Source organism: Babylonia areolata, chromosome 5 (assembly GCF_041734735.1).
Source record: "Babylonia areolata isolate BAREFJ2019XMU chromosome 5, ASM4173473v1, whole genome shotgun sequence".
Taxonomy (NCBI): domain Eukaryota; kingdom Metazoa; phylum Mollusca; class Gastropoda; order Neogastropoda; family Buccinidae; genus Babylonia; species Babylonia areolata.
Window position 1 is genome coordinate 33,066,939 of NC_134880.1, and position 60,948 is coordinate 33,127,886.

The 60,948-nt window shown below is 43.8% G+C and overlaps 1 long non-coding RNA gene and 1 pseudogene across 1 annotated transcript; both read right to left on the reverse strand.

Moving 5' to 3' along the window:
* Positions 1–19,913: 19,913 nt before the first annotated feature.
* On the reverse strand, positions 19,914–20,515 carry LOC143282448 (ubiquitin-fold modifier-conjugating enzyme 1 pseudogene; annotated as a pseudogene).
* Positions 20,516–35,686: 15,171 nt separating this feature from the next.
* On the reverse strand, positions 35,687–38,089 carry LOC143282449 (uncharacterized). The gene is made up of 2 exons (XR_013055254.1): positions 37,170–38,089; positions 35,687–36,628 (listed from the first exon to the last, which is right to left on the reverse strand). It is a non-coding gene; the product is annotated as an uncharacterized LOC143282449 (long non-coding RNA).
* Between the last annotated feature and the right edge of the window lie 22,859 nt (positions 38,090–60,948).

Sequence of the window (60,948 nt, forward strand, 5' to 3'; positions counted from 1 at the left end):
TAGGCCTCCTTCGGTCATGGCTGACCATGGATAGAGTATATCCACCCTAATGTCTAATTGGGCTGTCTGCTTGGGCCAAGCAGCGTCGCCTGTGACTGTAGAGACCGATGCGAGAGAGACAGTCTCTGTCGCAGTGGTCACATGTGTAAGCTGATGCTGGTCTGTTGGCTGCCGTCCCTTTTCTGCGAGCTCGTTTTTCTGCTGCGGCGGCTGACAGTTTGTCCTCACCAATCCGTAGCTGATTCTTGAGAGTGCTTCTCCAGCTGTTGCGGTCATCTGCAAGGTCCTCCTATGATTCAGTGTTGATCTCAAGCGCCTTCATGTCACGTTTTCAAACGTCTTTGTATCTCAGCTGTGAGCGGCCGATGCTTCTCTGCCCCGTGGCGGGCTCTCCATAAAGGATGTCTTTTGGGATGCGACCATCTTCCATGCGGCAAATGTGGCCCAGCCAGCGCAACCGACGCTGTCTCAGCATGGTATATATGGTCGGGAGGCCAGCGCGAGTGAGGACTTCGGTGTTTGTCACCTTGTCTTGCCAGGAGATGCCGAATATGCGCCGTAGGCTTCTCAGGTGGAAGGTAATGAGCCTTTTCTCCTGACGAGCACGTGTGGTCCACGCCTCACTGCCATACAGCAAAGTGCTGAGGACGCAGGCGTTGTATACAGCCATCTTTGTCTTCGTGGTCAGCTTGGGACTTGGCCACACTCTTTGTGTGAGGCGGGCTAGCGTTGTGGCTGCCTTCCTGATCCTCTTGTCGATCTCGGTGTCAAGGGAGAGGTTGTCGGTGATGGTAGACCCAAGGTAAGTGAATTGATGGATGGCTTCAAGCTCATAGTCATCAAAGGTGATGGCTGGTGGAGATGGCGTGTCTTGGCCTAGGACGTTTGTCTTCTTGAGACTGATGGTCAGACCGAAATCTTTGCAGGCCTGGGAGAAGCGGTCCATTAGTGACTGCAAGTCCCGCTTGGTGTAGGTCACAACTGCGGCATCGTCAGCAAACAGCATGTCTTTGATGAGAGCTTCGCTGACTTTTGTCCTTGCTCTAAGGCGGGCGAGATTGAAGAGCCTGCCATCTGATCTGGTCCACAGGTAGATCCCTTCTTGCACTGTTCTGTCCACGTTCATCCGAAAGTGTCAGCAGACGTCATTAGGCGGGTGATACAGAAGCAGGAGAGTGCGTGCCCAGAGTCATGGTGACCTCAACAGTTGCCGCCTCAGCAAGTACCTACCCACCCTCTTCCAGAAGTCTCTTGACTTCAGCTTGATCCCCCGGTCTGGAAAACGTCTGAAATTGTCCCCGTCCCCAAGAAGCCCTTTCCCCCCACCCCTTCAGTCATGAATGACTATTGCCCCGTAGCCCCAACATCCATCATTTTTAAATGTTTTGAACTCTGGTCATCCAGCGTTTGTTGGAGGCCACTCGCCCCCACCAATATCCCCTGCAGTTCGCGTACCTCCCCAACCACAGTACAGATGACGCCATCATGGCGATCTTTCAACAGCCGCCGTGGCGAAGTGGTTAGCGTCGCGGACCGACGGCTGGGAGGACGCGGGTTCGAATCCCAGCGGAGGTGGGTTTTTCGGCCCGTTGCTGACTCCTTCCCAGAGTTGAGTGTGCTGTGGGCTTAAATGGGGAGACTGGGACCAAACGGTCGAGTGTCATCCACTTCAAGGATGCGTCTTTGGGTGTGTTGCTCTGACCAACACACTGCAAGTGTCTGTATCTCTCGGGCCTGGTTAACGCCGGGATATCATTGTGACAGGAAGCGTAGAGTACAGCCTTGTCACGCAGTCCCAAACCAAAATGAACCTCCATAGCAACATCGTCATCGTCATCGTCATCCTCCTCCTCCTCCATCATCAATATAAACAAAACAGTTTCAAAGTCTGTGGCCTTTCATGCCCTGCTCTCATGGTGACCTCAGTTTCGATACCCCTCCACTTCTGTGCTTGGGGTGAGTCTGTCAATGTCTTCAGTGTCGGCAGATTCATGGGGGGCTGTTGTTTCAGGGACGTGGTGGCGGTCTCCACTCTGGGAGGGACGCTCACTCAGTCTGGCTCCGCGACTAAGCCATTATTGTCGTTAGTAGGGGGCTTAGTAGGTGGTGTCCAAAGTACGTTAAATCAGAACAGGCACGACTGAACACCACCGAAGTGACTCAGCAGCAGTGCAGGGTCTCCCTTGGTGTGTGGCCTCCTGACGACCTAACATCGATAGTTCCCTGCGGCCTGCCGACACTGGAACTGTGACGGACGAACCCGGGTGTGGCCGTGTATGGGGGAATCTGAATGAGCGGCGTGGTAGTAATGCCACTGAAACGGTGCAGATGATGGGGGGAAAAAAAGAAGACAACGAATGACACATGACAACCGAAAAAACAAGAATATCAGTCATGGCGACATATACAATGACACTGATGAACGCCAATTGTACAAACGCCAACTTCCAGAAAAGATGTGGAAAATGTTTAATATTAATGTACTTCTTTGAACAATGAAACATGATAATTTAAAGATAATCTCGTGGAATGTTAAAGGTTTCAAAGAAACAATTGATGGTCAAAAGATAAGTAAACTAGAATAACAAAACGTTCTTGATATTCTCTCAAAGTATGATTTTTTTTTTCAGAGGAGACGCATCTGGATAGAGAGTAAGCAAATGATATACGCTTAATAGACTGCACTCGGAATACACTATTGTCGACCAAAACATATAAAAGCACTGAAACCATCAGGGGGCATATCAATTTTCATTAAAAATGACTTAAGAAAATGTCATGACACCAAGTTGGTTGTCATAATGTGCTTATTGTGAAGGTCAGATTTCCTGTATGGTGTGGCTGTGTTACTGTATTAATTTGAACTTGATATTTGGAGGAAGGCTCGTGATGCATGTGTCTTCAGGCGCTGAGGTGATTATGTGTTCACGAGCTGTTGTTGTGAATACTGATACTGTTTTGAAGTGCACCAAAATTCTTGTCACTTCCCTCTCTGCGCACAGCTGAACTGGTCACAGGAGTGACCTGGGAAAAAAAATAGACCTTGGGGTCAAAGAGTCATAGAACAGACAGTTACCATTCTGAGAGAGTATGTGAGACATAGCCTTGTTGAACTGTGGAGGTTCAGGGAAGCTGATTTTGAAGTACTGGTGAGTTAGTAATTTCGAGTTTGGTAATGAGAAATTCGGTGACATCGTTTAATCTAAATTTTGTGAATTTTGATGTTTTATTTTCATTCACGTTTCTGAACACTGGTTCAGTAAAACGAGAATGGTGACGCAAATCATGTGAGTACTATTTTTACTAGTTCGATTTTAACTACAGTTAGGTTCTGAGGATGTTTCAGGATCCTCAGCGCATGGTCTGTTTTCGGACGAAGGTGTTTGGCAGTTATATCGTCCACCGAAAGATGTTTGGGAAGCACCAATGACAACACGGTCGTGAAGAGAAACAAATGAAAATTGTCATAATGATTTAAAACTATAACGGGAAGCGAAGAGAGAACAGAAAGTATTGATTGTGTTTTTGGGATTGGACTTTTCATATGATTTATCCCTGAAGGGAAAATGTGAACATTACTGTTATTTTCTTTGATTGCTAATAATCAGAAAGGAGTGTCTTTTCGTCGTTATGTTGTTTATCCCTGGGTAAGAGTGAAGTCAGAATGCGAACGCTGTGTACGAGTCTATCTGTCGTGTGTATTTTATGTGGAGACTTTTATGCCAGGAGTGGTATACTGCTCCAAGAAAGTTAAGTGCCAGGCAGAAAAACTGACGAAAATTAGACAAAGAATACAAAATGTAGCAAATTTCACAAAAGTTTATTTTTACATCATTTCTTTTTTTAGAGAAAACAACCGAATTACTCTACCCTGAAACAAAAGTCAGAAACATTAAAAAAAAAACCAAATTAATTAAAATTTTAAAAAAGTCATTCGATTCACAAATGTCAATTTAGTAGCGTGTGTGTCCTCCATTTGCAGCCAGGCAATCTCCACATCTCTGCCTCATGGACTGAACAGGTGTTTTCAAGATGTTGAAAAGTATTGGTGCAATTACCGATCCTTGTGGGATTCCCATGCCAAGTGATCTGAAGTCTGTATTTTTACCTTTGTTTTGATGACTCTATTGCTTGAAAAAGCTTTCAAATAATTAAGAATGCAACCTTGGTAAACTAATTGATTTTATATTATAGAGTAATCTTGAATGCCTTACTTGGTCATACGCTTTTTTTTTTATGTCAAATCAAGTGGCTAGCACATATTTTCTACGAGCAAATTGATGTTTGATCTGGTTTGTAATTTCAGCTAGGTGGTCAGCTGCTGTTCTTCCTTTTCTAAAACCTGCTTGGTTAACTATAATTGATGGAGTCTCCCGTCGGACCAACGGATGAGTAGGCAGGCAGGCTTATCTATCAGTGTGTGTCCTCATATGGAAGAAAGGTCGATTCTGGATGCGCAGCACTTCCCACAGGTGTTGCACGCGAAAACGTCTCCAGAAGTTGAGCCCTGCTTCCTTCGCTCACGCTTCTCCTTAATGGCCAGCGTTCTCTTGTTTTCAAACGTCTTTATGCCACTGGAGCACAGCATCCTTCAGCGAGAGCAGTCAAGGGCATCCGTTTCCCAAGAAGTGATGTCCATGTCACAGGCTTTGAGGCTTGTCTTCAAGGTGTCCTTGAAGTGCTATCAGGGTCTTCCAAGTTCGCGGTGGCCTTCCTTCAGCTGGCCATACAAAAGCATCTTCAGGATCCTGCTGTCTGTCATGCGGACAACGGTCCTGTCCAGCATAGCTGGCACTGGATCAGCAGGCTTTCGATGCTGGGCAGGCCACTCCTCTCTAGGACCTGGAGGTTGGAGACCCTGTCTTGCCACTTTATGCCGAGGATCTTTTGTAGGCATCTCTGGTGAAATTGCTCAAATTGTTGAATGTGACGGCGATACGTCGTCCATGTTTCACAGTAGTACAACAAGGTGGTCAGAGACAACATCAAAAAGGCAGACACAGCTTCTGCTTAAAGCGACCACTTTTGTGGATAGGGCGGTGAAGGTTTCCCCTCACAAAGGACTGAACTGTTCAAAGGGGGTCATCAGATGCCCTAAGTTGAGAGGAGTATCGGAGGCAGAGATTAAGTGCAAGCTGCCCTTTCAGGGAGTGACGGATGTTTACAGGGTGACAGTAAGGAAGGGGACGGACAGAGTCCAGACCAACACATTCTTCCTCACCTTCTGCTGCCGGAATGTCCCCAAGGACATACGAGTCGGATACCTGCAGGTGAACGTAAGTCTGTACGTGCCGTCCCCTCTACGGTGTTTCAAGTGCCAGAAATTCGGACACGTGCGGGACCGCTGCAAGGAGGAAGAGGCGTGTGGCACCTGTTCAAAGGCGGCGCACCAGGACGAATGCATCAGTCCAGCCTGTTGTGTGAACTGCGGAAAGCCTCGGGCTTGGTCGGAATCGGACAGGACAGGACTTTAAATACTAAAAATAGATATGCGGTCTTGGCCGACCTTGAGCTACCGCAAGCAGAGGAGCAGGAGGTAGCAATGGATTAGGCTGCTTTTTATTTTTAACCTTTTTAATGGCGGTCATTCATGGGAACATCTGTGGATTTTATGCCAGTCTCCAGGAACTCCAGTTGCTTTGTTGTGCTTTGAAACCTTCAGTGCTGGCACTGCAAGAGACACTGCAAAGAGATGGCAAGTTAATATCTCTCTCTGGTTTTAATTCCATTTTTAAACCCGCTCAACTGAAGCAAGAGGGACTGACGGGAGGTGTCGCTCTTTTCATACGTAAGTCCCTTTTATACAGTACAGTTCCTTTAAGCACCCCTTTACAGGCGGTGGCAGTCAGAGTCACACTTAAGAAAACCATCACTGTCTGTTCTCTGTACCTTCCTCCTTCCGTCCGTGTTCTGAGGCAGGACCTCATGAACCTTGTCGACCAGCCCCCACGACCGTTTTTACTGTTGGGCGACTTCAATGGCCACTCCCCGCTCTGGGAAAGTGAGGTGACGTCAGCCCGAGGTCTTCTTTTGGAAAACCTTCTTTCCGATATGGACCTGTGCCGTCTAAACGACAAGTCACCCACTTACTTTCATCTGTCTTCTGGAAAGCTCTCGTGTTTAGATCTGTCGGTCTGCGATCCATCGTTTGTCCTGGACTACGAGTGGAAAGTGCACGACGATCGTCACGGGAGTGACCACTTTCCTGTCGTTCTCCGCCCCACAGATGGGGAAGGTGACTCTTTGCCTGACCGCCTGAACTATGACAAAGCTGACTGGGGAATTTTTACCACAAAGTTAAGAGCGGAGCTGCAGGAAAAAACAATCTTACAAAGCAAGGATCCTGCTGACACTCTGACACAGATCATTTTAGATTGTGCCAAAGCAGCAGTCCCATCGTCTACCTCCAAGCCTCAGATGCCAAGAACGCCCTGGTTCAACGCTGAATGCCGGGAGGCCCGTAAGTCTCGGAAGAGAGCGCAACGACGCATCTTTCAGAGACCGGAGACCGATAGCGTTCGAACCCATCAACAGCTGAGGACGAAAGCCAGGTATGTTTTTAAAAAGAGCCAGAGAAAATCATGGAGAGATTTTTGCACTTCCTTAATCTCCAACACACCCAAGAAGAAAGTGTGGAGGGTTTTTAAAAAAAATTAAGGGCAAAAACGTCTGCCCAACTTTTCACCATCTTAAACTCTCAGATGCTCTGGTCACAGAGAAGAAAGCAGTTGCTAATTTGCTAGCATCCACAATCGAACTGAACTCTAGATCTGCCAACAAATCTGCTCAGTTTCTCAAAACCAAAAACCTGAAAGAAAAAACACCCTGCAACTTCTCTTCTGACAACACAGAGAGCTACAGCCTACCTTTCACTATGAATGAACTAAAATCTGCCCTTCAGACATGCACGGATTCCTGTCCAGGAATGGACGAGGTCCATTATAAACTTTTAAAACATTTTCCTGAAACCTGTCTGGACACCCTGCTCAAAGTTTACAACCACATCTGGATCGCAGGCTTTTTTCCACCCTCCTGGAGGAAAGCCCTCATAATCCCAGTGCCAAAACTGGGAAAAGACCCCTCGAACCCCTCCAACTACTGCCCAATAGCACTGAGCAGCTGCATCTGCAAACTGATGGAGAAGATGGTCAACGGTAGACTGATGTGGAAACTAGAGACCGAGGCCTTCTGGCGAAAGAACAGTGTGGTTTCCGCAAGCATTGATCTACTGTTGACCATCTGGTTTGTCTGGAAACCACTGTAAAGAATGCCTTTGTAAACAAACAGCACATGGTGGCCATATTTTTTGTCTTAGAGAAAGCTTACGATACCACCTGGAATCCTCTCGGACCTGCACAAGCTCGGCTTCCGAGGACACCTGCTCCAGTTCATCCACAACTTCTTGCAAGACAGACAATTCCAGGTGAGGGTCAGCACCACCCTGTCCGACATTCACGAGCAGGAGCTGGGTGTTCTGCAACAGAGCATTCTGTCGCCGGCTCTCTTCAGCATCAAAATTAACGACATCGTTCAGTCGGTTCAGAAGGGATCGGACAGCTCGCTGTTTGTGGACGATTTCACCCTGTATGCAACTGGCAGCACGTATGCCAGCATCCAGCGACAGCTTCAGCTCTGTGTGGACAAAATTCAGTGCTGGGCAGAGGAGAATGGTTTCACCTTTTCGTCCTCCAAAACTGAGTGTATTCATTTTCATAACTTTCGCCAAATTTTTAGGGGTCATTTTTGATCAGAAGCTGAACTTCCTCAGCCATATCAAACAGTTGAAAATATCTTGTCAAAAAGCCCTGAACATCATCCCAGTTGTGGCACACACGGACTGGGGTGCTGATAAGAGAACTCTCTTGCACCTCTACAGAGACCTGGTCCGGTCCAAACTGGATTACGGAAGTGTAGTATACGGCTCGGCCAGACCGTCTTACCTGAAACTGCTGGACTCTATACACCACCAAGGGCTCCGTGTCAGCTTGGGTGCATTCCGCACCACGCCTGTGCACAGCCTGTATGCAGATGTGGGGGAACCACCTCTCTCCAACCGCAGACTGAAGCTGACCCTAAACTATTACTTGAAACTGTTTTCTGAACCTACAAACCCTGCTTACGATGCTGCATTCAACAACCCTTTCGACAAGAAATTTAAAGACAACCCAAACTGCATCCCTCCTCTTGGACTCTGCATTCAGCCACACATGGAAAATGCCGAACTGGATGTCGGTGGCATTTCAGTTTTCTCCAAGTTCCCCGACAGCCCTCCGTGGACCTTTAGAACACCTGAGGTCCGATTCGATCTGGCCTCGTACTGTAAAGACTCCACCAGTTCTCTGGCCTTCAGAACTCTGCCACAAATTTCCAACTTTTCAAAGAATCTTCACTGACGGTTCCAAGTCAGAGGACGGAATCGCTGCATCTACGTTCTGTCCCGCCTTTCCTGACCGGCCCTCAACGGAACACATCCTGTCTGACAGCTCAGTGTACGCTGCGGAACTGACCGCACTGGTTCTGGCGGTAAAAATGGTTCTCTCTTCAAAACAAAAGAGATTCATGATCTTTTCCGACTCCTTGTCAGCCCTGGAGGCGATCGCCTGCAGGAATATCACTCATCCCAAACTGCTGGAATTTTATGAAGCTTTTACTCTCGCAACGAAGAAAGGATACGAGGTTGTGTTGGCCTGGGTTCCCGGACATGTTGGCATTCGTGGTAACGAAAGGGCAGACCTGCTGGCCAGGAACGCTGTAAAGAAAGAATTATCCAGATCCTTTGTACCATACACAGACATGAAGCAGAAGGTGAACACTTATGTTAAGGATCTTTGGCAAGAGGAGTGGAACACCCAGACGGACAACAAGCTCTTTCAGATCCGTCCAGACCTATAAGAAACCCTCCCTTCAGTTTCAGTTTCAGTTTCAGTTGCTCAAGGAGGCGTCACTGCGTTCGGACAAACCATATATGCTACACCACATCTGCCAAGCAGATGCCTGACCAGCAGCGTAACCCAACGCGCTTAGTCAGGCCTTGAGAAAAAAAAAAAAAAACCACAAAAAAACGGGGGAATAAATAATAGATAAGCTTACATAAATAAATAAATAAATGAATAATAATTATAATATAGAAAAAGGTAGTAGTAATAATAATAGCAATACTAATAAAATGATTTTTTTTTAAATAAAAAAATAAAAAAATAAAAATAAATAAATAAATAAATAAGACAACAATGGTGATAAATAAGCGAATAAATGTAAAACATAAAGACACACATTCACACACACACCCACACATGCACAACAGAAATGCACCAAACATGCAGTTTCACAGATATGAAAGCACCGTCAAATACATATAAACGTACATGAGCTCCAACACACACACACACACACACACACACATTACCTTGCACCTCCTCTACCCCCCTCCTCCACACACTCATTTCTAGTCTACGTATCGCAGCTTGCACGGCACACACACACACACACACACACACACACAAACACACACTCACAGAGATGAACACTTACTTGTACAAGCACACACACATACGCCCATATCTCCCACCCCCAACCCCACACACATATATACAAAGATATATGCATGTATATATATATACGTTCCAATATCCTGTTGCTCCCACAGTGTAGGCATGCATATACTCACATACCTCATCCTCTACCCCACCTCCCCCCGCACTCCCACCGCCTCACACACACACACACACACACGTACACAGATCTCTCCTGACACTTGTGTACACTTACACTCTCGCGCATTCACAAACGCACTCAAAAGCACAGGCCCACACATCCACACAAACACACACGCACAGAGGCTGCCACTGATTGGCCGCAAGAGGGATGGGAAAAGATCTCTGATGCCAAAAACGTGGCGTCTAGTGTGTTGCTCAGTCTATTGTATTTGGAAAGGCCCACAGAGACTCTGTTCCGTTTTGAAGAAATTTGCGCAATGTTGGTTTGGAAATGATGCCGATATTTGTTTGATTTGCAAAGCATCGTGCTCTACCTTTCATGTTAGACTTGCGGCCGCTCCCTCTCTCTGCTTTTATTTCTTTGAGGCGATCGATGGTGTGATGGCCTTGTACCTGTTCTTTTTGGTATTCTTTGATTTTTCTGAGGATTTCCGATTTTCCTAGATGTAGGCCGCTCGTTGGTGTTGCGTTACCAGCAAGTCTGTCAGCTCGCTCATTTCCCTTAACACCTGCATGTCCCGGGCAGTATGACCATGTGAGTTTTTTAATCTGAAAGTTGCGCATTGCCTTATGCCACTCTGGGCTTCCCATTCCGTTTTCAATTTTCTGTATGAGGTTCATTGAGTCGGTTAGAATCATGGCATGTTGGTTTCCGGGCGTATGGATGGACGATAGCCACTGGAGGGCATGTGTCGCAGCTTCAACTTCCATCGTTAGGCTGGAGGTTGTCACTTTGTAGGCAGCATTCTCTTCCCAAATTGTTTTCCCATTTTGTTTCGCAGTGAATCCCCAACCAGACTGGTCTTTGGTGACTGAGCCATCTGTGTATATGATGATGTCCTCTTCTTTACTGTTTTCTTCTATGAGTAGCTTCACTTCCGCATCAGTTTTGCCCTCTGGCCATTCCCGACAATGTCTTCCTAGAGTGGGTGAAATGACTGTGTTGAATAGATGGTTGAGGTTTTTGGGGTTTTTCTCCCATTCTTTTGTTTCTTTCAGGTCTTGTAGTCGGCATACTAGCTGGATTGTATCTTCTGCTTGTCCCATCCATGATCTTCCTCGTCCTAGACGGCTGCCTTTTGGTTCTTTGACTGCATCATGCAGTGGGTTTTGAGGGTTTTCTAATGCTTTGAAGTAGGTCTTGAACTGTTCTAACTTGTTTCTGGCCTGCACTGAAGGAAGGTCAAGCAGGTATCGCATGGTTTCTGTGGGCGTGTCTTTTGTTGTTCCAAGGATCAGCTTCATAGCTTCATTTTGTACTCTTTCTAATTTTAGGAGGTTGCTTTGAGACGGTGTTGTTAGCCCAAGTCCGTAGTCAATCACACTGAGGACGAGTGATTGGTATAGCAGGAAGAGGTGGCGTTGTTCAATTCCTTTGGTTGCCATTGCTTTTAAGACTGAAAGGCCCTTTTTGCATTTGAGAACAGTATTTTCCGTATGTTTTCTGAAGGTCAGCATCCTGTCGAAGTGTATTCCTAGGTAGCGTAGGCATTCAGTTTTCTCAATTTGAATCCCATCGAATGACACAGAAGGTGGTGATTTGCTCGCGGTTTTGTTGTTGAGGGTGCACAGCAACGTTTGGGCTTTCGCTGGATTGATGGAAGATCCTGTGTCTTTGCACCATTGAGCAATATTGTTTAGTTGTTTCTGGACGGCTTTAGTTCTCTCCTGAGCATCTTTCGAAGTTTTGAAGACCAGGCCATCATCCGCAAGGATAAGCACCCGAGCAATTCCATTGTTGTTTAAGTCTGCAAGGCCCTTCGTGTAGACATTGTAGAGGACAGGAGAGAGCGGAGACCCTTGTGGCAGTCCCATGGATAGTTTAGAAGGTGCAGACATCCAATGTCCGAGGCGTAGGACGACGGTTCTTTCCTGAAGCGCTGCTGCTATCCATCTTGTCAGTGTCAAACTTACTCCATAACTTAGTAGCAGCTCCATTAGGTGCGCAAACTGAACTTTATTGTAGGCATCTTCAAGGTCAATTGCTACTGCTAGTGTTTCTTCTTTTCTTTGAAATCCTTCATACACCTCATATGCAAAAGCAGCTGCATTTTCCCATGTGGACTTGCCTGTTCTGTAACCACCTTGATTTGAAGGGAGAATGTGCCTGTGTTCAAGATCCCTTGCAAGTTTCCTGGCTATCATGCGTTCCATGAGCTTTCCGGCAATGTTTTGCATGGTTAGGATCTGGTAGCCGCTTACCTGACGATGGTCCTTTCCTGGTTTTGGTATGGGTTTTAAGAAGCTGTGTGTCCAGTCCTCCGGCACCTGTCCATTGTGGAAACTGTTTTGATATAGATTGAAAAGTTTGCTTCTGTCTTCTTCCGATAGTTCCTTGATGTCTGAGTAGCGAACTTTGTCTGGGCCAGGAGCCGATTCTTTCTTGCATTTAGCTATTGCCTCGTTTAGATCATCCATTGTCAAGTCATCATCTGGTCCAGTCTGCATAAGGGTTTGGTTTAACTCCTCAATATATTTCTTTTTCTCATCTAAGTTTCTTTGATCACTCTGTTGTATGAAACGTTTGAGCAAGGCAGATCCTTTTTCTTCATTTGTCTTAAGCTTGGTTCCGTCAGTGTCTAACATGTCTGGGGTTGTTGTTGCGCACGTTTTTCCTTCCATGCGACGATAAAATTGCCAGAACTCTGTCAATGTTGTGTCATAACTGAGTGCCTCGCAAAACTGTTTCCACTTGTCATTTTTGGCCTCTTGAGCAATGACTTCAAACTGTTCAGTTTTTTCTTTCATTTTTGTTTCAATATCTTTGTCTGGAGATGGTTTTGTTTTTTTCTTTTTGCCAAAGTTTGACAGCCGCATGTTTTTCTATCCAGGCTCTCTCTGTGTCGGTGTTCCACCATGGGGGCTGAATAGTTTGCATCCTGTTCAGTGCCGTTCTTTTGTTTCTTCTGCATCTTAATTTTTCGATGACGGTTGTCTCTTTGGTTTCAAACTGAAATGGATCACGCAGTTTCATACAGGGTTTATCTGACAGTTTCTGTAGACTGAAAGCTACCGGGAGGTGGTTGCTGCCTTGGTATGGAAGCGTCTCTGCATTCATTTCTGCTCTGAATTTTGGAAATGTTAGAGCGATGTCGATCACACTGTCACTGTCCCCTTGTCTTGTTCCAAGGCGAGTTGGGGATGTGGTTGTTAAAGGGCTAAGAAGAATTTCCCCTATCATTCCTTCAAGTGCGAGTCCTTGTGGGTTGGTGTTCCGCTGGTCCCATAACTTCGATCTTGCATTAAGGTCTCCACAGATAATGACCGAGTCTCCAAGTTCGTTCTCTATTTCCTCTAAAAAGGCCCAATCCTCTTTTGTTGTGCAGGTTCCTGGGTGAACATAAGCATTGATGAGCACGATGCTTTTGTGAACTCCGTCAGGTTTTTCAAGACGCACCCCCACTAATTCACATGAGTTGCTACTCCATTTCTCTAGATTTATGGTGGAAACTTTGTTTTTTAGGTTTTTGTTCAGTATGATTGCTACCCCTCTTCCTTCATTCCTTTGAAAGACTGTGAAATTCTCAAAATGTATTGGTCTGTCTGCACTTGTCCTGGTCTCTTGGAGACATAGAATGTCAAAATCATATGCCAATTTCTCAATTGTTGAGATTCTCATTCTTGCGCTGGAACAATTCCAACTGCCGATTCTAAAGAATTTCTTTGACAGCCGCTCTGCTTTTGTCATTCTGCTACCTAAGCACAATCTTTTCCCACCTCTTTTGCCACGCCTGTTGGGGTTTTGGGGATCTGAATTTATGTCTCGTGCTATGCAGCTGATCCCCGAGGTGCACGCGAGACAGGGGTTTTTTAGTATCCATAGAAGGGTGTTCTATGTGGTGAGGGAAAATATTCGGTCACCCTGACAGAGCCTCTTATCAGGGAAGGGCAATGGATGTCCATCTGTGTGGAGTCCGTCAGCCTGGTGTCGCCCTAAGGCCAGACTGCATACAGTTAGTGACTGTTTAACCCAACAGCCATTCATCCCATTGGTACTGTATGAAAGCCGTGGGATTGGGGATTTTTGTCGGGTTGTCTCCTCTTTGCCAGTGGAAGGGTGCATATGGGTATTGTTTCATAGCAGATTCTATTTTGCAGAAACTCCCTTCAGGGGTGAAGAACAGAAAGGAGGAGTCTGTGCTGTGCAGACTGCATGCAGGGCACACTTTTTTTTTTACTCATTCTTACTTGTTGAAGGGGGAAGAGGCCCCTCGATGTATTCCCTGTGATGAAACACGTGCTCCTTGACTGTTGGGATCTGCATGACGCTAGACACAGACATTACACGGCGGTTTCTTTGAAGACCTTGTTTCGTGATGTTCCTCCGTGGGCGCTGATGGACTTCTTAAAAGAAGTGAACATATTTAACCAGATTTGAAGGTTTTAAACTATGGAAGTTTTTTTTTTGAACTTTGGAGTGGAAAGTTTGAAGTGGTGACTCGTTTTAATTGTTTTTGTTTTTTTTTACCCTTGTAGTAGTCATCAACGCAGCGATAGCCTTGAGATGGCCTTCGTGGTCGGCGAGGCTCTAAGCACCATAATTTCATTTCATTTCATTTTAAGTAGGTCTTAACCTGTTCTAACTTGTTTCTGGCCTGCACTGAAGGAAGGTCACGCTGGTATCGCATGGTTTCCGTGGGCGTGTCTGTTCTTGTTCTAAGGATCAGCCTCATAGCTTCAATTTGAACTCTTTCTAATTTCAGGAGGCTGCTTTGAGACGGTTTGTTTGGCCAAGTCCGTAGTCGATCACACTGAAAACGAGAGGTTGATATAGCAGGAAGAGGTGGCGTTGTTCAATACCTTTGGTTGCTATTGCCTTTAAGACTGAAAGACCATTTTTGCATTTGAGAACAGTAGTTTCCTTATGTTTTCTGAAGGTCAGCATCCTGTCGAACTGTCTTCCTAGGTAGCATACTGTCGCTTATACTTAACGATTAGACACCACAAAGAAAAAGCCCTCTTCAACAGGAGGAACACTCAATTTCCCCTTCCGTCACCCTCTTCTACGACAGTTTGTCTTTTTTTCAGTAATACTCAACTTAGGAGGGATTTTTTAAATAGCTTCTTTACATTGTGCACATTGCCCGAATGTTTGTCTGATTTTACTGCACTACATTTACGAATAGACGAATCAGCAGCAGACAAGACTGCTTCCATAAATTTAGCGTATGAGCTGAACTTCGCGTCACTGACATCAGTGATAGAAAGTATGGTTTCGAACGTGGTCCAGTCAGCTTTTCTATAATTGTATTTTGGAATTTTATCCTCTTCAAAGTCACATAACACTAAGTTACCTTTTAAAGTAACGACAGTCGGTAAGTGGTCACCACAAAGCGTGTCTCTTTTTGTAGCCCACTCACATTCTGCGGCAATATCAGGGGAAATATGTGAGAGGTCTATAGCCGTTGCTGTATGTCGCGATATATCAGGGATTCTGATTATACTACCGTCATGTAGAAGATGTAAAGATGAATCCACTATATTTTCAACAAAGCAGTTATTAAAAGCCATTTTGCAGTCATTGCCCCAGAATGGTGAATTGGCATTGAAATCACCGGTTATGAACCATTTTTCATTCTGGTCCTGTAGGGTTCGTAACCATTCTGTGTTTTGATTGTCAGGACCTTCGGATAGGTATACTGAAGATATCTTCAAAGCGATTTTCTCGGATAGGTATACAGAAGCTGTGTTCAAAGTGATTTTCTCGTTAAACTTAACCCTGACTACACATGCATTGATAGTATGTACATTGTTAGACACAGGAGGTTGGATCTCACGAAACATCAAATGTTATTTTATATAGACAGTATTGATCTTTCCTTTGTCATCACCCAACTGGAACGTGGGTGGATAGTTAAAATGTGTAGTTTAGGGATTTTTGTTTTGTTTACATTTAATGACTGCAAAACTAACACAAGATAGTTATTTGCCGAAAGATGCCGTACAAGATGAGGTAATTTGTTGAAACAGATATGTAGTTCCATTGCATGATACCTATATAAGTCTGCCTTACCATTTTTGTTACCATATTAAATTTGTCTGTTTGATATCTAATGGAAACATGAAACTAAAGAATAAAAGTCGTGCAATGGTGAAACAGTCGCCAGCTTTTGTGTTGAATAAACTAAGCAGGAAAGTCAGTATTCTCGTTCATGTGCCACGAAGAAAGAATAAAAATCACCAGCCCGGTCTTTCCTCAGCACAGGATACGAAACACACAGCAACCTGTTCTCCGGTAAGAAAGTGCGACTGTTTGGGGAAAAAACAAATCAAAAACAACTCGCACCAGTGGTGACGCCTTTCTCTCTCTTTCTGTGTGTGTGTGTGTGTGTGTGTGTGTTTTCGTGGCGAAAAAGTGCAAGTCACTATCTTCAATAAACGTTGTTCCAAGCTAGATACCTGTTTTTCACCGGCACTCCCACCGCTCCCTTCCGGGACTGGTGAGGCGGGTGGCTAGACACCCTTATGGAATTAAAAACGAGATCCATAAAAGGGCGTCGCCTCAGGAGAGCCACCGACGGCCATCTAGCTCCACCATGCTGTGTGCATGCCACACGCCGTTTGCCCCAGGGGTGTGTCTACCCATGCATGCGAAGTCTGGATCCGGCAGAATCTGCGGAAGAAACCTATCAGTTCAACGGAGAGGAAGGCGGTTACAGCAACGCACTGTGGAGTGCAGAGAGCAAGATGAGACACCGAAAGGATATCTTGGTCATCCACTGCATCCGTGCTCATCCTCCAGTCGTCTCGACTCAGTCTTGCCACTGGAAATTGGTGGACCCGGACGAGAGAGTGAGGTCGACGTTGCGCAACTCCTCTTCACTTTAAACAAACTCATCGCGCAAGTCATCAGTCATCCTTAATGACCTTTCATCCTTCATCATTTCATCACCCCCAAGTCCTGTGGCGACAGGCGAGCGACGAAACGACAGGTGTGGGTACACTGGCGGTTGCAGCCGCAGACCTGCACGCAGGCGGCTCAGGCCATAGGGTCGTTCTTCGTCGACAGGAGCAGCGATGGAGCTCGGCAGCCGTCTGAGCAGCCCTCTTTAGGAATGCACTGCTCACCTCCCTGGCACGAGGAAGGGGCTAGAAAAGGTGCCCTAAAAATTGCCTGCTCCATATCACCCTGGCCAGCATACCGCGGCTGGCGGGGACCCTACATCAGCGGTCGAAACAAAGAGAAAGAAAAGAAAAAAACAAGGATCGTTCCTCTCACCATTGGTGCTTGGAACATAAGGACTCTCCTGGACAGAGATAACGCGGACAGACCCCAAAGGAGAACGGCACTAGTTGGATCCGAACTCGCCAGATACAACATTGACATCGCAGCCTTGAATGAGACTCGGCTTGCAGGCGAAGGCAAGCTCTATGAACGGGGATCTGGTTACACCTTCTTCTGGAGTGGACGAGGAAGCGAAGAGCGACGTGAGGCTGGCGTTGGTTTTGCAGTAAAAACAGCACTTGTCAACAAGCTAGCTGGAATCCCAAAGGGAGTCAACGATAGGCTTATGACCATGAAACTCCCACTGGCATCTGGCCAGAAGCACCTCACCATTGTCAGTGCCTACGTCCCAACCATGACCAACCTGGATGAAGTGAAGGCGAAGTTCTACGAGGACCTTCACTCTGTCATTGCTGCTAACCCTAAAGTGGACAAGCTCATCATTCTTGGGGACTTCAATGCTAGAGTTGGCTCTGACTACATCTCCTGAGATGGAGTGATTGGAAAGCACGGTGTGGGCCACTGCAACCCAAATGGATTGCTTTTGCTTCAGACCTGTGCAGAGCACGAACTGCTGATAACCAACAGTTTTCTGCCTCCCTACCCGTAACAGGACGTCATGGATGCACCCTCGCTCAAAGCATTGGCATCTCGTCGATTATGTCATCGTTAGGAAAAGGGATAGGCAAGATGTACGTGTAACAAAGACCATGTGCGGCACCGAGTGTTGGACAGACCATCGCCTTGTAGTCTCGAAGCTGAATACTCAAATCCAGCCTAAGAGACGCCCCCAAGGCCAGAAGGCTCCAAAATGGCTCAACATCGCTAAGCTGAAAAACATCACCATCAAACAGTCCTTTGTGGAGCTGCTGGAAGATCGTCTGGAATCCGCCTCTCTGGACGACCAGAGTGTGGAGTCTGACTGGAGGACCCTGCGTGAGCTGATATATACTACAGCTTCAGAGACCCTGGGACCCATGACCAGAAAGCACAAAGACTGGTTTGATGAAAACTGTGATGAAATCAAGCAGCTTCTGGATGAGAAACGCCGTCTGCATCAAGCCTACCTGAGCAACCCAAAGTCCACATGAAAAAAGGATGCGTACAATGCCATCCGCAGGACTATTCAGCAAAAGTTACGCCAGATGCAGGATAAGTGGCTGAGTGACAAAGCTGATGAGATCCAGGGATATGCTGACAGGCACGATATGAAGAGGTTCTATGATGCCTTAAAAGAAGTCTATGGCCCCACATCCTCAGGATCATCCCCCCTCCTCAGTGCAGATGGGAATACCTTGATCACCGAGAAGGAGAAAATTCTCGAACGCTGGGCTGAGCACTTCAACAGTGTCTTAAATCGCCCTTCCTCCATAAATGATGAAGCCATAGACCGTCTCCCACAAGTCCCCATCAACGAAGCACTGGACGATCCGCCAACACTTCTTGAGACCCAGAAAGCAATCCGTCTGCTATCCAGTGGCAAAGCACCTGGCTCAGACTCCATACCAGCAGAGGTCTACAAGGATGGAGGCATTGTGCTGACTGAGAAGCTCCATCAGCTGTACTCATTCATGTGGAAAGAAGAGACGATCCCCCAGGATTTCAAAGATGCATCTATCATTCACTTGTACAAGCGAAAGGGGAACTGGCAAGCCTGTGATAACCATCGGGGCATTTCCTTGCTCTCCATTGCAGGCAAGATACTTGCCAGGATCCTACTAAACCGCCTCACAGCACACCTTGACCAAGGTCATTTGCCTGAGAGCCAATGTGGATTCCAGAAAGAGCGCGGAACCACCGACATGGTGTTTGCTGCAAAGCAGCTGCAAGAGAAATGTTGATCTGTTCTCCACCTATGTCGACCTCACCAAGGCCTTCGACACCGTGAGTAGAGAGGGACTGTGGAAGATCATGGCCAAGTACGGATGCCCTCAGAAATTTATTTCCTTGGTCAGCCAATTCCATGAAGGCATGCAGGCTCGAGTCCAGGACAATGGCGAAACATCTGCTCCTTTTGCTGTCACAAATGGTGTCAAGCAAGGCTGCGTCCTGGCTCCAATGCTGTTCAGCCTCATGTTCTCTGCAATGCTTACTGATGCCTTCAGAGATGGCGATGTTGGAATCGGCCTAAAGTACCGAACAGATGGCAAGCTGTTTAACCTCAGAAGGCTTCAAGCAAAAACGGTCATGACAGACATCATCAGAGACTTTTTGTTTGCTGATGATTGTGCCCTCAACGCTGGATCTGAAGTTGACATGCAATTCAGCAGGAACTTCGGCCTTACCATCAGCACGAGGAAAACTGAAGTTTATCAGCCAGCCCCAGGGAAATCCTACGTTGAGCCCAACATCACAGTCAACGGTCTGAGACTCAGTGCGGTGGAGCGGTTCACATACCTTGGCAGCACACTGTCACGAAATGCGACCATCGACGATGAAGTGAACGTCAGGATTGCAAGAGCAAGCGCAACTTTTGGTAGACTCAATGCAAATGTCTGGAACAGCAGAGGTATTAGTCTTGAGACCAAGCTAAAGGTCTACAGAGCAGTAGTTCTCCCCACACTACTGTACGCCTGCGAAACTTGGACAGTGTACCAACGACATGCCAAGAAGCTGAACCACTTCCACACAACATGCCTCAGGAAGCTACTGAACATCAAGTGGCAAGACAGGACCCCAGACATAGAGGTGCTCGCAAAAGCCACCCTTCCCAGCATCTTCACCATCCTGATGCAGTCCCAGCTTCACTGGGCTGGACACGTGGCGCGCATGCCTGACCATCGGCTGCCCCAAAGGCTCTTCTATGGCGAGCTCCAACAAGGGAAGAGATCACACAGAGGTCAGAAGAAGTGCTTCAGAGATACTCTGAAATTCTCTCTGAAAGCGTTTGATATCAACCCTGACTCCTGGGAGGAATCTGCAGTGGACCGTGACAAATGGCGTGCTGCTGTGCACAAAGGCGCTAATTTGTGCGAGGCCAACAGGACTGCTGCAGCTGTTCAGAAGAGGCAGGCCAGAAAGTCACGGGCAAACAAGCTCCCTGACAATGATATGCCTGTCTTTGTCTGCCCCAACTGTCAGCGAACATTTCGTGCGCAGATTGGACTATTCAGCCATCTGCGCATTCACAGATAGATTCATGAGCATCCTCCCCCCACCCCACCACCACCCTCCCCCCATCCCCCAGCTGGATGACAACGATGGTCATCATCGATCTAGATGGGCACACCACACCACACCTCCCCTGTACATCTTGGCGGTCTTTCCATCCAGTTCAGGCAGTGCGATCACAGGGGCAATGATGGGCATATCGAATTCTACATCAAACTCGTATTTGATGAGCTCATGGATGTACCAGCACTTGCCAAACCAGCGAGTTCCTTCCTTGTTGGACTCCAGGTGAAACCAGTCGTTGGCTGATTCCTTCATGTTCTTCACATACTGAAATTTTCTGGATGAGTGCGAGATATTCCTCTTTCATTCGCTGAACCCATTGTTCGCCATCTCTCGGTCCAGCTTTGGTTTTCAGCAACGGAATTTGAGCAAGGATCTTCTTCGTAGCCTCGTCCACCATCTGGAGTCAGGGGAGAGCATTGATAAACTTCCGGTGACGAGGAAAGTGGCCTCGATAGTTCAGTGTGCAGTCCACATGCTGACTTGAACTGTTCGATATGTACGTAGAATGGTCACACAATTACGCCCGTGTGCAGGCACACACACGCGCGCGCACACACACACACACTCAAACAAGCACTTGCAACGTTCAGTAGCAAGCTTGCTTGTACACCCGTGTGTTTTTTGGTATGATGCTCGAAACTCGATAATTTTTTTCGTTTTGTTTAGTTTTATTGTTTTGTTTGTTTTTTGTTTTTTTGCCTCAGTTGCATGCAAGTCCACGGAGCACTTCGTTATCTTTTTTGTTTTTGTTTTTTGTTTGTTTTTTTAGTGCTCTACACGTGACTTTCTTCACTGGCTGAATAAAAAACAACAACCCCAAAACAACAACAACAAACATGCCATAAGAAAAAAAAGCCCACATTCATTCATCTTTTTATCTGTGTGCATTTCTACTGATGGACAATTCCCGTGAACTTTAATGTTGGACCCATGCTTACACTTGTCTGGGTTTTTATTTGAACTGGTGTATGTTGTATATTGCACTGTTTGTCCCATTCACACCCTCCTGCTACGTGGAGACGCACATTGTGTATGCGTATGTTCGCGAGTGGGTGTGTGTGTGTATTTCTACGCCCACCTGATGAGACCTGATGAGGTATCTTCTGTTAAAAGATTTTTTGCGAATCTGTGCGGTTTATTCAATTATTTTTTCGTATAATATTCCTTCTAAATGTGAATGGACCGTGGATATCATATAGTTGTGTGAAACGTGGTCGACATCAAGGGGTATGTGACCGGTTTGTTTTTTTGTTTTTTTGTTGTTGTTTTTTTCCATTGAGAACAGATTGTTCAAGATGTCAGCCGTCAGTTAATCTGCACTTATTGCCGCATTTATTTCTTCTATCATGCAGTTTTGTTAATCTGTTTTAATGCCAGCTCAGGTCAGAAACATAAACAATTGCATAACATGAACTTTTAATGTGATTTGATTTGATTTGGCCAGTGTTTAAAAGGAGGTTGTAGAAAAAAAAAAATCACAGAAGGCCTAAACTACAGTGTGCAAATGGCGGCTACTCACAGACCATCGTCATCATCATCATCATCATCTTTTTCACAAAAACCTTCCACGTCAGCCGGTATTGTTCCAATGGAAAAACTCATTGAAGATGCATTCAACAACGAAAGCTTTGGTTTTCGTGACACTCTGGAGGATTGTGTCTTTAACAAGATAAATAGTGCAAAGGGTGGCAAGGGGAAGGGGAAGAAAGGTTGTAAGAAGTCCAGTGACAATTTTGACAATGACGCAATTGCTAATCATGTCGCAGAGCTGCTCGTCCCTTTGTTGTCGTCATCTTTAAAAAATTATTTTGGAACAAAGTCTAAAGAACGTTTTATTAACTATTGTCGATGCTGTCACCAAACAGTTTAATCAAGACGTTGAGGTGTTAAAAAAGCAAAACCTCCTTCTTCAGTACAAAGTAGACAAACAAGACAGACAACGAGAGAACGTTAAAATCATCGGCATTCCAGAACAAGACAACGAGGACCTGGAGGAGGAAGTCAGTAAAGTCTTCCAGGCTGTGGGCTGTACCATCAGGCCCAGTGAAATAGCTTTTGTCCACAGGTCTGGCCAGAGGAAGACCAACAGCCACAACTCCACTGTTTCCCGTGGCAACGCTCCCGCTGGCCGACCTGTGCTGGTGAAATTTGTGTCTCGGCAGACCAAGGCGACGTTGATGGAGAAGCGACGTGCCCTGAAAGAGACCCAGGAGTTCAAGAAAGTCTTCGTAACGACGACCTGACTCCTCTCCGCTCCAGACTGCTACACGTGGCAAAGCGCAACGAGGCAGTTGACAGGGTGTCGACAACGCATGACGGTCGGATCCGCTGTGTCCTCAAGAAGACGCCGGGCCAAACTACAAACGCCAAGGTCGTCCTGATTGACAACCCTGATGACCTATTCCACCTTGGTGTGGACAGTATAGACTTTGAAGCTTTGGGTCTTCAGCATGTTGTGGGATAGGGGTGCGATGGAGGGCAATGCAGTTTTCTTTCAGAAAACGGTCAAAATTTATTACCAGACAATTTTGTTGATTGTTGCTCTGCTTTACATGATTCTTCTGTGAACTACTCAAAAAGCTCAGCTGGTGAAAGACATAACATAAGCTTTGTATCACTCAATTTTTGTGGGTTGCGAAGTAGGTTAAAACATAGTGAATTTGTTACACACATTAGTCAATTTGATGTTTTAGCGTTCTCGAAATCATAAAGCCAAAAGATGCAAGTTGCAATAATAATCTGAAGTTTTTAATAACTCAGATCAGATAGCCCGTAACGATCGTGATCGTTGCTAGATGATAACAACCAACAAAGGGAAAAAACTCCAAACATGTAACTAAGGAAACTAAGAAAACGTAACTCTTAAAGTTAAAGTCTTGAGGTGAAGTTGTCCCTACATTACCCCCCTCCCAGCGCAGTACATAATGTATGGTAAGAAGCGCAATAAAAACACAGAAAACATCAAAACTGAAACAATTGTCATTGAAATCTTGGAGGGAAGTGGGAGATGCGCCCAGAGCGGGTCGTGACACACGAGGGGTTTTTGACAGGAGACGGTGAACGCACAGTCTGAGTGGGTGCTTTCGTGGCCTTTGCTTCGGAGTTCACTGGCTGTGTTGATGATGGTGGAACTCTAGCACCAGGTGAAAGCACAGTCTTGTTTCCTGTAGTTGTGAGTTGGGTGACGAATGCAGCTTTCAGACGTTCCACTGACACTTTCTCTGAACGGCCCTTAATGTCAATGGTGTAATACTTGTCACTGGTGCTGATGATGCGATACGGGCCATCATAAGGTCGTTGCAGAGGATGTTTGTGAGCATCGTGTCTGACGTAGACATACCCAGTGGAGGCCAGATTTGAAGGAACGTAGGTTGATTGGTTTCCATGGAACCTTGGGGCTGGTGGCAGCACAGTGCGCATGGTGTGCTGGAGATGTTTGAGAAACATCGAGTCAGGTTCCATTGTGCTACTTTCCGGTGGCTGAAGGAATTCACCAGGTAGGCGAAGTGTTGAGCCGTAGACAAGCTCAGCAGGGGAACAATCAGGGTCCACCCGCCAAGAAGACCGTATCCCCAACAGGACCATGGGCAGCTCTGCGTGCCAGTCAGAAGTGGTAGTGCGGGCCTTCAGTGCTGCCTTCAGCTGGCGATAGAAGCGTTCCACCATGTAATTTGGTTGTGGATGGTAGGCTGATGTTGTGTGAACTTCAATACCCAAAAGTTTGTTGCACTCAGCCCACAGCACTGACGTAAACTGTCTCCCACGGTCAGAGGTAATGTTTTCAGGAACTCCGAATCTGGCGATCCAGTGATGCACCAGAGCTTGAGCACAGGTGGAGGCATGGGCATCTGGGAGAGGAATGGCTTCTGGCCACCTGGTAAAGCGGTCAATGATTGTGAACAGGTAGGTCATACCTTGGCTAGCTGGTAGGGGTCCAACCAGATCTACATGTAGACTGCTGAATCTTGTCGTTGGAGGTGGCCGTTCCACAAGTGGTGCTCAAGTGTGCCGGTGGATCTTGGAAGATTGACAGCTGTGACATTCCTTACACAATTTGCGAATGTCCAGTTTCATTCCATTCCACACAAATTGCTGGCTGATGGCCTTTTGTGTGGGGCGAACTCCTCCATGTGAGAGTCCATGGATTTGGTCAAACACCTGCCGAGTCCAGGAGTTTGGAAGGACTGGACGAGGGACACCTGAAGAAGTATCACAGAGAAGAGTTAATGATCCACACGGGATGTCTTCAAGCTTCAAGCCTGTGGTGGCTGAACGATATGAATCCATCTCACCAGATTCAGCTTGATCTTGAGCAAGTTGGTTGAAACTGCTAACTGAGCAGATGCTCTGTTCCACAGAGTTTGAGTTCATGTTGAAGCGTGAAAATGCATCAGCTACAACGTTGAACTTCCCAGTGATGTACTGGATGTTTGTAGTGAACTCAACTATGTAGGAGAGTTGTCTTGTTTGTCGAGGTGAGCGAACAGTTTGACTCGAGAGGGCTGACACCAGTGGCTTATGATCCGTGAACAGAGTGAATGGTCTTCCTTCCAGAAAATGTCTGAAGTGTTTGACAGCACTGTAGGCTGCAAGTAGCTCTCGGTCAAATGCACTGTATTTCTTCTCTGCTTCAGAAAGTTTTCTGGAAAAGAAAGCTTGAGGAACCCAAGATTGACTTTGTTTCTGTTCGAGCTGAGCACCCAAAGCTGAGTTTGAAGCGTCTACTGTGAGACTTGTAGGAGCATCTGGCTGAGGATGATGTAGGAGCACAGCCTCTTTGAGAGCTTCTTTAGCCTTTTCAAATGCTGTCTGACAGGCTTCAGACCACTCAGTAGTGTGCCCTTTACCACTTGCTTGAGCATGAAGTGGGGCCAGGGTGTCAGCAATGTGTGGGATGAAACGGTGGTAGTAGTTCATCAATCCCAGGAACCGTTGAAGGCCAGAGCGATCTGTTGAAGGAGCACTGTCATGAAGAGAGGCTACTCTATCTGGAAGTGGACGTATCCCTTCAGAGGTCACGCGATGTCCAAGAAAATCCAGTTCGCTGATGCCAAAGACACATTTTGCTTTGTTGATGACCAGTCCATTTGCAGAGAGGAGCTGGAGAAGTTGTTGAAGGTGCTCAAGGTGTTCTTCATGTGAATGACTGGCCACTAGGATGTCATCAACGTACACGAACGTGAAAGGTATGTCTCTTAGTATGCCGTCCATGAGCTGTTGAAATGCTTGTGCAGCATTTTTCAAACCAAATGGTATGCGTAGAAACTCCCACAGTCCAAATGGCGTTATGATTGCCGTTTTGGGAATGGAAGACGATGCCATGGGAATTTGATGGTAGCCTCTGACAAGATCAGTCTTGGAAAAGACAGTGGACCTTGCGAGATGGCTGTTAAAATCTTGAATATGGGGGAATGGATACCGATCATCTTTTGTCACAGTGTTGAGTTGCCTGTAGTCCCCACAGGGTCGCCACTGGCCATTTGATTTGGGAACCACATGGAGCGGTGAGGACCAGGGTGAATCAGAACGTCGGATGATGCCCATCTGTTCCATCTTGAAGAATTCAGCCTTTGCAGCAGCCAACTTTTCTGGATTCAGGCGTCGTGCACGAGCATGGACAGGTGGGCCATGCGTGATGATGTGGTGTTCCACACCATGTTTGTTGACAGTAGAGTCAAAACGTGGTGTGGATAACTCTGGAAACTGTTTGAGAAGTTCAGAGTATGCACTGTTTGGATGAATTGACAGGCCTGCGAGTGTCATGGGGTTATCACTGCTTTTGAGAGACACAGAGATGTTGTTTAGGGACAGGAGGCGTTTGCCCTTGAGATCAATCATCAGTTCATGAGCGATGAAAAAATCTGCACCAAGAATGGGACGTGTAACATCAGCCAGGTAAAAGTCATGGGTGAAGATTTGTTTGTGCTTTGTTTCCAAAGTGATGCTGCGTTTGCCCCAGGTCTTGATTGAGGTTCCATTGGCAGCAGAAAATGAAATGGAAGGTGAATTTGACTTGCGATCCTGGGATGAGGCTGGATACACGGACACATCTGCACCAGTGTCGATTAAGAATGATTGTCCTGTGCGTTTGTCATAAACAGAAAACGTGTTTGAATTTGAAACGCTGGCCGCTACCACGTTTAGTGACCAGCTTTGGCGTTTCCCGAAAACGATGTGCCATGTCTGCCTGTTTTGTAGACCAATGAGGAAAATTTGCAGCCAGGTTGACAACGGCGGACATTAGGTCCAAATCGCTGGTGTTAGAAGCGCTGTGTTGTGAGGGAGGATCACGTCGCTTCTCTGTCTTGATGGCAGAGACAGTCTCTTCAGAGGTCACAGTGCATGCATCCTGTTCTGAAAACAGCCTTTCTTTGGGAGCTTGAGGTGGGGATGTGGAGATCTGTTGTATGCTTGCAGCACGTGTCTCCCAAATCCGGTCTGCTGCTTCAGCCAATGTCTCTGTGTCTGTGATGTCTTGTCCAGCTAAAATACTTCTGATGTCTGAGGGAAGATTCATGAGGAACAAAGCACGTTTCAGGGTTTTGGGATCATCATTGAGAGCATTTATTTTACGCAAGAGAGCGGTTGGTCGTTTGTCACCAAGTCCGTTGAGATTCAGAAGTTCTGCATCTTTCTGAGCTTGAGATTTGCCAAAGGTTTTGATCAAAGCTTTCTTCAAACAGTCATATTTGTTTGCAGATGGTGGGTTAATGAGAACTGACTGAACTTCTTCTGCAGTATTAATATCAAGTGAACTTACCACATAATCGTATTTTGTTTGATCCTGAATAATGCCTTTGGTGCTGAACTGTGCCTCTACTCGCGCGAACCAAACCTCTGGTGATTTCGTCCAGAACTCAGGTAGTTTGACTGTGATGGCGTTGATCTGACTTGCAGCTAGAGATTGGATGTGATTTGTTAAATCAGCAACTTGTTCAGAAAGAATTTCTACAGCCATGTTCACGTGTCCAGCGTCGGGGTCACCAATTTAGCGTTCTCGAAATTATAAAGCCAAAAGATGCAAGTTGCAATAATAATCTGAAGTTTTTAATAACTCAGATCAGATAGCCCGTAACGATCGTGATCGTTGCTAGATGATAACAACCAACAAAGGGAAAGAACTCCAAACATGTAACTAAGGAAACTAAGAAAACGTAACTCTTAAAGTTAAAGTCTTGAGGTGAAGTTGTCCCTACAATGTTATCTTATTAACAGAAAAAAAACAACAGACAAGCAAGATCACTCATTTCTTGAAAATGTTTTCTATGAACTTGGGTATACAATACATGTTTTCAGTCGAAAATGTTCATCATACCAACGTTCAGGTGGTGTTGCTTTTGCATACAAAAAGAAATATTGTAATTATATAACCACTCTATCAAACAAAGACAGCAACTCAACATGGTTCATGATAAAATCATCTTTAACGGGATATGATAAAGATGTGTGTGTTGGAGTTGTTTACATCCCTCCTGAAGGATCAGTGTATAGTAGTGTTGATATGTTTGATTATGCAAAAAATTGAAAGATTTTATTGATCAACATCAGAGTGACAGTAAAGGTCCATTCCATGATATGATCAATGTTTTAGATAAGTAGTTATATCCAATTAAGTGTAGACATAATCAAGGTAATCGTCGACCAAACAACTATGGGTATAGATTGATTGACTTGTGTAAATCGTCTTCATTGTATATTAATGGAAGAGCAGGGAGAGATGACGGAATCGGAATGTTCACTAGTAATGGCTGTGCTGTGGTTGACTACATGATTGGATTCCCCTTTTTGTTCACAAAAATAACAGATTTTACTATTTCCCCTTTTGATGCTTTATTATATGATGTACACAGCCCGTTGATCTTGTCTCTGGCTACTGAGTGTCACATATTGAACCATAAAAATCATACTGATACGGCTGTCATACCGTGTCACAAAAAATGTGCCACACCAAATTTAACAGGTCAGAATGAAATAATACGAAAATGGGAACATGAAAAGGCTGCTTCTTTTTAAGAAAATTTGTCTAACGCTGAGCTTACACACTTAAATGACGCAATCGATGCTGATGATATTGACGTCATAAATGATAAACTCGCAAACATTCTGATTCAGACGGCAAAAGATACTCTCGGGACATATCAAATTCGTACTTCTAAGACAAAAACACAGAGATAGTCGCAACTGGTTTGATTCCACATGCAAACGAAACCGATCAGAATATTTTAAAGCTAAACACAGAGTAAAAAAAAAAAAGAAATTCTAGTAAAAATAGAGACACGCAAAATAGAGTCAGCAAAAGTTACAAGTCCGTTTTTAACCTTCACCGTACTTGGTTATTTTCCCACTTATCCATATTTAGTGGGTCTCACAGACCCACACTCGCTAAAGAAGGAATCCAGAGCTTACCCCCTATTCATACATCGTGGGTCTGACAGACCCATACAAATTAATGTGGGCTTTTCCAACTTCAATAGACTGAGCAACACGTTCCTGTCATCAGATCTTTTCCCACCCCTCTTCCGGCCAATCAATAGCAGCCTCTGTATGTGTGTGTCTGTGTCTGTGTGTGGCAGCCTCTGTATGTGTGTGTGTGTATGTGTGGCAGCCTCTGTGTATATATATATATATATATATATATATATATATATATATTTGTGTGTGTGTGTGTATTTGTGTGCGTGCGCGAGCGTGTAAGTATACACGTCAGGAGAGCTCTGTGCGCGCGCGCATGTGTGTGTGTGTTCGTGTGTGTGTAGAGGATGAGGTATGTGTGTGTTTGCATGTGTACTGTAGAGGCAACGGAATATTGGAATGTGCGGGTGTACACACACACACACACACACACACACACATATATATATATATATATATATATATATATATATATATATATATATATGTCATCGTCAGGAAAAGGGATAGGCAAGATGTACGTGTAACAAAGACCATGTGCGGCGCCGAGTGTTGGACAGACCATCGCCTTGTAGTCTCGAAGCTGAATATTCGAATCCAGCCCAAGAGACGCCCCCAAGGCCAGAAGGCTCCAAAACGGCTTAACATCGCTAAGCTGAAAAACATCACCATCAAACAGTCCTTTGTGGAGCTGCTGGAAGATCGTCTGGAATCCGCCTCTCTGGACAACCAGAATGTGGAGTCTGACTGGAGGACCCTGCGTGAGCTGATCTATAGTACAGCTTCAGAGACCCTGGGACCCATGACCAGAAAGCACAAAGACTGGTTTGATGAAAACTGTGATGAAATCAAGCAGCTTCTGGATGAGAAACGCCGTCTGCATCAAGCCTACCTGAGCAACCCAAAGTCCACATCAAAAAAGGATGCGTACGATGCCATCCGCAGGACTTTTCAGCAAAAGTTACGCCAGATGCAGGATAAGTGGCTGAGTGACAAAGCTGATGAGATCCCCCCCTCCTCAGTGCAGATGGGAATACCTTGATCACCGAGAAGGAGAAAATTCTCGAACGCTGGGCTGAGCACTTCAACAGTGTCTTAAATCGCCCTTCCTTCATAAATGATGAAGCCATAGACCGTCTCCCACAAGTCCCCATCAACGAAACACTGGACGATCCGCCAACACCTCTTGAGACCCAGAAAGCAATCCGTCTGCTATCCAGTGGCAAAGCACCTGGCTCAGACTCCATACCAGCAGAGGTCTACAACGATGGAGGCACTGTGCTGACTGAGAAGCTCCATCAGCTGTACTCACTCATGTGGAAAGAAGAGATGATCCCCCAGGATTTCAAAGATGCATCTATCATTCACTTGTACAAGCGAAAGGGGAACCGGCAAGCCTGTGATAACCATCGGGGCATTTCCTTGCTCTCCATCGCAGGCAAGATACTTCCCAGGATCCTACTAAACCGCCTCACAGCACACCTTGACCAAGGTCATTTGCCTGAGAGCCAATGTGGATTCCAGAAAGAGCGCGGAACCACCGACATGGTGTTTGCTGCAAGGCAGCTGCAAGAGAAATGTCGGGAGCAAAATGCTGCTCTGTTCTCCACCTATGTCGACCTCACCAAGGCCTTCGACACCGTGAGTAGAGAGGGACTGTGGAAGATCATGGCCAAGTACGGATGCCCTACCAGCCGCCGTGGCGAAGTGGTTAGCGTCGCGGACTGACGGCTGGGAGGACGCGGGTTCGAATCCCAGCGGAGGTGGGTTTTTCGGCCCGTGGCCGGCTCCTACCCAGAGTTGAGTGTGCTGTAGCTTAAATGGGGAGACTGGGACCACACAGTCGAGTGTCATCCACTTCAAGGATGCGTCTTTGGGTGTGTTGCTCTGACCAACACACTGCAAGTGTCTGTATCTCTCGGGCCTGGTTAACGCCGGGATATCATTATGACAGGAAGCGTAGAGTACAGCCTTGTCACGCAGTCCCAAACCAAAATGGACCTCCATAGCAACATCGTCATCATCATCGTCATCCTCCTCCCCCTTCATCGTCATCAATATAAACAAAATAGTCTCAAAGTCTGTGACCTTTCATGCCCTGCTCTCATGGTGACCTCAGTTTCGATACCCCTCCACTTCCGTGCTTTGGGTGAGTCCTGTCAATGTCGTCAGTGTCGGCAGATTCATGGGGGGGGCTGTTGTTTGAGGGACGTGGTGGCGGTCTCCACTCTGGGAGAGACGCTCGCTCAGTCTGGCTCCGCGACTAAGCCATTATTGTCTTTAGTAGGGGGCTTAGTAGGTGGTGTCCTAAGTACGTTAAAACAGAACAGGCACCACTGAACACCACTGAAGTGACTCAGCAGCAGTGCAGGGTCTCCTCTGGTGTGTGACCTCCAGGCGACCTAACATCGATGGTTCCCTGTGGACTGCCGACGCTGGGACTGCGACGGACGAACCCGGGTGTGGCCGTGTATGGGGGAATCTAAATGAGCGGCGTGGGAGTAATGCCACTGAAACGGCGCAGATGATGGGGCAGCAAAAAAAAAAAAAAAAAAAAAAAAAAGTACGGATGCCCTCGGAAATTTATTTCCTTGGTCAGCCAATTCCATGAAGGCATGCAGGCTCGAGTCCATGACAATGTCGAAACATCTGCTCCTTTTGCTGTCACAAATGGTGTCAAGCAAGGCTGCGTCCTGGCTCCAACGCTGTTCAGCCTCATGTTCTCTGCAATGCTTACTGATGCCTTCAGAGATGGCGATGTTGGAATCGACCTAAAGTATCGAACAGATGGCAAGCTAACTTGATGGCAATTAATAAACTTGATAATCATCAAAATATAACTTGCCTGAGGCAATGACACCGGTAGCCTGCTGTACTGTTGTGTTCTCCGTGAGAGCCAGATGCGATGTGCCAGCCAACTACAGAAGCAGTGAGGTAGCCTATGTGTCATCAGTCACGTACGCACAATCACTTCGTTCCACGTAGTACAAAGGGATTATTGGTTTGTTCCCTTCTTTTGCGAGTATGGGTCTGAGAGACCCACGAATTACGAATAAGGGTACTTAGTGTTTTCTCATCTTTGGGGAGTATGGGTCTGTAAGACCCACAACGTAGGAATGCAGGTAAAAATTTTCACAATTACGTAACTGATTAACTAATCAGTTAAAGTGTACATTAATTTACTAAAATGATGCATATGTTGTGACAACAAAAGTCATGAAATTTCAAATTAATCGGACACCAAATATATTTTAAAGGCATTTTTTAAGGCAAAAATGGGTCTGTCAGACCCACAAAGTACGGTGAAGGTTAAGAAAGCAGAAAAGACGTGGAGGAAAAAATGGCACAGAGAACTACGAAGTTTATGCAAAAGGAATTCAAGAGAACTATGGAATAGAATTAAATAGAAAAAGAAAACATCATGTCCCATAAACTTAGAAGACATGTTTCACCATTTCAGCAACCTTAACGTTAATGATAATGAACATATTGACAGTAATTGATTGCAATGCACATTATCAATTTAGAGGATAATGATGATATTTTAAATACATGTATTACTGAAGATGAAATTACTTCAGCCATCAAAAGACTGAAGAAAGGCAAAAGTGCCGGTGAAGACATGATTCGTAATGAATATATCATCAACAGCATTCCTTTGCTGACAGAAACAGACTGTAAATTATTTAACAAGATACTGGACGAAAGTGTTGTACCAGAAAAATGGGTATCCGGCTTGATATTGCCATTGTATAAAGGCAAAGTTGATACACTTGACTGTGATAATTATAGGGGAATAACTTTGCTCAGCTGTGTTGGAAAACTATTCACTACAGTGTTAAATGCTAGACTGACTGATTATATCAATCTAAACAATATACTTTCAGGAGCCCAAGCAGGATTTAGACAGTCCCATTCTACATTAGATCAAATGTTTGTTTTGAAATCACTTATTGATATTTTCTCCATGAAAAAGAAGAAACTTTACTGTGCTTTTGTTGATTTTAAAAAAGCCTTTGTTTCAGTTTGGAGAAGTGGGTTATGGCAAAAACTTGTTCATGAAGGTGTGAATGGTAAACTTTTGCGTGTCATTATGAACATGTGTGATAGAATTAAGTCATGTGTGTTTTTAAATGGTGAAAAATCTTATTTCTTTAGCATTTGTAAGGGTGTACGACAAGGAGAAAATCTCTTGCCTTTGCTTTTTTCTCTGTATCTCAATGATTTAGAGTTGTATTTGACTGAGCATAAGAGTCCATCTGTTGATCTTTTATTGAATGTTAACATTTCAGAGTTAGATAATTACATGCGATTATTTGTACTGTTGTATGCCGATGACACAATTTTACTTTCAGAGACGAAAGAAGGATTATAGCAGTCCCTCAATGTTTTTCACAAATATTGTTTAGAATAGAAACTAGTGGTCAATGTAAAGAAAACTAAAGTGATGATATTTAATTCTACAAACATGCTAAAGCCTGCTTTTAAGTTTGGTGATGCATGTTTGGATGCTGTCGATTCTTTTAAATATCTTGGCATCGAATTTAGTAGAAACGGAACTTTTTATAAAGCAAAAAAAATGATTTATGAACAGGGCCAAAAAGCTATGTTTTCGTTACTTCAGTCAGCCAGAAATCAAGATTTACCTTTACATATCATTCTGGACATGTACCAGTCTATGATTGTTCCTATTTTGTTGTATGGTGCAGAAATATGGGGTTATGAAAATGTAGATATACTTGAAAAATTAGAATTGAAATTTTTGAAACGCTTGTTCAAACTGAACAGAAATACTATGACCCAAATTGTTTATGGAGAAACTGGTATTTATCCAATTAGTGTGTTAGTGAAAATGAGATTAGTTCGATTTTGGACCAGCTTAGTGATATCAAACAGAAAAATATTCTGCGAAAATATATTTGATATTACTTGACTTATATCGAAATGGTATTTATTCTTCAAAATGGATGAGTTGTATCAGACAAATTTTAATAGAAGCAGGGTATGACTGTGTTTGGGTTGGTCAATTCTTCTTGGAGAGGGAATCTTACTGCAAGAATGTCAACATTGCTTCGACAGATAGTTTTCAAAATCTATGGAGACACGCTCTAGAGGCGAGTAGTAAATGTTTGTTTTATCGAAATTTCAAAAGTGGATTTGGTAGAGAAAAATATGTAAGTCAAATGCCTGATAATTATGTTATCAGCTTCTTCAGATTTCGAAGTAGTAATCATAAGCTGGAATAGAAACAGGGAGACACAAAGGCATACCACGAGAGTTAAGGCTGTGTAAGGATTGTAACATGTCTGTGATTGGTGATGAGTTTCATTTTATAATGGAATGTCCCAATTATGATCAATTACGAAACAGATATGTTCCTAAAAAATATTTGTCTCCAAAATCGGTTTTTAATTTTTGTAATATGCTCAAAGGAGGCATAAAAGTAATTTTAGCTGTAAGTAAGATGATTAGATTTGCAAATGTTGCCTAGTTATACATTTGGAGTTAAAAGACATTTGTGTTTTCTCAACTTTTATGTGACATTGTTGTGTATTTGGAAATGTTTGTTCTGGGCATGAAAAGATTATTTTGCAGTAATCCTCCATACTCCAATAGGAGTGAAAGGATAATTAAAACTTGAAACTTGTGTGTGTGTGTGTGTGTGTGTGTGTGTGTGTGTGTGTGTGTGTGTGTGTGTGTGTTATCTATTACCTGCAAGCACTGAGAATTTTCAAGTTCATCTATACCTTATTTGCTGCTCGAATATTAAGTATATTGGAGATGTGGGTTTAGTTGGGGGGTTTTGACGTATACTATTTTTCCCAATTAGGATGATTTTATTCACTGTTTTCATAGCGTCATTGTCAAATCGTTTATTTTGAAAACCAACCAATACGTCTCTTAATGAGAGTTGTATTGGATGTCTGTCGATACCATTGATGAAGTTTTCTATGTTTTGCCAAAATGTTTTAACAGGAGGGCATTCATAAAAGAAATGTTCGATGAAGTCAACTTCATCCCTGCAAACTGTGCATTTGTTGTCGTTTGCTGCTTTCATTTTGTGCAGTAAAATATTTGTGGGATAGATGTTGTGTATAATCTTCCCCTGCAATTCCTTCAGTCTAACTTCTTTTGTGACCTTGTGAGGGAGTGTCCAAATCTGTTAACTTCAACACCAAGTTTTCTTTGCCAGAAGCCAATGGCGCATGGCTTTATTTCATCTTTTTTGTGTGTCTGGTCAAGATTTGTAGAATAGCGTTTGGCTTTGTGCAGTATCCGTGTGCCTCACATTCCTTTCTACGATTAACGGTTTTGCGTGGCCATCCATTCCTTCCATCGTTTTCGAACAGCGTTAACTATCGCGTTGTATTCAAATACAATGTTGGCAGGGTTTTCATTAACTCACTTGTGTAAGCAAAGTTAGTCCATATTTTAACCTGGTGTTCGGTTGTCTGTGTGTGTGTGCGTGTGTCCGTGGTAAACTTTAACATTGCCATTTTCTCTGCAAATACTTTGTCAGTTGACACCAAATTTGGCATAAAAATAGGAAAAATTCAATTCTTTCCAGTCATCTTGTTCCCCTAGGCTGCCTGCATGACGAGATAACTCGTCATGGCAAGCATGTATGCTTCGCTGCCTGCATGACGAGATAACTCGTCATCGAAATATTCTGACTTTTCCTGGTTTGCATTCACTTCCTTGACAAAAATAGTGGTAGCTTTAGCCTGGGGAATCTCTCTAGATTCTATTCATAGCTAGAAACCCCATCTACGTCATGAAGCAGTCCTTTATTTGAACGTTTTGGTTGGGTCACTGTCCAAGTGTTTGCCTGACTTCTCTCCTCGCTCGCTCAACAAAATGTCGGACTGACGCCGTGCTCAAGACATGCGATCGTGACAAACTAAATCAACAAAGATTTCTTTCTTTAGCTGATGCTCAGAAAGAATTGAAGCGTAAATTCGAAGGACAAGATAGTGATGAACATTTATAGGACGATCTGATAGAAAATAAAGGGAGTAATCAAGACAGTGGCCAAGATGCGACTGTCAGTGAGTGATGCCGGCTGTACAGATGTTAGCAGACGACAGATGACCGAATTAGCAGCAGAGCGATACTCTTGGCACGCAGCCAACGCGGTCTGATGAGAACTGACTCAAGGGGGGACTTGGCGTGCATTTTTCTAGTATTTTTGTATCTCGACTTCTACTAAAGCTATTGCCATGAAATTTTGCACATAGACAGCAAAGTGGATTTGGAGCTAGAATACAAAGTTTCAAATGTTCATGTTACATAGAAATAATTTTATGATTTTTTTTCTCGTTTTTGTGCTGTCGAAAACACGTACGTCTGCTCCTCCTCTACAGTTTGCAAAGTTAGGTAGTATTGAAGCTAAAATCATAATCAATACAAAGGACATGAATAGAAGAGTGCAATAGACATAAATTAGTATGTATAAATGTACATAAATGTAAATACCATCGCCAAGACTTTGGAGAAAATTGACAAATGTAAATAATTATTTTTAACCTAATATAACACTAAAACTGTCCAAGATCCATACTTTCTAATGGTTGCATTGCACTCAGAAGCCATTTTTCCATCTATATGCAAAATTTCAAGGCAATAGCTGTTGTAGAAATTGTACAGTAAAGGAGGACAGTACATACGTATGGAATAAAAAGTCGTTTTGAGAAATTTGACTCCAAAGATAGAATTTAATGTGGACAAATGAAAGGAACAATTTTCAATAGTATTACTATCATTTTCCAATAACTATCAAGTATGATAGCTTGTCAAGACATTCTGTACAGTTTTTTCTATGTGGCACTGGAAATCAAACACTCAGAACTGCCCAGGCCCATACACCTCCCCTTCTCTTTCTTGTCTTTCCTGGCGTTCCATGCGTCGCACCATCTCTATTTTCTTTCTCTTCTCTTTCTCCTTTTCTGATGATTTTCTGCTGGATTTCACCACCCTGGCAGTGTCCTCTTTCAAAACAAAGTCACCCAGAGTGCTTCCTCCCACAAGCTCCAGTTCCAGCATCACATCCAGCAGGGCCGAGGACCCTTTGTTGACCTCCCTCAGTCACCCTCAGGCTCTGAAACACATGATACATTACACTTTTTTTTGCACAGCTTCATACATTTGTAACATATACACACATCTGTACAAGCAGTCTTACACACACACACACACACACACACACACACACACACACACACACACACACTGAACAAACACATAACCTGAAACACACACATGGAATATACACATCTCATACACATACACAATGAACAAACCCATAACCTGAAACATATTCAAACACACAGAATAATCACACACACAAACACACTATGAATAAACACATAACCTGAAACACACACTAATACACTGAACACACTCACAGCCACACACACACACACACACACTGAATAAACACAACCTGGAACACACACACATTGATTGAATAAACACATAACCTCTCACACACACCCCACGACACACACACAGCCCCCCACCCACCCCCTCACACCACAATCTAATTCAATCTCTCTCCTCTCACACTTCACAAGGACCAGGAAGAAGTATGAATGATAAAGAAAACGAAAAATAAACAATGAAATCAACGATCGACTTGCCTGTTCTTTGCATTCTGGACACAATGCACCACTGGAAGCGATGAGAGACTGAAGGCAGCTCAGGTTCATGATGATGTTGAGATCGTCACTTCTCACTTCTTCTACAGCTTCCTCTTCCAGTCTTTGTTTTTTGCTGGGTCCAGACTCATCTTCTTCTTCACTAGAATCAGACACTGCCTTCTTTTTTGAGAAAAAGTCCTTTTTTTTTCTTTGAAGTAGAGGACGGGTATTCCATAGCAGACGACGTTGATGGAGTCGGCTCACAGGTTGTCGATTCGACCTCAGTTTGCTGTGATTAGCGGCTGGCTTTTCCACATTTCCCTTTTCTCTTCTTTGTACCAAACTTATGGAGTACTCTAAACTTCGTTCCAAACTTTCTTGGCATTGTAAAAAAGCAAAACTGTGCCTAAAACTGACAAAATGAATGTCCTAGTTCGCTCACTTCGAAACAGACGCTATGAACGAAGATGGCCGCTGACTGGAGTTTCGGCCAATCAGAATCATGGATTTACCCTCGTGACAGCTTAGGCCCAATCAACGGTTTATACACTGTTGTTGGGTGAGCCATTTCGTGCTTCGCGGAGCTCTCGCACTGAGGTTGTTTGCATATGAAATTAGGTTGACCGGAAAGAGCGTATGTTTAGCTTTCAAACGAGCGGTCACACACCTCAATTGGTAAAACGAAAGTGGTGGTTGCTAGGGTCTGAAGATAGCGATTTTGATGATTCGACTTCGATTTCCGATAAATATTTGAGGCCACCTACATTAAAAAAAGTACAATTACACACACTTTTATGCAAAATTAAAGCAAAAGACACCCAAAAAGTGTTTGTAGATATATTATTCTTTCAAAATTTACAATAACCCCAAAACACATTTTCTAGTGATTTTTCATCAAAAATGCACGCCAAGTCCCCCCTCAAGTGACCGTGTGAGAGGGGTGAGAAGGAGGGGGGTGGAGACTGAGGGGGCGTGGCCTCACATCCATCTTATCACTTGGAGAAGTCACAATGTATTGTGTATCTATCTCTTAAAAATATATATATATATATATTGTGGTTGTTCTAGTATGATTTTGTGTTTGCAGATATCCATTTGTCCAGAAAATATGATGTTTTTGTACAAATTACCTGACTAATGTTTGTAATGAACAAGTTGAAAATAACAATAATAATAATAATGGATACTTATATAGCACACTATCCAGAAATCTGCTCTAGGTGCTTTACAAAAACGCTTTTGATAACATAAAACATTATATCTATGTTACATACACACACCAAAATGTGACCACACACACACACACGCACGCACGCACGCACGCACGCGCACACACACACGCACGCACGCACACACACACACACACTGCATACATACATTTTAACATACATGTGTATCTAACAGCTACCCTAACAAATACGCACACATAGGCAGGCACAAACTTACATAAACACACGCACACACAATACACATTCATATACATGCATGTAGTTGTGGACCTGCCACAATTGAACTTATTGCTGAGGGAAAAGGTGAGTTTTGAGACGAGATTTAAAAGATGCGAGGGAATCAGAATGACGGAGGTTATCAGGGAGCTTGTTCCACGTCTTTGGCGATTGAAAAGAAAACGATCTGTGTCCATAGGTCTTACTTCTGACGTGAGGTATCCTGAGAAGTCGAGTATCAGAGGAAGAACGGAGCTGGCGAGACGGGGTATAGATATGGATGAGTTCAGAAAGATACTTGGGGCCAGATCCGTTGACTGCAGAAAAGGTCAGAGTGGATAGCTTATAGTCTATTCGATCAGAAACAGGCAACCAGTGGAGAGACTGAAGGAGAGGAGAAACATGGTCAAATTTAGAAGCTCTGCAAATGAGTGGCAGCGTTATTCTGAATTCGTTGGAGTCTGTCTAACAGGTATTTGGGAAGGCCGGCCAAAAGAGAGTTGCAGTAATCCAATCTTGAGAGAACCAGAGAGCATACAAGTGTCTTGGTTGCATCGGTTGAGAGATAGTGGCGGATAGAGCTGATTCTACGCAGTTCCAAATAGGCAACTTTACAGATATTCGAAATGTGCTGTTGGAAGGAAAGAGACTGGTCCAGGATTACACCAAGACTGCGAACAGAGGGAGAAAGTGAAACAGGTGTGCTATTGATCAGAACAGAATCAGGAAATGTGACAAAAAACAAAACACTGATTTCAAAACAACGGCATGTCACTAAAAATATATAAAATGGGAAAACAGCATGTGTTTTGTGTTCTTTATTCATTTACCTTTCAGAAAATATATACTTTTATGGGTCTTTCTCCAATAACAAAGAGCACAGAATTTTTGGAAAATTTATACCCGTTTTTTGTGAAAAAACCCTGGCAAATAGATTTAACTTAAATCTTATTTTCCTGGCAGCGAAAGGGTTAAAACAATATTTCACCTCTGGGATGGGCACAAAAAAATTAAAAAAGAAGCCAAATTATATGCAAACTGAATTTACTGTTACAGAGCAGTCATTTTTATCAGGAACTTCTTTTGCTAAGCATGGAAGTTATATTTATTTTGCATGTCTTTGGTGCAGATAGTAAAAAAGGGAAATTAATCTGTAATTAATGCTAGGGGGCTTAATTTGCTTTAAACTGATCTTTCTCATCTTAAACATAACATTTTGAAATTATACTCAATACGTAAAAAGCTTGTGTGTTTTACTCTCAGGGTACAGGGCTTTCACTATGTTCATTCGCCTAAGTAGTCTTTTTCGGAAAATACTAAAATGAATACAATAGTGGACTTTATAGATCTATTGGCTGAGCCCTGAAGGTCATGGGCAAAAATCATTTGCGTACACATATTTATACATATTCAAAGCGCTTGCTCATACTCTTCGTGAACGATCCCATTTTGTGTGTGTGTGTGTGTGTGTGTGTTTTGGAGCTCATGTACGTTTATATGTATTTGACTGTGCTTTCATATCTGTGAAACTGCATGTTTGGTGCATATCTGTTATGCATGTGTGGGTGTATGTGTGAATGTGTGTCTTCATGTTTTACATTTATTTGCTTATTTATCATCATTGTTGTCTTATTTATTCATTTATTATTATTATTTTTTTTATTATTATTATCATTACTACTACCTTTTTTTTATATCATAATTATTATTTATTTATTTATTTATGTAAGCTTATCTATTATTTATTCACCTTTTTTTTCTTTTTCTTTTTTTTTTTTCTCAAGGCCTGACTAAGCGCGTTGGGTTACGCTGCTGGTCAGGCATCTGCTTGGCAGATGTGGTGTAGCGTATATGGATTTGTCCGAACGCAGTGACGCCTCCTTGAGCTACTGAGACTGAAACTAATGTGTTGTTCGGCACATTCTCCATATGTATATCTTCTTTTTGTTTTTAAGAACAATCCAGGCTGATACACAGGTAAGTCAGTACATACCCTATGAATTTGTCGCCAACAGTCACTGCGTTGTATTGTGCGACAGTGGTTGGTTTCTTCACAAATGCACTGTTGGTTGGTGTTTCTTTCCAGTGAAGTAGTACCACATCCTTTGTTTTCATTGTTTTCTTTTTCCTCTCACCGGTTCTGTTCCTGTTTGAGTATAGGCTTGATAAGCCTCTGGAACTGGTCATTTTAAAACTTTTTTTTTAGCACTTTAAAGTTTGCTGACTGTCATCATCGCCATCTTGATGATGTCTTGCGCGCGTGTGTGCGTGTGTGTGTGTGTGTGTACTTTTATTTAATTAACTTACTTATTTTAACTAACACAAGGGGGCAGGATATGGTAATGGGGGTAGTGTTTGGGGTCTTTGTTTTAATATGAATGAATGATGGGGTTGTTGTTTTTTTTTACTACGCTGTCTCTTTAGTGATCTATAGTGCCGCTGCTCTGTGATTTAATAATGTTAGCCTGATGATATTTAATTTGTGATTTTTTAAATGAACTGTGCATCTTACTGCATACTCTATCTCTCTCTCTCTCTCTCTGTCTGTCTGTCTGTACGTGTAGTTTGCTTGTCGCGTGTTGCATTTTGGTGTGTATACGTAATATTGATGTAATGTGTTGTGTAAAAAAAGTGTTTTGTAAAGCGCCCAGGGCAGATTTATGGATAGTGTGCTATATAAGTATCCATTATTATTATTACTATTATTGAATGGGAGCAGAGAGTACAGGAACCCGTCTTTCAGCGATGTGTACCACCTACACTCGGGAGTGTCTATCAGTCATGCTCCTCATTTTATGTGCTACCGACAGGTTTTCACCAAGATCAGTTATAAAGGCAGGACGTCGTAACAGCTTTCATCTTGGTCAAGCCTTCCTTCGACACTAACCTTCTGTGTGCACTGGAGCAGAGTGGTGGTTTTTTTGTCTTCACTGTTTGGGCTCAAGGTATCTGTGATTGATGCTCAGTCGTCGGAATGGATCTCAAAGTGATCGGTAATCTTTCTCTCTCGATCCTCCACGATAACTCTGTCTCTGTCTCTGATGCACGCAAAAATTATTATCATTTTTTACTCACTTGTGTAAACAAAGTGAGTCTATGTTTTAACCCGGTGTTCAGTTGTGTGTGTGTGTGTGTGTGTGCGTCCGTGGTAAACTTTAACATTGACATTTTCTCTGCAAATACTTTGTCAGTTGTTCCTAGGAAGAAATTCCAGGTCGGCAACTTTCAGTCAGCTGAAGTGAAAGCTGAATTCCAGGCGAAGCTTCAGGACAAACTTGAAGACCCCAGTTGCCCCACAGACCCCTCTCCAGAAGCACTATGGGCACAGCTGAAATCAGCCATCCTGCAGTCCTCTGAAGAAGTCCTAGGGTTCTCGTCGAAAAAGAACAAGGACTGGTTTGACGAAAACAACCAGGAGATCCAAGAATTGCTGGCGAAGAAGAGATCAGCCCACCAGGCTCACCTTGCACAACCGTCTTGTCCGGTGAAGAAAGCAACCTTCCGGCTCATATGCAGCAACCTCCAGTGGAAGCTTCGTGTGATTCAAAATGGGTGGTGGACCAACCTGGCAGAGAGGGCTCAGCTTTGTGCAGACACTGGTGACTACCGGGGCTTATACGAAGCCTTGAAGGTGGTGTACGGTCCCTCATACCAGGTCCAGAGTCCTTTGCGCAGCGCAGACGGCCAGGCGCTCTTCACAGACAAGACGTCGATCCTGAACAGGTGGTCGGAACATTTCCAGGCCCTCTTCAGCGCCAACCGCACGGTTCAAGACTCGGCAATTCTCCGCATCCCACAACAGCCAGTGAAATTACAACTGGACGAGCTACCAACCCTAGAAGAGACTGTCAAGGCCATTGAACAGCTGAAATGTGGCAAGGCAGCAGGGGTTGACGGAATTCCGCCGGAGGCGTGGAAGAATGGAGGCCCAGCACTACACTCCAAACTCCACAACCTCTTTGTCTGCTGCTGGGAGCAAGGCAAACTACCACAGGACCTCCGTGACGCAGTCATCATCACCCTGTATAAAAACAAGGGAGAAAAGTCGGACTGCTCCAACTACAGGGGGATAACTCTGCTCTCCATCGCAGGCAAGATCCTCGCCAGAGTCCTCCTAAATCGGTTGGTGCCTACTATCGCCGAAGAACATCTCCCAGAGAGTCAGTGTGGCTTTAGAGCCAACAGAGGCACCACTGACATGGTCTTCGTTCTCAGACAGCTACAAGAAAAATGTCGGGAACAGAACAAAGGACTGTATGCGACATTCGTCGATCTCACGAAAGCTTTCGACACCGTGAGCAGTAAAGGTCTGTGGGAGATCATGAAACGTCTAGGATGCCCCCCAAAATTCCTCAGCATGGTCATCCAACTACATGAGGAACAGCGTGGACAGGTCAGACACAGCAACGACCTTTCGGAGCCCTTCCCAATTGGAAATGGAGTGAAACAAGGTTGTGTCCTCGCGCCGACCCTCTTCACGATCTTCTTCAGCATGATGCTCCAACAGGCCACTGAAGATCTTGGCGACGACGACGGTATCTTCATCAGATACCGCACTGATGGCAGCCTATTCAACCTGAGGCGGCTACAGGCCCACACCAAGACACTGGAGCAACTCATCAGAGAGCTTCTGTTTGCCGACGATGCTGCCCTCGTCGCCCATACAGAAGCGGCCCTGCAGCGTATAACGTCCTGCTTCGCAGAGGCTGCGCAGCTCTTCGGCCTAGAAGTCAGTCTGAAAAAGACGGAAGTTCTCCACCAGCCTGCCCCACAGGAAGAATTCCACGCTCCTCACATCAACATCGGTGAGACAGAGCTGAAGTCGGTCCACCAGTTCAGCTACCTAGGCTGCACCATCTCGTCTGACGCCAAGATCGACAAGGAGATCGACAACAGACTTGCAAAGGCAAACAGCGCATTCGGCAGGCTGTACAAGAGAGTGTGGAACAACAAACACCTGAAGAAAGACACATAGATCAGCGTGTACAGAGCTGTTGTACTGCCCACCCTGTTGTATGGTTCCGAAACCTGGGTCACCTACCGGCACCACATACGACTGCTTGATCGCTTCCACCAGCGCTGCCTTCGCACCATCCTCAGCATCCACTGGAGTGACTACATCACAAATGTCGAGGTCCTGGAGCAGGCAAAGACTATCAGCATCGAGGCAGTGCTGCTAAAGACCCAGCTACGTTGGGCAGGGCACGTGTCCAGGATGGAGGACCACCGCCTGCCCAAGATCGCGCTGTATGGCGAACTGTCCACTGGCCACCGTGACAGAGGAGCACCCAAGAAGAGATACAAAGACTCCTTGAAGAAAGCTCTCGGTGCCTGTCACATTGACCATCGCCAGTGGTCCGCAGTAGCCGCTGATCGAGAGACCTGGCGACGCACCATCCACCAAGCTGTCTCCTCCTTCGAAAACAACCGCAGGGCCAGCCTTGAGGACAAACGCAGAAGGAGGAAGAACCACGACGCTGCAGCCGCGAACCCAGACCAGACTTTCCCTTGCAACCGCTGCGGCCGACTCTGCTTTTCCCGCATTGGCCTTGTCAGCCATGAACGTGCCTGCATCAGACGTGGACAACGCCCTTCCTAGATCTTCGTCAGCGAAGCCAGGCCATGATGACTTTGTCAGTTGACACCAAATTAGGCATAAAAATAGGAAAAATTCAGTTTTTTCCAATCATCTTGTTTAAAATAATATTGCACCTCTGGGATGGGCACCAAAATAAAAAAAATAATAATAAAAGAAGCCAAATTATATGCAAACTGCATTTACTGTTATATTTATATATTTTTTTATTCTCTAAACTTGGCACTTTGATCTGATATTCTGACACAACTCTGACACAACAACAAGAGCAGTCATTACATTTACTGTTATATTTACTTTTTTTTATTCTCTAAACTTGGCACTTTGATCTGATATTCTGACACATCAACAAGAGCAGTCATTATTATCATTTTTTGTTCAAACAGGAACTTCTTTTGCTGAGCATGAAAGTTTTATTTATTTTGCAAACGTTTGGTGCAGATAGTAAAAAAAGGGAAATTAATCTGTAATTAATGCTAGGGGACTAAATTTGCTTTAAACTGATCTTTCTCATCTTAAACATTACATTTTGAAATTATACTCAATACATAAAAAGCTTGTGTGTTTTACTCTCAGTGTACAGGGCTTTCACTATGTTCGTTCGCCCAAGTGGTCTTTTTCGGAAAATATTAAAATCAATACAACGAGTGGACTTTATAGATCTATTGGCTGAGCCCTGAAGGTCATCATCTGCGTACACATATTAATACACATTCAAAGTGCGTGCTCATATTCTTCGTGAACGCGAACGACGCCATTTTGTTTCAAGTTGTTGACATGCCCGTTCAATCCTATATTCAATCGACAATACACGTGATGGAAAGTTGGAGAAGGAGACTGTTAAATATTTATTCAGAGAAAGATTTGTGAACGCCACATCACTTACTGGATTATACCCCAAACTGCCATAAAAATATCCACAGAATCAGTCGGAATTCACAGTTAAAAATTGTAAACCATGCGAGTTAATACCCTTGAATTGATGAAACGAAACAATTTCCAGTCTGGACTTTTATCAAAATGAAGTCCTTTTCACTTCATACGATGTTTAGAAGTACTTGTACTTGGCTCTACATGTTATTAGTTTAACAAAATAATCAATTTTCATATCAACTTTAAAACTATAAAACTAGAATGAACATAAAAGAGAAATTGAATCAACCGTGTCCTTACTACATTCCCGGCGGGTGTAACTAAACTTGTACATCTATCTGGATCTAGAGAAAACGGCTAAATGTTGCAGTGTGGTTTCGGCGATAGCCACGTCTCCTTTACCGCGGACTTAAAAAGAATTTTTTATTGCCCTTAAAGATTTTTTGAATGCCCAAGGTACACCAGAATAATATGATTTAAACAGCGTTCTCACTGCGAATACCGCAATTGATTTATCGCCCTTTAAAAAGGTATGTTCAAATATTAAATTTTAGAACGTCAGACAAGGATCCATGATAGTGTAATGGGTAAGACAGTTTCTTGTCATCCGAACACACGGGGTTCAAATCTGGTTAGGACTTTTTTCTTTTCTTTTTTTTCTTTTTTTTTTCAACTCAGAGCTTTATAATAAATACAGAACACATTTTAACGATTAGATTTTTTTTTAAAAGTGTTTCACAAGTGAGTCTTGAAGGCGTTGCCTCTCTTGTTATCATATATTACAAAAATTGTGTTATTTGTATATTTTCATGGAAACAATAATGTTACACAGATTAAATATCATACGTACGTATGTGCTAGTTCGGTTATTAAGTCACCATTTTCTGGCATATTTTCCACGTTGACTGTATTAGTTTTTGTAATGTGATCATTTTGCTATTAGTTAATGGAGTTACAAAGTTATGCATGTTCGAAGAAAAAACTGTTGAAAACGTGTTAACTATTTTTCATTCACTACCAGCTGGGTTCAATTTTGACTATGGATTTGTTCGATTTTGCTGTTTTTAAAAAAGGGAATGTTCATTATAAATTTACATCGATGTATGGAGACAATGGGCAGATTCCAACTGGAAGAGGAAACCATGTCACCATGGACGACAGACTGTTGTCCATACAGATTAAACCCCCCTGGAAGGGAGCACTCTTCATCTTTGTTTCGTCACTATCAGTCATGCTTTCAAAAATCTATGAGATAAATTTTGGAACTGATAAATAATAGTAGTCGAAAATAAAACGTATACTCTCGTTCACTCTCTCTCTTACCGCCCAGCCAACAGTTTGTACCCTCTACTAATAAACATTGATTTTCACATGTTTCATCCTTTTTTTTTCGGTTTTTTTCCCCACTGGACAGAGGAGTAAGTGAATCAGCGTATTTCCAACAGCCACACTTGTTTTCACGTGATTTGCTGTGGTGTCGTTGACTATGGGTGATAGTCGTTCACAAAAAAAGAAGAAGATTTTTGGCTTATTTGGTAATGTTTCTGCAATACATCTCTCACTCGTTCTTAATGTAAATTTTTGCTTTACTATCCCCTTAATAAGTCAATTAAGTCTGCATAAATATTTTTGATGCTCACTTTCGATGTATTCCTTAAAGCCCCTGTTGTCGTCTATCATTGTCATCATCATCACGATGCTTTCATTCGCTCACATTGTGTTTAACGTCTTGTGTATGGTGACAGTTAATGCGTTGCGATGCATTAAATGATGCTGTACACCTCTTTTCCCGTGCCAGCCTTGCTCCTGCTCTGCAACAGCAGGTGGGGGTTCAGCCTGCCGGCCCTGCGCTTAACTAGGCCTCTGGTCAGAACTCATCCCCACGTCCATATGGAGCCAAGACACCCTGACGCCGGTCCTGACCTCCGCGTGCCTGGTCCTCAGTTCTATGCAAGGGATGCTTACCATGCATTTCCTGTCGGCTCGGGTCCAAACCTGGAAAGACCACAACAAAGTCGTCCTTCGACAAAACGCATACAAACGGCTTTCACGGACACAGAGTTGCGATCAGAGGAAGAAGTGGCTGGTGAAGACATCATGCAGAAAAGGAACGATAACTCAGCAGCTTCAATGGTGTTAGCCACTGGCTTTCCTGTCAACAGCAGTGGTGAGAATGAGAACGTGGTGCCTGGCATTGTGCACTCTGTTCTGAGCAACAGCCATGGACAGGGAGGGCAAAGGGGCCAAGGACTATCTGAGGAGGAATTAAACGAAAGGGCTGAAAGCACTGAACTGCAGCACTTGGCAGGACCTGTCTTCAGAGGTAGCGTTATCAGGAATGACGATAGCAGATTCACGGTGTCCACTATTTCTTCGTCTCCGATCATGTATACCGCCGTCAGTGAAAACTCCGTCACTCTGGTGCCTGTTGTTCACCTTCCTCCTGTTGTGAACCAAGCACAGAACTCGGCACACACATGGACCACACAAACCAGCATACCTTCTGATCAACAGTCCCTCGATGAAACACAAGTGGATTTTTCTAATGACGTTTCTAATACACAAGCCTCTATCAGTCAGCTAGAGAATGACTTCACATCAACTACCCTACCAGGCACACAATCAAGAAGTGATGGACATATAGGTTTTGACATCTCCATGACTGCAGGGTCTGAAATCAAAACTGCAGAAACACTGCCAGTAAGGGGGTTCGATCTGCCTTTGATGCCACATGGAAACATTCTGGAGTTTTCTACATTGTCCACATCGTCCACGCAAATCTCACCATCAAGCCAAGGAAATGTATTCAGAGATCCAGAGCGTGTTACTGGGTCACGTCCATTAGTGAGTGCACGCCGCACAACAACACAGTTCCCGATGTCCTCTCAGCAACATACGCTGGACCACCAAGCGGAACTCTCTGGTCGGCCATCTAGATCAAACACTCGCCCAACATTTGGGTCGGCACTAACACCCCCTGTTACAACACCAAGTGGAACTGAATATACAGCATCTGTATCATCTCATGCAGCACAAAGTGAGTCTCTGGTTACAGACGCCTCCGAGCCCAGCAATACGCGCAGTTCCAGCACACAGTATGGTATTTCTTTATCTTCTGTGGGCCTCGTCAACCCAGCACAGCCCCAAACAATTGCTGAAATTGAACATCACATGTTTCCTGTCAACACTGCAACCTCTTCTTCGTCCTTCATAGCTTCCTATTTCTCGTCCATATCAGCATCAGCAAGGTCCACTTCAGATGTCATCTCCACATCGTGGGAGTCTTCCGGGTCTTCAGTTCAGACACATACCCACCCCACAGTCATTCAAACAAACTTCTCCTCTGCAGAACAAGTTGTCCAATCAACGCCTCTTGTTTCCACAAAGCAAGAGGGACAAACTATACCAGGGGGCAATCAAGGTGTAACAATAAGTGAAGAGGCATCTGTTACTCATGCTTCCGAATTTTATCCCGAAACTGAAGCAAGAAGATCATCCACCTTCTTCACATTGTTAGCATATTCCTCGAATTCTACAACTGTGTCAACAACAACACCCACGTTTCAAGAACGAACTTCAGTGATACAGAGTCCAGGTATGGACCAGGAAACATCACCTGGTGCTGGTACGACCATAAAAACAAACTCTCAGAAAGAATCAGAAGATTTTACAGAAATAAGTCTTCAGAACGGTGGAACCTTCAGTGGAACAGAAAGGTCTGCACATTCAAACCCATTTGCAATCACAACACCTGCATTAACTCCCCTCGAAACACCTCAGTCAGGTACAGCTGATATACAGTCCACAAATGCACCGACCAGGTTCATGATCCCGTTTGTGTCAACTCAGACTGTACAATCGACGGAAGTGCTGAGAGAATACCGTCAGCCAGATTCATCTAGCTCTGGATTACCATTTGAAGACGACACTATTCTTAATGAGACACCACATTCAGTACTTAACTCTGGAGCTTCAACTCAAAACAACCTGAGCTTCAACACACAGGTAGAAACCAACACACATATCAGCATATATAACACTAATGATGACCTTAAGAAAGATACAGACACCAGAAGTGAACTGAACACGGTATCAAGTTCCAGTCCTCAGAATACCAGTATTCCCCCAAACAGGACGACCTCTATCAGTTCAGTTATTCAAAACCAGATCCACACCCCACATATCGGTAGCCATGAGGGAAACGACTCCGGAGGGAGCTCAGCCAGCAACAAGACTGGCAATAGTTCCTTCATAAACCAGGAAAGCAACGCCAGCTCCAGCACCAACACCACAAGTAACACTAACCTTCAGCACCTGGAAAACGGTCACAGTAGTTCACAGAACAGTGACATGGACAATTCTGCAGCCCCTCCCACAGCTTTTTCTTCAAATGTATTGTCTTCAACAGCGACACAACAACCCGTGACAGCGTCCTCTCTGGAACACACGGAAGTGGTGCCGGTGAGCATGAACTATTCTTCTGTGATCCCACAGATGACTCCCGCGTTGACGGGCCCTGTGTATATTGAGATCAAACTGAAGATGACCTGGACAGAGTTCTGCAGTAATGAGCCCATCTTCTGCTTGGAACTGGTAGATATCGTTAGAGAGGTAATACCTTTTTGCTTCACAATGCTTTTAAAATTTTGTCTTACTGAATTGAAAGGTACAATTACATGCATTTTCCTGATTCAGGGATGTATATGAGAAACGCACATTCATACACGTACGTATAGGTAATAAAGACATTAATGCATAGATTAATATAAATGTTTTCTTTGATTAAAACTACATGATCAATGGTTCAGAATTAAGAAAATAAATGGCAAACAAAATACTTTCCAATCAAACAACAGTCAAGGAAAACTGACAGTGTAGTAACTGTGAACACATAGCGAGAACTCCATCGGATAAATACTTACCTGTGTTGTTTTTTTTGTTTGTTTGTTTTGTTTTGTTTCTTTTGTTGTTGTTGTTGTTGTTTTTCAGGACGGACAGATTGAGTCATTTACGGCCGATCAAATCAGAATCTTGGAAAACCCGCGAAAGACATGCGCTCTTCGAACTTCGGACCAACAGGATTTTACAGCGGAAGAAGGGGAGATCGAGGTGCAGCTATATCTGGTCAACAAGTCCCACCATTATGACGTCAACCTGACCTATGTCTGCGCCATGCTGATCAAACAGGGTTTTGACCTCAGAGAAACTTCTATGTTTAAGAACAGGGTGAGTGGATGCATGGTGTTTGGCAAGCGGACTGGAATAGGGTGGTTAATGTCTCGGCACATACATTGGCAACAGATTATTATTAAAACACAGCATTTTGAAAATCTATAATTGTTAGAGAGAGAGACAGAATTCTGTTGTATAGGCCATATGATCCGTTACATATATATTATATTATACTATGGACATGATCAACAATGTCAAATAAATCTTCAAAAGAAAAAGAATCAAGAAAAAGGGGATAAAACGTTAACGACGTCGATTTGCGTAATGAATGTATCCGCCAAGGTCACGGAGCAATGCTCATCTTTCATCAAACGTTGAAACCCAGTCATCGAAGGAGAAAGAGTGTATTTTAAGGAATATACTTCTGTTGTAAATCGTGATTTCTGTGCAGTGGAAAAGAAAACCAGTTCTGTTTCTGTATCATTATGGCAGAATGAGCATATGAGGCCTTGCTCTGATACAGCAGTGTAACATTTTCGTGTGTTTGAGGTGACATGTTTGATTGACTTAATTAAGAATGATGAAAATTGAAGGCGAGCCGTAGATTTGTTCCGGATCCGGTTCGCAAATCGACTTTTCACACTTCCCCGTTTTCACCTTTGATTTTACTCAGTGATAAGTTGGACTTTTTGATGGTGATGTTTTGATGGTTACACTATCATCTGTTGACCTCTCAATTGTTGTCTCCGCCTAAATTTTCGCCGACCGAAATCAGCTGTTACTGTGTCTTTTTCTCTAGTATAGGGATCACACACACACGCACACACACACACACACACACACACACACACACACATACTATATATATATATATAATGTGTGTGTGTGTGTGTGGTGTGTGTGTGATCCCTATACCAATATATATATATATATATATATATATATATATATGTATATGGCCAAGAAAGGGGATATATTCACTGGAAATAACACACACACACACACACCACACACACAGTCCACGTCAAATCTGAACTGGTCGGACTTAGATCCACCAATTGAAATAGTGGATCTAACCTCAACCGATTTTGTCTGTCACTGCCTAGGCAAAAATAGCCTTGAAACCAGCTGAAATATAACGTAATCACTTCCCAGACTCATGCTATATTCATAGGTATGTGAGACAAAGCCTAGCGAATCAACTGTTTCTTACATGGTAACGCGACACTTGCCAAACCAGTGTGTTGACGTCACAGCGATTGGCGCCAAAACTGTCGTCCAGTAAGTCGCACACATATGGGGCGCTTTTCGCGCCACTATACGTCACAGTCGGTTCCCGTGATGTTCTCATTGGTCAAAATGATCGGTTTATTCCGTTGGCGAACTGAACAAGGATTCCCCGAGCTGCTGCTGTGAACTGATCAGCATTGCTTTTCAGGGGATGAAGGTGACTGTGTAAAGCGGTCGGGTTTAGATCATTAAAAATCGGTCAGAATTAGATCACCTTACCCTAACTAATGATAAGCTTATGTACTTACAATTTATAACACCATTATGGTATGTTTTGTATTGTGGTAAAATACTTACACATTGTCCAAGGAAAAAAAAAAAAAAAGCCTCATGAAACTGTCATCATCCGTTCTCGCAGTTTGGGTACTCAAGGATTATGTTTTCCCTTTCTGAAAATTGGCGTGACTCTCGCAGTGTTTAAGCTTAACAAACAGGGTAATAATTGTTCTCTCGCTGAAATTTGTTTTTCCGGGTCGAGTCTTTGAACTCCGTATGCAGTTGAAACCGTACAAACACTAGTATCATCTGGGCGTGCTGACTGTGTACGAGAGCGTTGCAGTTGCACAGGGATTTGGAAACATTCAGAGGACACGACGAAACTCGCCCAGCAGTTCTCGCAATTAACCTGTTTGTTAACCAGACGGCAAAATGCCACAGAATTTGCAGTTTGACACAAATTTTATTTTTGATGTGAAATATGACCAGCAATACACGGCGATATGCAACCTTTACAGCGTCTTGAAATACAGCAAATCGATACTTAACAAATCTGAAAACAACAACAGAAGAATGCTGGTGATGTCAAAATGTCAGAAAAATAAGAATGAGTGTAGCGAAATAAAAAAGAAAAAAAAAGGGAAGACAAAATCACATCACCATCATCTCAAGTCAAAATCTAAAACTAAAAGGGATTGTCACTTAAATTCCATGCTACTTTTGTTGTTAACGTTGTAACGTTTCTTCTTTTTTTACGCACGTCTGCATGTTTCTCTCTCGTGAATCTATTTCATTGCATCTTTCTTCTTTCTTTCTTTATCATCTCTTTCATTCTTTATTTCTCTGTCTGAGCCCATCATTTCCCGACCCTCACTAATGTGGCCCGACAGAGAGGTCAGTGCATGTTACTGACCCCTGTTGTGTCCAGCTGATCAAGGTCCAGCTCCACGAGCTGTCTCATCACTATGGCAACGGACGGCCCCCCGCCGGGGACCTTGGTAACGTAGGCAGCAGTCGTGACGATTACGATAATGATTTCATGGACGAGCCCGGCGTTACTATCGTCATCAGCATAGCTGCTGTGGGCGGTGTGTGCTGCGGGGTACTGATCATCATGCAGGTGCGTGTCTGTGTGTTTACATGAATTTAATGCAGTGAACATAAAAGGTGTTGAATGTGTGTGTGTGTGTGTGTGTGTGTGTGTTGTGTGTGTGAACATGCAGAGGTGTTATATAAAGGAAAATGGTACCAGACAACCCGTCTTCTGCACAGTATCAAAGAACATGTTTATACATTAATTTTGTACTCGTTTGTTTGAGCCCGTCCGACTGAACATATTTCTTTGTTCTGTTTGCTGTAATCGTGAGTAACATCATCACAATCTGCTTTGTCGGCACGTTGACATTTGAGGCAATGAAGTCGTTGACAAACTCGCTAAGAATACCATAAACCAGTAACTGTCTCGCACCATGATGCCGTTTACCCAGGGTTCAATCCGATGTGAAACACTTGTGGCAAGAGAAATGGAAGAAGTCCCTTGACGGTCGGCTGGCAAAAATCAACATGGTTTGATCTAAACCATCATGCATCACCTTGCTTTTGTCCCTTCCCCGCCAGCACGTTTTTGTTTCTGTCATATTTTTTTCTGTTCATTATTCATATTTTCTGGATCAGTCTGCAATCCTCTCTTCCCGTCTCTCTCTCTCTCTCTCTCTCTCTCTCTCCATCTTCGTCACTACTTATCACACACTCCCAACCTTTTGTTCTCTTTCTCCACTCCGTTTTATTAGCAAATTCAATGAGACATGTTCCTCAAACGATTCAAGGTTTTGTTGACGAGAACTGGCTCGATCATTGATGACCACACTCCAACCAGCTGCATTCTCATTCCCACGCTGAATTCACGTCCACTGCGCCAGGGTTCATGACTCACTCGCATTTGCAAATATCGGTTCATGTCCAAAGAAAAATATTATTGCTATTATTATGATAATTATTATGAGCATTTACGCCTAATCTTGAATGTGCGTAACATGCATTTCTTGTCACATCACGACATATTGGTCGATGTTGCCATCTGCCTTTTACGCTTTCTGAATTAATTGTCTGGACAGTGCTCCGACAATATTCATGCACACAAACCTGTTTAACACGTATTCATATATCTTTATTCTTCATATTGATAAGTAGAGCCTGAAGTATTTCTTGTTCATTGCGTAAAGTGACACACAATATTGTTCTGAAAACTAAACTGATGATCCTGCTGCCTTCGTAAATTCACCTTTGCAGTCGGTATAAATATTCAGTTCATTCTTTATGAATTGTCATGTTTGTAAAAACAACTGAAAAACATTCATAAAAGCAATTTTGCGTCTCCTAATAAAATGTTAATGAGTATAATGTACATGAAATTGAAAATGTTGTTTCCTTTTGAATGTCTGACAGATCGTGACTGAAGACAGCACAGTGGTGAACTGACCTGAATGTTGACAGATCGTGACTGAAGACAGCACAGTGGTGAACTGACCTGAATGTTGACAGATCGTGACTGAAGACAGCACAGTGGTGAACTGACCTGAATGTTGACAGATCGTGACTGAAGACAGCACAGTGGTGAACTGACCTGAATGTTGACAGATCGTGACTGAAGACAGCACAGTGGTGAACTGACCTGAATGTTGACAGATCGTGACTGAAGACAGCACAGTGGTGAACTGACCTGAATGTTGACAGATCGTGTTACGTCGGCGTTACCGTGACGGAATGCAGTCCTTCACAAACCGCAGCTGCTCTGCCACCAGTGTGGACTCAATCGCCCTCAACAGCGTCATCAAGGGTCGAACCCACAGCGGTTACTTTAATCCCACCCTGGACCTGGACTCCAGAGAGACTGAGAGTGAGTCCTTGGTTTGGTGACTTTACCACTACAAGGAGGGTGAGAGGAGCAGAGGGGAGGGAGGATACTCAAAACAATGAATAGTGCAGTATTTTACCTTCCCACACAGTAGAGTCACACATTTCTATGGGTATGTGTGTAGAGTGCAGTGCCACCCCACCCAACTCTTGAAGTAAATGAAATATAAGTAAATGCTGTATATGCCGATGTAGAAGTGGTCAGAATGGAGTGTTGGAGGGCAAAGATAGTACAGTTCAGCATAGCACAGCACTGCACTGTTTATTAGAGGAAAGAAGAGCACAAAATAACACAGCACAGAGCAATACAACACAGCACATTGTAGAACATCACAGAGCAGAACAGCACATCATAGTACGTCATAACAGAGAAAAATATGGAGGTTGAACAGAACAGCTCAACAAAGTTAAGCACAGTACGGCCAAACAGAATTTTTCAGCGCTGTCACAGGACACCAGAACACAGCCCTGCTCAAGTATTAGTCCATCAGCCACAGGTTAATCGGTACCACTCATAGTGGCAAGTTTTTATCATATATTTTTGGAATCGTCTTTGTCCCTAGACGTCAGAAAATCATGATAATGTTGTGAACGTGGCAGCTTTCTGCCTGTTATTACGTGATTTCTAACCCACCCTACCGCGTCGAGAACGCGCACCGTGATAAAGCTTTGTTCTCCCAAGCCTAAACCATTGAAGATAGAAAAGCCATTATTGAACAAAAAAATGTATATAGCATGCTAAACAATTTTTGTTCTTATAAGTATATCAAATTATTATTTGTTTCGTGAAATGTAGTGGCTTTTAAGGTTTCATGACGTTATTCACAAAAAATTTGGGCATGTCGTCTTTTGTCAAAGCTAAATCGTTAGATAAGGAAGACACTTTATGAAGCAAAACGAAGCGCATGGGATTGTTGAAAACTTTAATTCTCATAACACTATCAAAATGTTGATCGTTTTGGAAAAGTAATCACTTTTGTGAGTGTCATCAAGATTACGCAACACGACAAGATTCTCGGTTTGTGTTCTGCTCTGCCTAAATGGTTGCAAAGAAAAGGTACTACTAAACAAGAAGATGTAGAATAGCACGCAAAACAACTTTTGTTCTTATACATTTATCAAAATATTATTTCGTTCATGAAATGTAGAGCCGTTTTGAGGATTTCATGGCAAAATTCACATAAAATCGGTACTTCGTCTTTTGTAAAGGCTACCGTAGTAAGATAAGGAAGACATATTTAGAAGCAAAACGAAGCGCAAGGGGCTTGTGAACAACTTTTATTCTCATAAAACATAAAAATGTTAATCGTTTCGGAAAAATCATGGCTTTTGTGAGTTTCATCAAAAAATTTCGCAACATGACAAAATGCTCATTTGTCCAAGTCGATGTAATGCCCCTGCCCAAATGGTTGTAGAAAGTAAATATACAGGGAACTGCAAAACACCTGTAGAATAACACGCTAAGAAAGTTTGAACAGAAATAGATGAAAGTCAAAGTAAAAGATATGCATTTTGACCTGGGCACACATGCAAACTGCTATGTTAGAAAATAAGAAATATCTTAATGCTTATGCAAATTTTTTTTTTAGTGCAAATTGATATTTAATGTCAGCGTGTGTGTGTCTGTGTGTGTGAGTGTGTGTTTTGTCTGTAAGGGAGGGACACTCCTCTCTCTCTCTCTCTCTCTCTATATATATATATAAATATATATATAAAATATATATATATATATCTTATCTTTAATATAAATATATATATATATAAATATATATTAATATATATAAAATATATATATATGTGTGTGTGTGTGTGTGTGTGTTTGCGTGTGTGTATGTGTGTGCGTGCGTGTGAGTGTGTGTTTGTGTGTGTGTGTGTGTTCTATGAAATGCATTTTGTTATAATCTAAGCCTTGTTTACTTCATAACTGTTATAATCTGATTCATCTCTTAAGTGTGCTTTTTCATTCATGATAACACACTGGATGTTTTCCGGTTGATGTGTTTTTAAGGCATATTTATAGTCAAGTAGATGATGTAAGGTGCTTTGAACAGCAGTGGTGCTGGATATCGCGCCATAGAAAAGCTATGCATTATTATTTTTATTTTTGTGTTTGTGTACAAGAGCTTAGTGGGGTCAGCCCCATGCTCCACATGGTCTATGTTCCCCCAATTTTCTTTCACTCAAGTGCAAGTCCACCCAGTTCTGTAGTTTCCCCCAATTTTCTTTCACTCAAGTGCAAGTCCACCCAGTTCTGTAGTTCCCCAATTTTCTTTCACTCAAGTGCAAGTCCACCAGTTCTGTAGTTCCCCCAATTTTCTTTCACTCAAGTGCAAGTCCACCCAGTTCTGTAGTTCCCCCAATTTTCTTTCACTCAAGTGCAAGTCCACCCAGTTCTGTAGTCCCCCACATCTGTGTTCCCCTAGATCTATGCCCCCCTCCCCCCCTGCCCACCTCCCCGCCCCCCCCACCCTCCCCAATTTGCGTTTTTCCGGCTCTTTGTTCCCTTGGTTTATATTCCCACAGGTATAATTATGTTCCCCCAGGTCTATATCCCCAGGTCCATATCACTCCAGGTCTAAAACCACTGGTGACCACTATATCTCATGCAATATTTTTGCTTTTAAAAACCAGTTTTGACCACTGACGACTTCTGACCACCAGACTACTACTGACTGCTGACCAAACCGGGTGATCACTGACCACCACTGACTTCAACTGACCACTGCTGACCATTACCACCTCGGGCCCACGACTGACTGCTGACCACTGACCTCGGCTGACCAGCGCTTTTGGGACCACTAGTCACTTCTGACCACTGCTGACCATTGACCACTACTGACCACTGATCACTGCTGACACCACTGACCACTGTGAACATTGCTGACCACTACTGACTGCTGACCACCGCTAACCACTACTGACCACAGGTCACTGGGACAACTACTGATCATTGCTTACAACTACTGACTGCTGTTTCACTACTGACCACTAACTATCGTGACAACAACTGACCACCGCTGACCACTCCCGAGCCTGACAACTGACCACCACTGACCTCGCTGCCCAAACTGGTCACCACTGACCGCCACTAAACCACCCCCGACTACTACTGGCCACTGCTAAACTACTGCCCACAGCTGACCGTGCTGACCACCAATGACTACTGCAACCTTCATCACTACTGACCACCGCTGACCACTCACCTTTCGCCGACCATTAACTACCGTGACCACTACTGATCATTTACTAACCCATTCACCACTGCTGACCACATCTTACACTACTGACCACCGCTGACCACTATGACCACCCAGCATTGACCATACGACACAATGACCACTACAACCAATACTGGCCCTCACTAACCAGTACTGAACACTGCTGACGACTACTGATCACTGACCATACTGCCCCGCTGACCACTACTGACGAGTGACTACCACTTACCACTACTGCCACTGAACTTATGGCCATTGCCCCACTACTGACCACTGCTGATCACTGACCACTGATTGCCACTGACCGCCTCTACTAACTGCTACTGACCACCGCTGACCATGGCTGACCTGGGGAACATAAATCTGTGGGAATATAGAACTTTGGAGAACAAATACCCGGGGGAATATAGACCTAGGGTAACATAGACATGCTTTCGAGCTTAGCATGCAAATGAACAGCCAGTGAAAAAAATAACGACGACAAGCCAGCGGTTGAAAGTAACCATTGAAATGTCGCCAGTCCGCTGATATGTCGTCGACCGGCGAAAATTTGGCTGTTCTGTGACCCGCCGATTTGTCGCCGTTCCGCTTAATTTTCGCCGGTTAACCACTTATTGTCACGGGAAAGTAGCAGACGGCGACAAATCCAGCGGTTAACACAATTCGACCCAATTGCCGAAATAATTTCTTTGAGGTTAATGTCGAACCTTAGCGAACTTGTTCATTGCCATCCGTCCATGCAACAACTATTTAGGGGACAAGTGGGTACAATTGTTCGTAAAAAAATTTGAAACAGGATGAGAAAGTTTTGCTCTTAAATACACTAGCCAGTGCCGATTTGTGCTATTTAAGCTTTGCATACGCATTTTAAACCAAAAGATTACAGCGAACGACCCAAGAGAATCCAAGTTACGGACAATTTATATTGTAATTCAGAACAGAATAGTATTATATCAGAATAGAATAGAAGGAAAAACATTGTATTTTTCATGAAACTCTAGGTTTTAAGTTACGAGGCAATGCGCATACAAATAAACAGAGGCATGTGTTGGTGAAGCATTCGAAACACAATTGTCCATAACCTTTTGGTTGTACATGCATACTTGCATACCGATAAGGAACTTTACTTACGTTATAGATTCTTGTATGTCCTTTGAAAGTTTTCTGGTTAGTGTTATCAAATTTATACACATGGCCCCGCAAAGGTGGATTTTCGTCCTCCTATTACTTAGCAACTATTAAACAGTCTGTTTTCTCGTAGTATTATTGGTATCCTATCTACATTTTTCAATTTTGCAGGGCATGTGCGCTTGATACCGAAAATTCGATAACGTTTGTCTGTGTTCTTGCATCTGAGAGTTCAAAAGATGGTTTCAGTTTTGCAAACTGTTTTCAACGGTATTTTTTTCTTTTCCTGTTTGTAGTATGTAATTTACTTAACTTTGGGCACTTTTCTAGATAGAACTAATCTAGGAATGCTGTTTTAAAATTAAAAAAAAAAACCCAGAGAGATGGCCTTCTGGATATCGCAAACATTGTTAGGCCTTGAAACCTAAAAATTAAATAATTGAAAAAGATATAGTTCAGAAAATAGAAAAATACTGAAAAGATGAAATAAGATAAAAGATATGATTAAGAAACAACACAAACACACTCGGCGCGCACGCCACCACACCGTTACATAAATACACAGAGGATGATATATAGAAGATTGATAGAAGGAAAAATAATTGATATTTTCTGCCGGGAAAAGGAAAGATGGTAGGTGGCAAAGATTGAACTTAAAGAAATGGCATGCTCTGTGAACCCGTGCGCACCACACACCCGTAATGGACCGACACGCATGGCCAGTGCACGTACAACACACACACACACACACACCACACCACACACACATACAACAACACAACAAACACACACCACACACACACACACACTAAACGCATCTGCCAACATTTGAAAGTCTGCATACATGAGGGGATAACTCTCGACAAACCATTGTGCCCAGGGCCATCATGCCAGAAAAGCCAAAAATCCTACACATAACTTCTCTCTCTTCAACCACACACTCGCACGCACACAGCACACACACACACACACACACATTTACTTCCCTAATCCAGATAATGCGCACACACGACGCAAGCTCACACACCACACAACACACACACACACACAAGCATACATATTCTATATTCCGTGCTCTACATTATACCCAAAAACACAACACACACACACATACCGCAGTTTTCCACAGCACCAAAACGCATGTTCACGTCAACACACAAACCACAACACACACAACTCACAACACACACACCACACACACAAACATTTATAATTCCAGAACTCCTAGAAAAAAGCGCACACACGCACGCAAGCACACACACACCAACCACACGTATTCCTATATTCCGCTGCTCCCTCATATACACAGCACACCAATACCGCAGTTTCCCACAGGCACACAAACGCAAGTTCACGGACACACACAAACACACACATCACAACCACAACTCAACAACACACACACACTGAGCTCCATGACACAATGTACGCATACTCATAACTGCCACAGGTCAGTCGCATGACGACAGGAAAAATTTTGAGGCCAATTGAAAAAGCTAAGAGAGATCCCGCTCCATTTGGAAGAAATCTGATGTTTTTCGGATTTTGGCTATGATGTCGACATCAATTTATTACCGAAGTATCGCGTTCTGTCTTTTCAGGTTGACTTATGCGCGTGTTCGCTCTATCATTCCTGTGAGCAATCAATGTTGTAAGTCAGTATTTGGCTCGTTGATTACGGGCACATGTATGGATGACGGCCACTGGACAGGTGCGTCACAGCTCCAATTCCCTGTGTCCGATTGGAGGTTGTGCGTCACAGCTCCACTCCAAGTATCCGATTTGGCGGTTGTGAGTCACATCTCCAACTCCAAGTATCCGATATGGAGACATGTTGGATGACGGACTGGACAGGTGCGTCAAGCTCTACTCCCTGTGTCCGATTGGAGGTTGTTTACTGTTTTCTTGTTAGTAGCTCACCTCTGTAT